Source organism: Schistocerca cancellata, chromosome 7 (assembly GCF_023864275.1).
Source record: "Schistocerca cancellata isolate TAMUIC-IGC-003103 chromosome 7, iqSchCanc2.1, whole genome shotgun sequence".
NCBI classification, from domain to species: Eukaryota; Metazoa; Arthropoda; class Insecta; order Orthoptera; family Acrididae; genus Schistocerca; species Schistocerca cancellata.
This window is the reverse complement of record NC_064632.1, coordinates 439,215,177-439,287,265: the sequence shown is the minus strand read 5'-3', so window position 1 is coordinate 439,287,265 and position 72,089 is coordinate 439,215,177.

Genomic DNA, 72,089 nt, shown 5'->3' with positions numbered 1-72,089 from the left:
CACCCGGCCTCATGGTGTGGGGAGCGATCTCCTACACTGGCCGTACACCACTGGTGATCGTCGAGGGGACACTGAATAGTGCACGGTACATCCAAACCGTCATCGAACCCATCGTTCTACCATTCCTAGACCGGCAAGGGCACTTGCTGTTCCAACAGGACAATGCACGTCCGCATGTATCCCGTGCCACCCAACATGCTCTAGAAGGTGCAAGTCAACTACCCTGGCCAGCAAGATCTCCGGATCTGTCCCCCATTGAGCATGTTTGGGACTGGATGAAGCGTCGTCTCACGCGGTCTGCACGTCCAGCACGAACGCTGGTCCAACTGAGGTGCCAGGTGGAAATGGCATGGCAAGCCGTTCCACAGGACTACATCCAGCATCTCTACGATAGTCTCCATGGGAGAATAGCAGCCTGCATTGCTGCGAAAGGTGGATATACACTGTACTAGTGCCGACATTGTGCATGCTCTGTTGCCTGTGTCTATGTGCCTGTGGTTCTGTCAGTGTGATCATGTGATGTATCTGACCCCAGGAATGTGTCAATAAAGTTTCCCCTTCCTGGGATAATGAATTCACGGTGTTCTTATTTCAATTTCCAGGAGTGTATGAGTGTAACCTCAAATGTTTGCGTGGTAGAATAATTATGACGTATACATACGTGGAAATGGTGTTTGCACAGACATCGCTGACACAGTGTATCTGAGGCGGAATAAGGGGAACCAGCCCGCATTCAACGAGGTAGATGGAAAATTCACTTAAAAACCATCCACAGGTTGGCTGGCACACCTCATAGAGAGTGCCTCAACAGCTTGCTGTCGCTGAAATTCTGTGAAACAAGAACTAGCGTAAAATTACACACCATCTAATTTTTAACTGTTTCCTGCTCGTACATTGTAACGTGCTGCGTGCTGCGACAGGAAGAATATCAAGACTTGAATCAGATCCACCCGGCATTTTGTCGACGTTGATGGTGCACTGGTAAGTCTGAGTATGGATTTTAACCATTTACCCACTATTAGGCAAGTGTTAAGCTGTTTTCCTCTTTTGGCCTTAGAAAACACGAAATGAAGACATTTAAAATGCGATCACACGGAGTCCAGTGGTAACGGTTCGCTGAACTCGTCAACTCCTACTAAAGTTCTACCTCTGTCATCCTCATCCTTATATATCGGTGTAAAACAGCAGCGTGTGTTGTGAGTGTGTGTGTGTGTGTGTGGCTTCTGCCCCTAAATTACTGGAGCATTTCCAAACAAATTTGGTACGCATACTGCTGAATACATGAGTATCAGGACTGTGACTGTTAGGACCTCCTGACTCGGCAGGAGCGGATGTACGGGCAAAACGTTTTTTACCCATGATGTGTAGGTTGCCATGCATGTGAGGTGTACTGTGTGGATAGTATCGGCATGCCTTGCAGGGGCTACATGTATGGATGACCGCAGCTGAGCAGGAGGGCGGGGGGGAGGGAAGGAGATGGATACTATTAGAGAGATTGAGATGGACACAGAAAGTCAGGTGGAGGAGACAGACAGAGAGAGAAGGGAGATGGACACAGATAACTTGGAGGAGGAGATGCTCAGTTAGAGGGGGGGAGGAGAAATGTTGCATGGGTAGTATTGGCTTGCGTTGCAGGGGCTACATGTGTGGTTGGTCGTGGCCGAATAGAGAATAGAGTAGAAAAGAGATGGATTCTGTGAGAGAGGAAGAATGAGGTAGGCAGAGAAAGAGGGAGGGGGAGAATGTCTGATCAAGGGGGGAGGAGATAATGGACAGAGAAAAACGGGATGAGGAGATGCACGGAGGGAGGGGGAGGAGGCATGTTGTGCAGGTAGGGTCTACCAGGGGCCACATGGGCAGATGGGCATGACTGAGCAGAGAGAGGGTACAGGAGATGCATAGTGATAGAGTGGACGATAACGTGGGTAAAGGTGCATGGAGGAGAAGGCAGACAGAGAAGGGGGAGCAGGGGATGGACAGAGGGGAAAGATGACATGGACAGAGAGAGTGGTGAACAGACAATCAGAGAGAGGGGGAAGAAAAAGGTGTTCAAATAGGTGTGAATTCCTAAGGGACCAAACTGCTGAGGTCATCGGTCCCCATACTTACACACTAGTAAAACTAACATAAACTAACTTATGCTAAGAACAATGCACACACACCCATGCCCAAGGGAGGGGCCACTCCGCATGGCTGAGGACAGGAGGAGATGGACAGAGAGAGAGACACATTTGGAGAGAGTTAATGGCTGGAATGGATGAAGAAATGGTGGAGAATGAGGTTGACAGAAAAATGGCATGGAGAAGAAGAAGATATGGACGCAGAGGGGGGCGGACTAGAAGAGGAGATGTGTCCAACCAATGTGAAAACTCGTATGTGAGTGAAGCCACCGGAAAGACCGTAGTACAATAATAAATCTAATAGAATGTAAAGAGAAAAGTTGCTAAGCCACCGGAAAGACCGTAGTACAATAATAAATCTAATAGAATGTAAAGAGAAAAGTTGCTAAACGGCAAGATTAAACCACAAATGGGGAACAAACCATATATTAAATTGTTCTAAATTATTACTGTGGCATGCCATAATATGAAGAGCTTTCGACCGAAGTACAAGGCCAGTGTCTGGTTACATCAGGGCGACAACGCACAGGGCGTCAAAGAGAATCGGGATACCAGTGTTGCCGTTCAAAAATTTGAATTTACTGTGGAAAACGCCAGACGTACTTTTGTATAAATTGGTTTCTAGTGTAATACGCTGTTGCTTTTGCACGTAAGATCTTTTATTTAAGTTAATGTCAAGAACTGACTGAATATTTTAAAGATAGCTAGGAAATGCATAACGTGTATTATGGAAAGTTCCAGAATTTACTTAAAATGTGTTGCAGCACTTCTCTGGCTACTTCGTATATTGATGTCAGTTGTGTATGAGCAGTGAACCTTACAACTAGTTGATGTCTATGCAATTTTCAATTCATTTGTAAATATTCATGTAAACTGAAACACATAAGGGAAGGAGCTGTAGAAGATCGCAGTCAGATGCGGGTCCAGCACCAAAACTGACAACTTCAATTAAACGTCCGTTGCACTTAATCAGGAATTTGAATTTTACGCCGGTCTTACTGACAGTTTGAGCTGGGTCGGAGCTGACTTACTCTGAGCTCTCAGAATCGAGAATGTGGGAATAGATACACAGGCACATAAATACAGGGGTTGGACAAAAATATCGAAGCAAGATGAAAAATGCGTAGTTGCAGATGCTATATAAACTTGCAAGCTCCGCTGATATATATGACTATGTACGGTATGTGTGTCCCCAATACGTTACAAAAGTCAGTCGTGGTTAGAACAGTGCTCTGTGTACTTGTGAGTCCATTATGTTGAACCGAGGTGAATTCACACGTTGCAGATTTTTGGTGCTTGCATAGTTGGTGCTTCCGTAACCTAGATAGCCGAAGTGTTTGGAGTTTCGTGAGCCACAAGCGCTGTATCGAAGATTATGCAAAACGTGGACGAAATTGTGTGTTGAATGATGGTGACAGATGGCTGTAGAAGAGGATTGTGACGAAAAATAAGAGGATGAAAATTCAGACACTGCAGAACAACATGGTACTTCCGAACCCTGTCAGCACCAAAACAACATGAACGGAGCTCGATACTAAAAAAATACTGCAGGGCGATCGGCAATTCCAGAAACACTCAGAGTTGTGCAAATGCTCGTATCAGAAAACGTGATGCGGAGCCGTAAAACCTGGACTACGGAGCAGTGGAAGAAGGTTATTTGCTCAGCTGAGTCGTTTTTCACACCCTTTTGCCAATTCTGGCCGCGTTTGCTTCATAAGAATGAACCATGGCTGGGGCTCGGTAATGATTTGGGCAGCCTTGTCGATATTCGTGAATTATGTGACAATTCTGGCTGATCAGGCCCCTCCACGGTAGAATGATTGTTCGCCGGGGGTGGTACTGGGTTCCAAGAGGACAGAGCCGCATTTCACACAGCTCGCATCGTCCAGGATTGATTTTTTAAGCATGAGTATGATTTGTCTTGTCCTTCCTGAGCACCACAGTCACAAGCCCTCACTATTGCTGAGATTTTGTGGTTTAATTTTGAAAGAAGGATGTGTTATCGCTGTATACTTCCATCACGGTTGCCTGAACTTGTCACTATTTTAACAGGAATAATGGTATACGTTTCCCTCCAAAACTATGCATGACCTGTATTTATCCGTTCCGAGACAACTGGATGCTTCTCTAAATGCGAACGTGTTTCCTGCACTGTATTATGGATGCTAATGTCTTGTGTTTGTGTTTTTTTCTCTCCCACCCCTGTATATTCCTGTGACAGCAAATAAGGAGAAATTCTGCATAATGTTTACACAATTCACAGACTGTTGGGGCACAAAACCTGCCCCCTCCCCAAATTGGTAACTGACTACAGCGACGACAGGAAGGATATCTGCCGGCCGCTGTGGCCGTGCGGTTTTAGGCGCTTCAGTCCGGAACCGCGCTGCTGCTACGGTCGCAGGTTCGAATCCCGCCTCCGGTATGGATGTGTGTCATGTCCTTAGGTTAGTTAGGTTTAAGTATTTCTAAGTCTAGGGGACTGATGACCTAAGATGTTAAGTCCCATAGTGCTTAGAGCCATTTGAACCATTTGAAGGATATCTGGAAGCAAATTTAAATGAAATAGTTACCACACTTGAGTACAACAGAGCCCATAGCTGAACGGAGTAAAGCCTAAAGAAAAAAAGAGAATCGTTTTTAATTATTACTTATTATAGCCCTAATTCTGTAAAGCCTTAAGAAATAAACATTGATTATCTGTTTTTTCGTTACGTTTACAGCAATTAAAACCCAAATAACGAAATTTAGTTGCAATACTATCCTTTATTCAGAATTTTGATCACAATTTTAATTCTGATAATGACCATTTAGAGCCGAAATTGCTTAACTCTAATCCTTCTGGCCGGCCGCGGTGGTCTAGCGGTTCTAGGCGCGCAGTCCGGAACCGCGCGACTGCTGCGGTCGCAGGTTCGAATCCTGCCTCGGGCATGGATGTGTGTGATGTCCTTAGGTTAGTTAGGTTTAAGTAGTTCTAGGTTCTAGGGGACTGATGACCACAGTAGTTAAGTCCCATAGTGCTCAGAGCCATTTGAACCATTTTTGTAATCTTTCTGTCAAATGCAATAAAGACATTTTTATAAAACAATGTAAAAATCAAATACAAAGGAACTCCAAACAGTTTCTCTGTTAAGCAGAAAGACTCAGTAATGCTAATGGCAAACAATATTCGAATTAATTCCAATGCTAGTGTGCAATGTGGTTCATGAAGAGGCATTTATTTAATTTTATATGTGTAATTATTGCACAGTGATACATCAGTTATAAAGAGTGAGTAATATTTCATCCGCAAGCGCTACCTATTCGCCTTAACGAACACATATGAAAATTAGTTCTACTTTCGAACACCTCCGCCAAATATTGTTTCGATCTTCATACCTTTGAGCTATGCAGCTGTACACTGCCTCTGGAGGTCTGAATAATAAATGAAAGTATCTACATATTTATTCAAGAAAATTTGTTTCTCATTAACTTAATTCATTCAGTACTTTGCACTTACTAAAACTGCAGTCTTCGTAAACGTGAATCCTTCATCTCTGTTCACCTAGAAAAATGAGTGGCCATAATTAACAAATTTGGCCTGAGTTTCACTCAATACGTTTTCTCAAAAAATTAACCTGCTCTGTGCCTTAACGATACTGCCTCTCAATATATCAAGACAAAAGACGGAGCTTATTACTCAACAGTCTTCTTATCAACAGCCTTCCGCTAGACATGGGTATTATCAGAATGAGAAACTTATGAGATAGCAATTGCAAATATTACAACAAGTCGTGCCCCTTCTAAAGTACTTAACGTAACTAATGCAGCTATCTAACATAGTTTAGTTGCATCTCATCAGGATTCATCGCATCTAGGAAACACCATTGCAGTAGTTAGTATGTGGTATTAAGTTATTACTACAGCTGGTAAGACAAACCAGTCAACTAGCGAGTAAATCATAGTTCCGAGCAGCACGCACCTTACTATGTCCGCAGTTGCCGTTGGAGAGACGATGACTTCGAAGCCTGCCCAGAGCAAACGGGAAGGTGTGCCATTTGACTGGAGTATAGCTAGGTAGCTGATTCTTGTAACTGGAGAGTAAATCACAGTTTCCGTGTAATGCTCTCCTTGCAGTTATCTATAATTCTATCACAGGAGGCGATAAGAAAACGAATGAAACGATCATTTGACTGCTCCTCGTATCTCCCCCTCACTAGTTGCTGTAACACTATTTGTGCATTGTAGGATAACCACATGCTTCTCCTATTGGTTTCTATAAACCAGTACACTAAAAAGTCTGAATATGTTCATCACGCATGTCTCTCAACCTTTCGTCCTTAGTTGGGATTTTAATGGGTGTCATCTGCAGTGACGCTCCAGTGCCACCTTTCCCAAATGTCAAGTTGTTTACAGCATCCTGGTCCAATGGAAATGAAGTCGTCTGAACAGGGAACAGAGAAAACACTTCGGTATTACTACAAGGTAATTCTTCACCATCATTTTTAAATTATGCCCTTCTTTTATACATTCCTCAGTGAGAAGAGGTCGATGAACTTCTGGACTTCATTCCTGTGACTACTGATCGATCCGAACACAGCTATAGAACATAGCAACAACTGGAAGAAACCGTCACCATAAATGCCCAGTAAGACAAACTGAATGCCTTTCAGCCAGTTAGCTATGTTTGAATTTGCGGCCTCTAGAGATGGGTGGATCACATTATAAATACAATCCTATATATCAGTGACACATTTATACACAAACCTTGAGGACAACTTAGAAGATAGCTGGTCTATGGCAAAGCGACTAATGACGGAAGACTGATGGCTGTGCGGAGATCCAAGCGTAAACTATTTGCTGATACCATTCGGATAGCAAAAGTTCATGCCACGGTATGATAAATCAAGGCAAAGATCATAACAAGAATTTCTCAGTTTCGTAAATTGTTCCATCAAAGGGACCATCATAAAACAGATGAAATGCTTAGGGTGTTCTCCCTGATATTTTTGTATGACCAAAGTACGAAAGTTTCCTGATGTGTGGAAAGAAGTCATTTGAAGTTTCATCCCTACGGATTCGAAATAAATGGCGTGCTCGACTAGAGGTCGTTGTGTTCCCCTCTCTTATTGCTACGTAAGCAGCTTGGAGTATTTGGTCACTCACCATCTCATCTACATCTTATAATTTAGGAATGCCGCAGTCACTTTCAGTGGGAATTCCAGTAGTACTGTTCCATCGTTGATGCTTCCTCCTATGCAAGACATAAAATGTAGAAAGCAAAACTGCAGAATAATGAAATGTATTCCTGTTGGAGGCCTGGCCAAGATGCCTCACCCTCCTAAACCCTGAACCACGCTCCCTGTAAAATTTTTCTTTCTTTTTTTTGGTACAGGAAAGAAGGTTAAACAAACAATCTTTATTCTTACAGCTGTAAACTCCTAGGGTAAAGGTAGTATCTAACCAAAACAAAAAAAACAGTATTAAAGCATAAGTAAAAACAGCTTTAGACACTTCATCTGCGCCGGCCGGAGTGGCCGAGCGGTTCTAGGCGCTACAGTCTGGAACCGCGCGACCGCTGCGGTCGCAGGTTCAAATCCTGCCTCGGGCATGGATATGTGTGATGTCCTTAGGTTAGTTAGGTTTAAGTAGTTCTAAGTTCTAGGGGACTTATGACCACAGCAGTTAAGTCCCATAGTGCTCAGAGTCATTTGAACGATTTTGAACTTCATCTGCAGTTATTAGCGACAAGAAGTCCGCAGATCCTTCTAACACGCCAGTGGCCTGGGTATGTCTTCATAGAGAAAGTATCTGTGTGGTTCTGTCGATTGTTCTCGTCTGTAAAATTGACATGCGCGTAAGGTTAAATTCTCGTACGCAGCACATTCCAAGTGTAGGAAAGATCCCTAAAGACACTACGCAAATAATTAACAAAGTATTGGTGGTAGCATGGATGGCGTCATAGACGAGTGAATCGTTCCAATAGGAAGGACCAAAAACCGCTAAAGTACTTGTCACACTCTGTGAAGATAGAATATCGTCTAATTCTTGATCCATGTCATTGCATACATCTTAGTACATGGATAAAACATCATATCCAGGAAGAGAAGAGAGGTAGGAGCCACTGCAGTTCGGTCCTTTTCTGAATGAGGGCAAAAATCAGTCTCATCAACCGCTACACCTGCATGGCAGACCTACATTCCAGATGGTGTTCATTTCTATCAGCTACATGGCACTGGAGAGACTGCAGTACATATGGAATGGTATATCTGGCAATTCATTTATTTGTATTTGACCATCAAATCCCAGGCTGCATGCTCTGAACACCAAACCACCGGCCAAATAACTGAGCAAAGACAGTTTTCAGTTGGATTCCGGTGACGATCTTGCATCATCTGGCAATAAAAGTCATTCGCCCTCAGCATCCACTCACTAAGCAGTCAGTGTCGACATAACTGAAGTCCAAGAAAAATTCCTTATGGACAGATAGTGTTAGGGAAATACGTATCACAGCAATCGGTGGTTGACGAGGAGTGGCAGCCAGTTCTTTTATCAGAGTGCCCATGAATCTCTGCTGATGACGAGTCCACATCTTCATCATAGTGCCAACATACAAAGCAGCTAGCAGCTGCTCTAACCTGCACATTGATCATTAAAAGACCAGTGTCTCTGGAAGGAAGCATGAGTATACCGTACCACACTTCGATAGTTACTCCCTCACTGGCGAAATAACCAAAGACTGCTTGTAGGCTGCATATGCTATGGTCTTCGGCAACACCATTACCACAGCCAGTTGGGGTATCCTTGGCGCCAGATAGACGTTGACATAAGCCACCTACTGGGCAATGTTCAAGGCCACGGCAGGCTACTGTGGATATCCATGTGTATGACCTGCAGGAGACGAGTATGGGTACAGTTCACCATCCGCTGGCTGTTGCACATCAAGATAACCTCCAAAAATTTGAACACATCCTGGAGTGTGTATGGGACTGAGCTCCCTTCCAAGGGTTGCAAGGAGGCCACTGCCAGTTATCATTACCCCAGACTTATACAATTTCTCAAGGCTTCTGTCTGCAGCATTGTACTGGGCATTCCAATCCGGTGGTCTTTGGCCTTCATCTCACATATGCACTAAAAACACCAGATAGCTTGCTTACATGCAGCAGATTAAGGTAAGATCTCTCAACACTAGTGCGTGAGACTGGCACCATAGCCCATGTAACAGCAGCTCTGTGTCAGTAGCATACATAACCACCAACGAGGTGTTACCTAGCCTCAAAGAGTTGGTGATCGTATCTGCCAGGCAAAAATCGTAACCTGTGAAGTAGCGCCATGCAGTAGGTGCGTGCTGGTGTTAATGGAGGACTAGGGCAAGGACAGCTGCCGCAGTGCTTTCTCAAAATAGTCGTGTGGCATACTCTAATGAAGGTGTGGTCGAAGTCCTCCAACACCAAGACTACATGCATACGATACACCTCATCAGTGCGATGGTATCAGTGTAACCATTGAGCACCAACTGGATGTGTTACCACCGAGACATATCTGGTCTGCAGACGCGATTTGGGTGGACATACCGAATGTAGGCAGCCACAATCGTTGTAAATATCCTGAAAGCCATGCTGAGCAGTGTTAGACGCTGGTAATGGTCAGTTTCCCCTCCAGCAACTGCTTGGGGACCGATATAAAGATGTCGTCGACAAAGGCAGGTGGCATCCGCACTGCAGGGGTCATCGGTTCGCAGTACCTCATAAACTATCTAAGCATCATAACCTCATGGAACATACGATAAATCTTTATCAGGAGACCATCTGGTCCAGGCCATTTGTTCGCCGCCCCTTTGTGGAGGGTATCAGCGACGATCTCCTGTTTTATGCTCTTCAACATCTATGATGTTCATGGATTATGTGATGCGTGGACGTTTGTTTCCCCACCATTCAGACCTGACTACGCACCTATATAAGGGAGACCTCCATAGGGTGTCGTGTAAGCATGTTGATCTTTGCTTGCAATAGTCAAATGTCAGCATCACATCCTGTCGACGACTTAAGTAGGTATCTCCCGTGGTAGTATAAAATGATATTCCATGGTGGGCCATTGCCAACACACTGTCTCTCGACTGCAGTGCATCATCACGTGTTGCTGAACAGGTTTTGCGCCATCGAGCCGCCACCAGATCATGGAATGAAACGTTGGATGTCGCCTCTCATAGTTCCTCCATGACTCCTCTGTCTTCTGTCGACACTCCAGATCCCCATGAAGAGCAACATTGATCTTTCACGATCTCCTGCCCTGCCATAACTCTGTTTTTGGAGGGAGATGGTGCAGAGTTAGGCATCTTGAGATGTAGCCATCATGACGGTAAAGTCTGTCGGCCATATCACAGCGTCAAGCGTCTCCACCATAAATCCCTGGGAGATGTAGACCTGTTTAAGGCACCTTACCAAATGTTTGGTAACATATGTGGATCCCTGCTTGATGCTGTGAATACTCCACCAAGTACCCCCATGAAGCGAAGGACTTGCGCCAGTAGTTACGTTTCCCAGCATGTGCTGATATGCAGCGTTTGATCCTGCGTACAAGACACAGTTGTAGTCACCCTCCTATGATGTGATTCTAGCGTCCCTCGAATAATGGTGTGACCTCCTCCCCAAAAATCCTCTTGCCTGTGCCATAGGTAGCATACACATTCATGATGATGCCTCTGTACGTGACATCTAGTCCTCATGCTGTCAGGAGCTTAGAGACCCAAAGAAGGCCTCACTGCTAACAACAATATCCATTGGCACTTAACAGTCATGTTGTGACACGGCTCCAACTGCTTTAGCTACAGCAGCAGACGTCACATCATTGACATCATACGTCTCACAGTAGGGCTTATGTGGCGATCATCCTGTGGAATTAACAGGGTGGTTGAAGGTTGCAGCAAGACAGTGACCGATCCAGAGACTGAATCTGCCTGCTGTATATCATCCAGAAACACTGTGCTGTGAGAGGCCTCCCGCGAGACTGCTTCCAAACGAATCCCTTCACGGGGGCTGACGATCAAATCTTTCTGCTTGGAGTGATCAGCACCATTGGGATCTGTGTTCTCTGTAAACATCGCCCCACAGGTATCGGGTGGAGCCATTTGGCACTTCTTCCATTGCTTTGGAGGCAGTTGTTTTTGGACAGGAATGTCAGTATCTGATATTACAGTCGTTGCCACTGGGTACAAAAGCGTCAGTCCTACCATCAAGTCGGTGACAGCCAAGCTTTCGTTCAGGTCCTTTTCCCCTTCACATTACAAGATCAATGCTGGGCGATGCTCAGATAGTGAAGACTGTTTTTCCATACAGCGCAGATGCCACTGCGGGAGGCGGCTCAATGCCAATTGGAGACTACACATCTGTCGACAATCGATGATCAGATGGTACATATTGAAGCGTCCCCACATATGGCTATGGGAGCAACATCTGCTGCTCCCCCAGAAGCAGCTGCATGATGCGACGTTGCACACAACTTGATCTGAATTCTCCCTCTTGCCCACAACCTGAACACATCTTTGGTTACTGTCGTAAAATACAATGACATGGCACCTACCTATGCTCAAATTGGACAGCACATGTTTAATAAGTCTGTTCAGAGCTGGGTACATAGTAAAGTGTGCCATTTTTCCGCCATATGGCTTATCACAGTGCCTCAATGCCGTGATCACCTCCTCTGCTGACACATCAAATGACAACTGGAACACAGGTACTGTCCTCTTGCCAGGACCCGCATGTCCCACTTTCATGGGCTGAAGGTATCCATCCGAATGCCTGAACTGATGGTCGCTCATCTTAATTTAGATACTTTCACAAACCACATCGTCCACCAGTTTCAAATAGACCACACTAACTACTATAGAGAGTGAATCCCTACTAGCTCATCATAACTGATGAGAACTTCATCTCGTAAACATTCTTATTTCAAATCCTTTTGGTCGCACATATTCGTTCGTAAAACTGAACTTCAATGTCGATTTTCGTTGTGAAAATGTCATGGTGCGTCATAGGAAGGAAGTTGCACGACTGTAAACCATAACAACTCCACTTGGGCTCTATCGCCACATTGACGTAAACAGGACGACCCCCAACACTCTACTATTAAAGGCAGACTGCCACTTCGGTTATCCATGCACGACTGACGGCCAGAGCCAAACTTCCGTAAGTCGAAGATCGCATTAATGTAATTCCCGCACAGGGGAGACATTTTAGCTGTAAGTCGAAGGTCCACTATCGTCCAATAAATACGAATTTGCAATGGCTGTGTTGTGATGAATACAAAGCATCATACTTCTTCACAACACAGGCATTGTAGTTTCTACTGAATAATCTTCTTCGAACACCGCTTCGTTTACCGTCCCTAAACTGGTTTTTCGATAACAAAGCCGACTGAGGATCACTGCAACAGCTGTGTACAGATTTTATCGAGTTCCTACAATCTTAGCAGATGCGTCTCAGGATTTGTTTGTCATCTGCTGCCGAGGTTACTTGATAAGCCCTCCAAATATTAAAACAGCCGACTGGAGTGGCCGAGCGGTTTCAGTCGCTACAGTCTGGAACCGCGCGCCTGCTACGATCGCAGGTTCGAATATTGCCTCGGGCATGTATGTGTGTGATGGCCTTACGTTAGTTAGGTTTAAGTAGTTCTAAGTTCTAGGAGACTGATGACCTCAGGAGTTAAGTCCCATAGTGCTCAGAGCCATTTGATTTTTGTTATAACAGTAGAGACAGTCGAAAGCTTACACCACGAACTACATTGAGTAATGTTACACGGAGTTAAAATTAACGATAGAACAGTCTCGAATTTTAACTTTCACTGCTACCTAGTAGATAAAATGAAGAGCTTCCAGACTGCAAAACTTAGAATTCGAGGAAATGACATATGTCAACGTAATTCACGCTCAAAGTTATTGTGTACTGCACACTTAGTTGTGCTGTTGCTGTGTTTTGAGACAGTGTTCGAAAATTTGCACGTTATCAATTAGTAGTTGTAACAAAAATTCTGTTGCTAAACCTGGATTAGTTCAAAGAAGAGATATGTTCATGGGTGAATTGTTAATCATTCAAAACGAATTCGTGCTATGAGTCACAGCACAGACGATGACTGTAAGTGTTTACGTTTGAAATGTTTTGCAAGTGCAGCTAGCAGTGAAAGAAATGCATTTATTAATGAGTTTAATGAAACAGCATCTACGATAAACAAAACGTGCATCTATCTGATCTAATCACTAAGAAGCCTGTGAGGCACAGGAGACCGAGAAGCACATCGTCGGTGAATTCTCCTACAGTTGCAAAGTTAAGGTAGTAAGGGATGGAAAGGCAGCAGAAATTACAGTTTGTCACCCAGCAATTCTGTCAATTCATGATATTACAAACCGACCCTTCATCATTCTGAATCGTTTCCTAGCCACTACAGGGAAAGAAACATCGAAACCAGAGGTAAACTTGGTTATAGATTGCACAAGTCTACGGGTGAAACAACAGCCAAAGTTCCTGAAGTTATAAAATAGATCAAAGAGCGTACTGCCCATTACAGCTTGCATAACAGTAAGAAAAGTTGTCGACCTGAAGACCTTAATGTTCAAGAAGGAACACCAGACTTAATTAAACTGTATCGTTTAATTTGATACAGTGATAACAGTATTCAGAAAATGAGTTGTATCTAAGTATTTAGTTCATTTATGAATGGACTTAGATAATTTTTGGGTCGTAATTTTTTGTGTTGTTGAACTGATACGTTTTTCATTGTTGTACTGCACTGTTGTAATTGGTTACTATGCAATGATATAAAATATAAAGGAACATCAATTTAGAGGGAAATTCTACACATTATTTATAACTGAAACCTGATAAGAGTCCTCAAAGTTTAAAATTTAATTTTCTGAGAACCCTCCAAACTGGAATTGAACCGCTATTCTCGTGTACACTTTATATTAGTTGCACTGGTGTCATAAACGCGGCTTGCTTAATACATACACCCCAATTTCACAGAGACCTTCAAAAATCAAAGTATTTCATTCGAATTTCACAGTACTGATTTCACGTGGTAATTGCATTTTATGCAGCGTTACACTATTATGCTTACATATTTAAACAATGTCAAGGCTTTGTCGGTCTTCTAACTATATACTATCGGGATCCTTGACTTCTTATGGGCTAGTGTCGTCACTACTTTTTGGGTGGTGTTGTGGAAGTAGCCGCGCTGCGCCAACTGCGACAGCCGTTGTTGAGTGGGACAATCAAGTGTCAGCAGCGCTGGGTCGCCCATTCTTTCTACCTATAAAATCAAGTATCTGAACAACAATGGTGATCTCCGAATCATTTTATATGATAGTTTCCTGATACGGAAAAATACGCTTGTGTGAAAAACTCTAGACCGAAAGTAACTTTCGCATTTGTCACTGCCAAGCAACATACTGTGGGGCGGCGAGTTAACTCGTGAAAATTAAAATAATTGCTGTATAAATGTTTGAATGTTGAATCAGTTTCTGGCTTTTAGAATGTTGTTAATGCTGTCTTTCGCCGTTCTCAACACTGGCTCTCTATTTACTTTTTTAGCTCCCAGAAAGTGATTTAACCAAACATGAAGCCGGTAATTAGAGATCCTAGTGCCCACTTCATCTGAGAATACCATTATAGCTGCAGCTTATAGCTCTGAGGAATTAGGAGATTGTCCGGGATTTCTAATCAAAAACGATTTTCCAAAATAGTTGAGTATATTCTGAAATTCACTGATAAAAAACACAAGTATCCCTACAACCTAACTAACAGAGCAGTTCAGAGTCTAATGCGCTGATGCAACTATAAATGTCCGAATTAAATGTTAAAAAGAATGCTCGCCAAAATTTGATGAGAATATTTCATCAAACGCCACGCTAATTAATTGGTAGAATGTCTGCCCGCGACGGCACGTGAAAATACGACAATACGCAAACTGAAGCTAGATAATGAAAATCATCCCAGAATTAACCACTTCACTTGAAATGATTTCACGGTTCCGCGTATCTCTAGTAACTTAATACGGCACCCGAGGCTGTTTGTAGCAGTGCTACCGAAGCGACGCGACTCCCGACACAGCTGACGTGCTATTCAGCGTCTGGAGAGAACTGGGGCCTTCCTTCCTCGCGCAGCGCTCTTATATATATAGCCGCGGTGCGGACGGCTAAGGGAACGCCTGATCAAATCGGCTCTCCCGACTAGCCACTGGGCTAGTAACGCACCGTTTCAAGTTACATAATAATTTATAGCTTCTTTTGCTGATGGCCGATGAAGCTCTTAATTTAAACGTGCATTCGGCATGCAGGTAAGTATTGATAATAAAATTTTGACGTGGCTAAGTTAAATATTTTGGGCGAGAGAATTAATTAAGTTACACTGCATGCAGTAGATGAGCTCTGAACTGGCCCTTTTGAGATCCGCTATCGCTATAATTTTATAGGTATTCAAAAGAAACTTTTCACATCTTCACAGTCATAGCGGACCTCCAACCTATTTAAATCTAAACATCCTAGCCTTATTTATTAGCCTACTTAATCTATCTTGCTTCCTTCAGTTTTGAGACGAAAACCAGAAAATCATGAATTTCCACTAAAGTCTTAATCTGTGAAATCCAAAGTACTGTTTTTATTAAATCATTATGAAAGATGAATCTAAATATAAATTTTGAAGTCTCTAGCTCTTTTCTGTTGCGCCAATGATTTTTTCAGAAAGACGTCCAAATTTCAAAATGGCTGAAGTTATCGAACTGATATTTAACACACATTAATTTAGTATTATTCCTGACATGCTAGAAAAGTTTTTTCGGTCATTTGCTTGATTTTTAAGGTATTGCGCAACATTTATGATGTCAGAGCTGGTTACAGCAGACTGGCTGGCACACAATGGAAACTGATGTGAATTTACTACAGCGTGAGTAGTCTGCTTCCCTACAATATGGCAATTAAATGTGGACCAAACATAGAAAGATCTGTTATAATGCAGAAGGTAAATTATAGAAGAGCGCAATGATAAAACAGAAATGACACTTTCATTCAAAGACGACAATTACACTGAAGTTACCACGATCCGCAACTGTGGCCTGAACATACAAACTGCTGGACATGGTTCTTATTAGGGGGTTTGGTGACCACGGACGGCACTGCATGCTCTAGAATGTTCTCCCATGCTGACCACAAGACTGGCAAGGAGTCCTTGTACCAGATAGTTCCATTTCTCCACTATCATGTTCGACAACTGCTGAATGGTCATTGGTGCATCTGGACACGCTGCAGTACGTCTCCCCCAATGCATCCCATTCGATTTTGATGAGATTTAAATCCATGGACGGACAAGCCAGCCCATTCACTCAACATCCTCTCGTTCCGATATCTCCTCCAGCTGTGGAGTTCGATGCGATCGAGCATTGTCTTAAATGAAATTGGGGCCGACGCACATTAGGAAGCATACAATGTCACAATAACGTTGATCGGTGAGTGAGACTGTTCAAAATTTGGAGGTCAGTACGCCCATGCAACAATATTGTCTCCCCACACCATAACAGCGGGACCACCAAAACGATCATGTTCGACAATGTTGCCAAGTGGATTACGTGTTACCAGCTCTAGTCATATGAGGATATGACCATCAATTGTGAACACGATCGTTTTGTTCGTCCAGGTGCTATGGTGTGTGAAGGACATAGTGACCTCCAGATCCTTGTACATGGTACACTCACCATTCAACATTACTGTGACACTGCATTCCCTCCCAGTGTGCGTCTTTTCAGGTGTGCGTGCAGCTCCTACTTTATTTTCACAGATAACAATGCGCGACCGCATCGGACAGCACAGGTAAAGGACCTCTTGGCATGGGAGGATATACTACGAAAGGACCACTCTGCCCGTTACCCCGACTTCAATCCCATCTAACACACGTGTGATGGTTTTGGGAGACGTAACAGCACTCCCACATACACTAACAACCAGACAGTAGTTCTAAGCCGAATTGGTGGAGGAATCGATCGCCCTGGCACAAGAACTCCTTGCCGACCTTGCAGCCAACATAGGACGACGTTGCAGAGCATGCACTGCCGTTCGTGGTGATCACACACCCTCCTACTAACAACCACGTCCCGCGTATTTTAATGTTGAAATGTTAATATTATACTTAAGTTCTTGTGTTGTAATTTTAACGCTTTGCTTAAAGTCGCGTTTGTAACTGTCACGCTGGAATCCACGAAATGTGTAAAACCTAGTTTTATGTCGAAATGAGTAAATCTCAGTGCAGGGCAACAGAACTATATGAAAATTTAATTTTAAACGGAAATGTGTAGAGTTCACGTTACACGACATGAAAACCAGACTAGCCAGTACATCAAACAGTTCGTCTGCTAGAATGCAATCTGTTTTCAATGAATTTTACATATGCAATGTGACTACAAAACGAGTGACTCAGATTAAAATGTCGGATCTGAACACTGTTCATCTTTAGTCTCGCAAACAATCGCTGTGCCAGAACTGTCATGGTAAATAGACAGCAAATCAACACAAAAACTTACTCATCTGATTTTTTGATAAAACTGCTTGAAAATTCACAAGCTGGCACTTCATTGGAACCTTTTACTGCTCTTAAACCTCACAACAGACACTGACACTATGTTCGCAACAAAAAAAAATAAAATAAAATAAAATAAAATAAAAAAATACACTCTGAAAATTTCTGTGCCTCACAGAGAACATCAACGTTGATGGTAATTAAATTTATTGGCCTACATGAGCACTCGGAATGCTCATCTGCTCTGCAACCTGTCATTATTAGGATATCGAAGATCATGCCAAAAATTAAATTTCAATTAGCGTACTTATGATGTGCAATGCGAGATGGTTTCTCACCAACTTTCATAAAATACTTCTCAGTACACAATCCGCAATGTGCAATGCGAATGTGAAAACCGAGTCATGAAATTAAAAATTAAAAATGAGGAACTAAACTTAACGACTGATAAATTATAACAACGACTCCAAGTAATTCCATGGTTCATTAAGCCATGACAACAATGCGTCTTTTCATAAAGTTCTCATACCTAGAAAAATTTGCAAAAATATTTTTTTTTATAGTTCTCTTCCGCACAATTTCTTGCCTTGACACTTCTTTCAACTATCAGACAAGTTCATGTGTTTCACCATAAAATTTCTACAGCGAAGTTTATGCAATGTTCTATAAGTAAGAAATTACACAGTTACAAATAAATAGAAAAAAAATCTGGATTATCTTAAAACCTGGCTTCTGTTAACATAATCTCATCGGTACCTTTCCTCAAAAGATATTATTGCAAAAGGCTTTTTAAATAATGTCATCCCTATTATATGGCAGGTCAGCTTCCATCTTTTGAAACCACACATTGTATCAAACACACAGTGTTACTTTCTTCAGAAGAATAACCTCTCTGATCATTATCTCTGGTCTCAAAGACAGTCTTACAATGTATCTATCAATATTACTAAGGTTAAATACATTTATGAAATTCGCAACTTCATTCACATTTACGGTCAAAATTTCTTGAACATCATCATGGTAAATTTTTACAGCCACCTTTCTACACGGTCCACTCACACTAATGTGACCACCGTCCACGAGTATGTTCGACTTCAACGTGCAGTAACCATGCACAGACGGCAGCATTAGCAGCGTCTGGGGGCCACGGAAAACTTTGCAGTTATTGTAGTATTGTGGAGACGAAACGATTTATCTGACGTCTAAAAGGACATGATCAGTGGCTTTCGGGACAAGAGTGGAAGCATTTCTGAAACGGCTAGGTTTTCAAACCGTTCAAGTCCCGTCGTGGTTAAAGTATACCGTGAATGGCAAAATGACGCCAACCAAAACAGGTGCTGAGGCGTTTGTGGTGTACCACTGGGCGTAAATGACCGGGGTAAGCGACGGATGCAGTGATGTGTACGGGCGAATAGACGTGCAGCTGTCGAGCTAGTGACAACCCAGGTGAACCAAGGATCTACCAACAGCGTCTCCTCAACGATCGTTCAGAGAACGTTGGTGCTAATGGGCCCCCACAGCAGGCGCCTGGTTTATCGAGCCATGCTGATTGATGTATCGGCGTCGAAGGCTGGAATTAGCACCCCCGTACCGTGACTGGACGTCCACTGAGTGTGACAGGTGCCTTGTCAGGTGAATCATGTCTTAAGCTCCATCAGATAGATGCTCGTTGGCGTGTACAACGTGAACCGTCTGAAATCAAACACACTGCAAAAATCGTGGGAAGGTTCCAGGCCGGAGACGGGAGGGTTATGATCTGGGAAACAACTTTGTGTGGTGCCCTGTCCCTGGGGACCACGTCTACTCCTACATGCTATTTGTTTTTCCTTGGCACGATAGCATCTATCAGCAGGACAATGCAAAGTGTCACACAGCTTTCAGTGTACATGCGTCGATCTAAGAACACCAGGACGGGTTAACCGTACTCCCCTGCCACCAGACTCCCAGGATGTAAATCCATTCGATAATCTGTGGGACCATGTCGGTCTGGCTGTTCGCGTCACGGTCCCACTACCGAGAAACAAAACGCAGCTGGCCACGGAGCTGGAATTGGTATGGCTCCACATCCCCATTATAATATTTCTGGCTTAGTCAGCCATCATATTAGGCTCCAAGAAACTGTTCTCAGAGCAGTGGAGATGCAAGAAGTCTATAGATGACGAAATGTGGTGTGAGGTACCTGTGACAGATGTTAGATTCGGTACCATTCCCGTGAGAAAGACCTTATGACGGTATAAGTGAAAGATCAAAATTGAGAAGTCTCTGGCATTTACATTTAATATTATGATATGAAATTTTAATTAAATAATACAGTCAGCGTAATGGCCGACTAAATCCTGCTAGGGGAGATGAGCTCCCTGTACTGCGAAGTTCTGTAAAAACTTTGTTAATTATAATTAATGGTTGCTATCATGAAAGGTGACAACTAAGTCAATAATACACACTTTCTAATAACAATTTCTATTATATTTTTCAAAATACAGGTAAAACTTACGTTAAATATCAGACAGCACTACAATGGCGGCCTACCGCTAGACGAAACAAAACAGGAGAGCTCGTTCAATCAAAGCATTGTCTCTGATCTTCATGGCCTATGTTACACAGAGATTATACGAAATAAACTGTGTTTTGTTAATTACATCGATATTTGTGTTTGAATAATAATAATTTAAGTTCTTTACTATTTGTTATACATCGCGCACACGTGCACAGTCTTGAAATAATTTATAATTCACACGTGTCATACCAAAAACTTTCTTTCCCTTTCCCCAAATGTCCATTTATGTGACGTACCTGTGACAGATGTTGGATTCGGTACCATTCCCGTGAGAAAGACCGCCTGCATAATGCTACTGTTCTGTGATTGGCTGCTGTGTTTGGAACAAGGGCGCCAAAACGTTGAAGTATAGTTATTATTATTAGTTAAACTACTCATTGGAATGACTTCGCTTTTTAATATAAATATCTCTCAACAGTTGACGATCAGTCATTTTAGAATTATTAAAAACAATTTAAATCAAAAACAAAAGACTGACGAAATTGCAGACGAAGCACTTCGGAAGCGTTTGGGCCACGCCTTTTCTGGTATGGCGCGCGAAATGTTTCGGGCTGTTCGTCACCCTGGATTAGGCGGTGGAGAAGAATAGACATTTTGTCTGTCGTAGGATGTGTTTCTTATTTTTATTTAAGTTCCTGTTCGTCACTCTAGGTTAGGCAATCAAGATGTACAGTCATGTTGTCTGTGGAAGGATGTATTTGCCAGTATTCAGTATTAACAGATTCACTCCGGTAGTCATGAGGCACAGACACGCCACAAGTAGAGTAAAGATACATTTTCGTAAACATTGTGTTTGATCATGTACTTTGCTGTATCAGAAGGTGTTGTATTAAGATCAAGTAGTCTTCTCGTGTGGCTATATTAAAATACGCGAGTGGCATCCCAAAGAAGTCATACATTATTTCAGAACAGAACATCGCTAAAAGTTAATTTCAGCCTCAACCTACGACCTGCGTGCTGTTTTCTGCGCTGGGGACATCAAACTGAAGACAGCACGTTAGTGAACTATAACAGAACCTCCGTATTCCACACAGTGCAGTGGAAACAACTAGGCGCCTCACGTGTACTGCATGCACAGAAAAATGTGCTCAGTGACACGTTATCTGCAGTAATGCAAAGGAGGTAAAGGAGGATGATCGTTATTAACACCAACAATCAATTCAATTTTCCTTTCTTGACGTGCCGTATGTATCTTCCAGAACCTCATTGACACTCTTCCTGCACGTTTGCGGTAGTACGCGCCTCAAAATGGGTTATTCAGGCTTTTGACAGGTGGTCATGTTAATGTGGCTGGAATGTGTATGAGTAGTTCAATTTCCATCAAGTTGTGTACTTCGTACTGACACATCACGCGTCAGTTACTTTAGTCCTTATGTTCCGCGCACCAGTTTAGTTCCTCAGGCAAGAAGAAGAAGAAGAAGAAGAAGGAGAACAACAACAACAGAACAACCTCCACGCGGAAGAGAGAATGTAGTATCGGAAGGAAAGAGAGAGAGAGAGAGAGCACGGAGGAGCGTCACGCGAGAGCGCTTGGGCGCGTCGACACAATTAACGGGCCACGGTGTGGAGCTTCCGCAGCAGGCAGCACGTAGCAGGTAGTAGCAGCTGGCGGGTAATTACAGGGGCAGGGTAGGCAACGCCGTGGTGCACTGCACGCCGTCGGCCGCGCTAGGCATTGGCGGCTGCTGCTGCTGCGGCTGGAGGCAGTAAATCCGGGAGCCAACGGCCGGGGCACGCGATAAGGCGCCAGCAACAGCTCCGTAAATTCTATAAGGCGAGCCAGCCGGCGCTCCGGCCGCCGCCCAGCTTTTACCCAAAACTCGCCCGCCCCTTCCCTCTGCGCCCGATGCCTCTGGACTGGACTCCACACGGTCGTAGTCATTCCCTGCCACAGCCTTTGCCGTGGAGTGTGCGTGAGTGGTCCCTCTGCAGGCTGTAGCTGTGTGACGAGGCCATCAAAATTTTACGGCCGAAGACCGCGTCTCGGGGATGCAGCCAGCGCTCTTTGCCCGCTATGTGCGTGCTCTGCGGTTTCACCACTGGACCCTTCAGAGGGTGGCGCACCGTATCGTACGCACTCCGCCTCGTGTTTAACACATCGCTTGGAGCACTGATAAACAGATCCACTTGCGTCACAGGGTTAATTACACTACCCATATTACTGGAATCTCCAACGTGTACAACGCCGGGTATTAAAACTGAGTGAGTAAAACAGAAGTGATATCGGGCTTCCACAGGAAAGAGTACACTCCCTCTGTTATTCTTAATTGATACAGGGTGCCTCAGAAAGAATGGTCAACATCCAGTGATATGACAGCAACGATCATTCGAAGCAAAAAGCTATAGTAAATATGAGCTCTGAAGTGCATACTTTAAGACCTATGAACACTTCTTCATAATCAGTACTTTGAAATAAACTTCTTGTACTCTTTGCTTTCCATATTTTGAGAAGAGCTAGTATGGACCAAAACAAGAAAAAATTTCAGTAAACATGGGCTCTAAAGAGCATACCATAAGAGCATACCTAGAAGAGACTTGTTTATGTTTGTTACTGCGAAACACATCTCTTTACTGAACAAGTGCTCATAGCTCTTAACATATGCAGTTTAGAGCCCATATTTGTTAGAGGATTTTTTTCTTGTTTTGTTCCATACTACCACCTCAAAAAATATGGGAAGCAAAGAGCTTGCAGTAGAAGATATTTGTTTCGTAGTATCGAAGATTAAGTGGTTATAGCTTTTCAGGCATAAAGTTTAGCGCTAAAATTTAGTGCCCATATTTACTATGTAAATAAGTTATCAAAACTGCAACCAGTCACCTTTTTGAATAATTATGTTTTATTCCATGAACCGGTTTTCGAACCTTTTCAGGTTCATCTTCAGATGGTTTCAGGAGGTTACATCGTTATTGCTAGCAACAGGTTCGAAAACCGGTTCATGGAATAAAATTGCTAGCAATAATGATGTAACCTCCTGAAACCATCTGAAGATGAACCTGAAAAGGTTCGAAAACCGGTTCATGGAATAAAACATAATTATTCAAAAAGTGACTGGTTGCAGTTTTGTATATCTTATTTACATTCAATATACAGTCACGGTTCTAAAATATCCGTAATGGATAAGCATAACACCATATTTACTAGATTTTTTGCTACGAAAGATAGTTCCTGTCATATCCCTGCATGACTGTATCTGCTTGGGTATTCTGTATCAAAGAATTAGACGACAGTCTCCGCAGTTCTCTTATATTGCAGATTATGCTGTCGTCTACCTTCTGGTAAAGTCATCAGAATATCATAACCACTTGAAAAATGGTTTAGGACATCGGTATGAGACAAATAAATAATTAAAAGTTTAAGTTCATCCACAAGAATACTAAAAGGAATCCGTTACATTTCAGTTACGCGATAAATCATACAGATCCAAAGGTTTTCAGTTCAGCTAAATACATAGCGCTTATAAACACAAACGAGTTAAATCAGTACTGTAACAGAGATAATATTATGGGGAAGGCAGGCTAAAGGCTGGCTTTATTGGCACAACACATGGATGATGTAACAGATCTACTAAAGAGACTGCCTGCACTACGCTTGTCCGTCCTCTTCTCGAGTACTGTTGCGCAGTATGGGGTCCTTACCAGAAAGGATTGACACATAACATCGAAAATTTTAAAAGAACGGCATCTAGTTTTGTATTATGACGAAACAGGGAAGACAGCGTAATCGGATACGCTACATCACTAAAACAAAGACGTTTCTCGCTCCGGCGAGATCTTTTCACTAAATTTCAGTCACGAACTTTCTCCTCTGAGTACGCCAATAATTTTTTTTTTTTTTTTTGACGCCCAGCTGCATAGAGAGAAATGTTCATTGTAATATTATAAGAGAAATTGAAGCTCGTACGGCAAGATTTAAGTGCTCTTTTTTCCCGCACACTGTTCAGGAGTGGAACGGTAGAGAAATAGTCTGAAGGTGGTTCAGTGGACCCTGTGTCAAGCTCTTAAGTGTCAATTGCAAAATAGTTATGTAGATGTAGAACCGCAGCAAGGATATAAAAAAACGAAATTTGAATTATTGTGAGTGTAGAAAATATAGTAGGTGAAACGCAGCCTTAAATCAAAAATCACTTACTTCCTCGTCAAAAACGATGTTTCTGAAACTTGGAGGCGGTGTATAAGGGCAAAATAGTGCAATGCGTATCTTTTTGTGTGTGCCCAATATACCCCGAAATGTAATTTGGCATTGATTTTAGAGAGAATATCTTCGAAACGATGATATGTAAAAAATGTTTTTCATACAGAAGTTAACACGTAATTAATGTTCTTGAAAAATCCATTATCAAATTTTGTAATAATCTGAAATTTTACACAATGCTTCATCACCATTAATTAATTTAGAAAAAGAAAACATTTCTTATAACATAAATTAATGAAGCGTTCAAGACAAGTATAGCCCCGTATAAAACTCGACCCTTAAACACAATTTTTGGAAAATAGCTGTACACAATATGCTCTAGGAGTATTTTCAACACACCTAAGTAAGATACCTAAATATTCATTACTACTATAATTATTTATTTTACTTTTATTTGTCTTACGTTTTAAATTATTACCTTAAGCTTTACATTTATTATTTTACCGTTTCACAGTCATATATTTTGTTAACTGAAAACGATAATTAATTCATTATACCAGTATAAAGTAATGACAATAATGGTAACCTGTAACGAAATACTTAAAATTTCTTCACATAGTATACACAGCAGAGAAGATACTCCTTCCTTTCCTTAGGCTGTGTCCAGCTTTCTGCGCGGGGTCGGTCTTGTTATTACGGATTTGGCGGTGTTAGTTGCAGAGGGTGGTTGGATGCCCTTCCTGCCGCCACCCCAAACACCCCAGGACGTAACTAGTGTACCCCAGCTGTCTGTGTCTAGTGTAAGCCGTGAAATAGTGCGAACGTTTGCAAGTGTCTGTGAGTCGTGTAACTGAGGCGGAACATGGGGACCAGCCTGGTATTCAGCTAGTGGGATGTGGAAAACCGCCTAAAAACCATATGCAGGTTGGCTGGCCTCGTTAGTAGTCCGCTGGGCGGATTTGTTCCGAGTCCAGGAAGCAGCGCATAAGCGCTCTCGGCGCCCTGGCGGGTACAACGGAGAAGGCAATAAAAAACATAAATTCAGAAGGATTAAAATTTTCTCTTGTCATCCTCTAAATATTTTGACTTATATCAGACAAATTTCAGTACATTGGTAAGCCTTGCCGGAGATAATTTATCATGCTCTAGTGACCGCAGGTCGATTGTATTGTTTCTCAAGTAGAGACATCTGAATCATTCAACAGAATTAGATCTGAAAGACTTCCCACCAAGTTATTCCAACATCAAAAGCTGTATCCGTCCCACGGCTGTACATGTGCCATCGAATCGTTTGGGATCACCAGATATTTCTTGTCCTCGGGTACGACGCTCAAAACGGTCTTTTTTTCATACTGACCACCCACTTTTTCATTACTATAAAAGAAACTAGGCGTGAGTTTCGATCGAGGATTCGAGAATCACTTTCTGAAGCCCTGAACTTCCTTGTGACAGTATCTAAATCTGGTAATCAAACGCCGGATTATGTTAAAAGGTATTTGAAAGATGTTTTCTTTTCCAGTAAGGCAGAAGTATCTAAATTATTGTTAAATCCTTGCGGTGGACAGCGTAAAGGGCCGTCTAGAGCATCGTACATGAGGACAAAGAACTTGTCCATTTGGTGATCCCAAAGGGCTCGAGGCTCGACGGCACAACTACAGCCGTGGGAAGTACACAGCTTTCGAGTGTGTGTGTGTGTGTGTGTGTGTGTGTGTGTGTGTGTGTGTGTTGGGGTTTATGGGCGCTCAACGTCGAGGTCATCAGCGCCCTGACACACATTAAAAGGAACGAATGTGGGCATACCTAAGAAAACTGAAGCACACACGCAAAGAAAGCAGGAAAAGAAAGAAAATGCTATATAAGAAAGTAAAACCGAAGGAAAGGGAAAACATAGCAACAAGAATGCCACTGAAATTGACACTGGCTGGCTACTTACAGAAAATGGGCGAGCTTGTCACACAGTGAGCAAATTAAAATCCTCTCCCTAAAATCTTTGTAAAAACATTTGACATGGCACAGAACTTTAAAACCTTAACCACATTCGTCCGAGTGTTGCCTAAAAGAGTTGGCAGGTCCGCTGGCAAGTCAGCCGCGGCCCGCTGGTCAGAAAATAAAACGCAATCCAATAAAACGTGGCGCACAGTGACCTGGACGCCGCAAGCACCACACATCGGAGGGTCTTCTCGCCGGAGCAGGAAGCCATGCGTCATAGGGCTGTGGCCTATTCGAAGCCGAGTGAGGAGAAACTCGTCCCGTCGATCGGGCTGAAAGGAAGTACACCACACACGCGTTGTGGGCTTGACTAGACGGAGCTTATTGTCAGTCACTTCCAGCCACTCATCCTCCCACCGACACATGACTCGTGAGCTCAACAGCGAGGTGAGTGCGTACAAGGGGGTAGCACACTGAGATACGTGTGGATCGAGACACGCCTTCTTGGCTGCGAGATCTGCCCTTTCATTCCCAGGAATGCCGACATGCCCCGGAACCCAGCAGAAGGCTACAACCTTCCCCAGTCGCTGTAGTCGGAGGAGGGCACCCTGGATGGTCTGGACTACATTAGCTGCCGGATACAAATGGTGCAATGATTGAAGGGCACTGAGTGAATCGGAACAGACAAGAAATTTAGGAGAGGAAGAATGTCGCATCTGCTCCAGCGCCCGCAAGATCGCAGACAATTCTGCATCAAAGACAGTAAAAGTCTGAGGCAGTCGGACCTTGAGGACACGATCCGGAAAAACAACTGAGCAACCAACGGAATCCCCTTGTTTCGACCCATCCGTAAATACAGCTACATAGTCGTGGTGCTCAGATAAAATAGCAGAAAATGCCGCATTAAAAACGGTGGTAGGAGTGCAATCTCTCTTGTACTGCAATAAATCTAAAATCACTCCGGGCCTCTTCAGTAACCAGGGTGGCAGGCGGTTAAAACCCTGGATTTGGGGTTTTACAGACTCCACACCGAGCGACTCTAGCACACGTTGCACACGGATCCCAAATGGCAACGTAGCCCGGAGACGGTGGGAAAAAAGGCGGTCCAGAGGTGGATGGGCAACAAGGCGGTGAGCAGGCGACCTGGGAGCTGCAAGAAACTTACAAGCCTGGCGCACCAGCAGGAGCTGCTCCCGGATGGTAAGTGGCGGTTTGCCAGCCTCAGCACAGAGGCTGGGTATGGGACTGGTCCGATAAGCACCCGTGGCCAGTCGAATCCCAGCATGGTGAACAGCGTCAAGGATCTGCAAATAAGACGGCCTTGCTGATCCATATACTGTGCACCCATAGTCCAGCCGTGAACGCACAAAAGCCCGATAAAACTGAAGGAGACGCGCCCTGTCCGCTCCCCAAGACCTGTGGTTGAGGCACTTGAGGATGTTCAGTGCCTTCAGGGTTCTGCCTTTCAAGTCCCGTAGGTGTGGCAGCCATGACAACCTGGATTCAAAAATTAGGCCCAGAAACCGCACTGTGTCTCTAAAATATAGGACAGCATCCCCCATATGCAAGGCAGGCAAAGTAAAAAGACGACGAGAACGATTAAAATGAACACAAACACACTTATCGGCAGAAAACCGAAAACCTGTCTTTGCCGCCCACTCCTCTAACCGCCGCACTGTTAGCTGCAACTGACGGCTCACGGTTGCAACACTGCAGGAGGAACAGAAAACAGCAAAGTCGTCCAAAAACAAGGAGCACTGGAGCACTGTACTGGACTCCTCACTGTAGACGTTATACTGTTGATGGTGATGACAAAGAGGGTAACGCTTAGAACACTGCCCTGGGGGACACCGTTCTCTTGCTCAAAGCGATCAGACAGTGTGTTACCAACGCGGGTCCGAAAAAACCGCTGAGACAGGAAAGACCGAATGAAAATGGGGAGGCGGCCACGAAAGCCCCATTGATGCAGTTGTCCAAAAATACAGTGTCTCAAAGTAGTATCATATGCCTTACTGATATCAAAGAAGATACCAATACAGTGATGCTGACGGAGGAAAGCCTGCTGAATAGCCGCCTAGGAGGGTCAGGTTGTCCACCGTGGACCGAAATTTTCGGAACCCACACTGAAAGCGGCTAAGGAGCTGTCTAGTCTATAACAGGCAGACCAGACGACGGTTAACCATCCGTTCCAGGGTCTTTCCGACACAGCTTGTCAAGGCGATACTACGATAACTACTGGGACATGTGCGGTCCTTTCCTGGTTTGAGGAGAGGGATGAGGATTGCCTCCCTCCACGAGGTGGGGAACACTCCTGTCTGCCATATGAGATTAAAACATTCGAGGAGGATTTACTTTGACGCCGCTGGCAGATGTCGAAGCATGGAGTACCGGATGCGGTCGTAACCTGGTACAGTGTCAGAAGTCGCAGTAAGTGCCGATTCAAGTTCCCACATGGAGAAAGGGGAGTTGTACGCCTCAGAACTGTTCGACCGAAAGTCCAACTTCGCTCGTTCGACAGTCGCACGGTAGCGACGAAATGCTGGATCCTGGGTTGCAGTGGCAGTACTTTGTGCAAAATGCTCTGCCAGCGTCTGAGCAATGGCTCGGGGTGCTGTTTGGAGGCATCCCTGGTGCAGGACTGCAGCTATTGGTAGACGGCTGCGCTTACCGGAAATCCTCCGGATGGCTTCCCATACTTTTGTGGAACAAGTGGAACGGTTGATGGAGTCCAGGAACTCCTGCCATGACCTTTTCTTGCTCTCTTTAATGACACGGCGTGCCCTGGCTCTCGCGATGCGAAAGGCGGTAAGATTGACCGCTGTTGGGCGGCATTTAAATCGGCGAAGAGCAGCACGCCTGTCCCGGATGGCTGAACGGCACTCTTCCGTCCACCAAGGCACAAGGCGCCGCTTAGGAGGGCCAGAAGACTGTGGCATGGACAGGTCAGCAGCATGATGGATCACAAGTGTGATGTGATCCACCCATTCCTGTACGCTGTTGTGGCCTTCAAAGGCAGCCAACCGAGTGAACAGAGGCCAGTTAGCCCTGCCAATCATCCACGATGGCGGCCTCTGCTCCAGCAAGACACCATCCAGGAGATGCATGCGGATGGGGAAGTGATCGCTGGAATGAAGGTCGTCAACGACCTCCCAGTGAACAGAGTCGGTGAGGGCTGGAGAGCAGAAAGATAGGTCAATGGCTGAGAATGACCCAGTAGCAATAGAGAAATGAGTTGGAGTACCTGTGTTGAGGATGCACAACACTTGAGATGTTAGGAGGCTCTCCAAAATTCGACCTCGAGTGCAAAGAGAAGTGGAGCCCCACAGGACATGATGGGCATTGAAGTCTCCCAGGAGGAGAAATGGGCGGGGGAGTTGGTCGATAAGATCGGTGAGAGCGTCTAAGGTCATTGCATCCAGAGGGGGTAAATAAAGAGAGCAAACGGCAAGCCTCCGACGGGAATGAATTTCAACTGCAACTGCCTGCAGATCAGTATCCAGGGGGAGAGCAGAGGAGTGGTGGTCATTATGGACAAACACGGCGTCTCCGCCTTTGGTTCTGTCTCCAGTCAGGTCATCTTTGCGATACAACGTATAGCCCCTGACCCATTGATGTGACGCTAAGAAGCGGTTCCAATAATTCAGAGGCATATTTCAACACATGAACACCACTGAAGACGAGCTTCCGGTGACTTCGGTGCCACAGCAAACCAGGAGATGTTTTGCTGTAACACGATAACGCTTGGCCCCACACAAGTCTTAGGGCTGCTGAACACATCGCAAAACGTAGTTGGACAGTGTTACCCGATCAGTCTACAGCCTTGACATAGGCCCTCGGGCTTCCACTTGTTTGGGCCATTAAAGGATGCCATTCGTAGAAGACATTTTGAGGTCTATGATGAGGTGATTCAAATAGTGAAGCACTGGCTGCGCCACAGGACAAGGATTGATACCGACTGGGCATACACGCCCTTGTTTGGCGCTGGAGGAAGGCCATAGAAGATGGAGATTACGTGGAAAAATAGGGTGTGCGGATGAAACACCATTCTTTCATGTGTGTAATTCTCATTATGTTCAATAAAAAATCGTTAAAGAAAACAATGCTGTGCATTACCTTCTGGGCAACCCTCGTATATTCATAGACAACCGTCAGCTATATAGTGAAATTGCTAGGTGCCAGGGTGGAGAGGAATTAGTACCTCTTTAATTTTGCCTGAGAACGAGACATGCACTCGACTCCCTCCTTATCTAACAGCTAATTAATTATGCGCGCAACAGTAACGGAAGGGAATGATGGTGGACTCTACTAGTTGGTAAAATAAGGAGTGCATACTCACAATAATTTAATAAAAATCGTAATATACTCAAAAAAAGAGAACTTTATCATAATAAACAACAGGAAATGGGATTCTGCCTATATCCACGAAATGATATGCAGATTAAATATTACAATGATATTTGTTATACATCAGAACATAAATGCACATGATTGGCGACACACACAGTAGATTAATGGATAGGGTATACTGAAATATTATGAGGAGTTGGCTCGAGAACAAGGGGCTCCTACTCTCTGTGATGCAATATATTGACGATAATGACTGGAGGTCCTAATGAATCACATATCATCTCCCGACTATATAGCAGTATCGCAATTAGTAGTGAGACCTCAAATGGGATCACATGTAGAAACAAGCGAGGTGGACTTGTAGCAAAGCGAGCGCTCGTGCTGATGACGGATTCAGTATAAAATTGATAAGGTCCCACAATGCCGGAGCCGTAAAATACTGTACCAGTACTGAAATCTGCAGCACGTCGTTGGTAGGCAGCATCCGGATGATGTAGGCGCCGACTTCTGCCGTGCAGCGACTCTGTGTCAACCCCTGGCCGCGAAGGCTGTCCGAGAATTCTAAGTTCTTCCGAAAACGAGCGACCAGGTCACAAGACCATCTGACTCCGAGGAAGATCAGATCCCGAATTTACAGCCCGCGCAACGTAAGAGCGAAGCCAACATTGCTCTACTCCTTAGTCTCCTCGAAAAACTGCGAATCAGCATTCAGTTCTCATTCCAGAATTCCCCCACACTGTCTCAGAACATCATTCGCACCAATAGTGACCGTTCCCTCCAATTTCGAGCAGGGCTTTATGACGTCAACTGGCCCCAGTTTAAGTTAACCAATCATGCCTCTGCTATTCAGCTGAGGGTACTGAACTTGCCGTTTGACCGGCTACGAAAACAACCTACCTAGACCACCGGCCATCTGGCGCCAGACAGTCGCACCCAGCAGGGCACAGTCCACAAGTATTCTCAGAATCAAGAGGACAATGCAGTCAGTCGCTGCCAGGAATCCTCGTTCCGGACGCGCCGGAACGGTAAACACATAAACTGCGGCGACACTCAGACGTCTCGCAGGTCGTTTCCCCCTGCATACAATAGGTGAAACTCGACCGACGTCAGTCGTTCCGCCAGGCGCTTATGCCTATTGTACAAAGCCCTCAGAATTCAGGGAATTCCAGCCGCCAACCGGAAACGCAGTGTCCCGCGTCTTCCTATGCTCGCCTCGCAGAGGCCACACAGGGAAGTAAAACAACATGTTTAGGAATCAAGTGAAAAGTATTTTTTGAGCTCTCAGTACAAATACCCTCATTACAATAACCTTATTCGGCCTGTCACTACAGTGCAATGACATAGAACATCAATAAAATTCATGAAAATGAGAGGAGACATGCAAATGACGGCATGGAACCTCTCAAAATGACAACAATAAAAATTTGTGCCGGAATGGGACTTGAAAGCGGACTGCCCTCTTATCGAGAGCGATCGCCTTACCTGTAGGCTGTTCGGGCGCCACTCATGGACAGAACCGAACTTCCATACGTCACCAACAATGTTTCTACAGCCTGTACACATATATCCTTTACGTTTATTCCCTTTCATGGGAGTTATTTTAATCGAAAGTCGCTTGCCCGGTTTTATCGATAAACACGATAGTCCAGGGCCACCGTTGTTCAGAAACACGATGCAAAGTTCCTTCGAACATACGTGCATGCCTAATGGTAAGGCGACCACAAGCGATAAGTGGGAAATCCGGGTTCGAGTCTCTGTCCGGCACAAATTTTCATTGTCCTTATGCCATCAAACAGCTGATGGTTGTCCACAGTCGCAATAGCGAATATATTTCATGTATTTCATAACGTCTGTAGCCGCTGCAGGGCGTGTACTTTCAGACGTACATACATGTCCGAAGGAACTTTGAAATCTATTTCTGAACAACATAGGCACCGCAATATAGTATTTATCCGCCAAAACCGGATCATTTAAAGCGTCTCACGTGTACAAGTACATACATAATAGATGCACAGGTGTAAGTTGTAGATACGTGATTAACATCATACCGAAGCTTGGGTCTGGACGTGCCGTGAGTCTTGCTCGGATAGCCTTATAGCACGGCAACCTCTCGCATAAGCGGGAAATCCTGGTTCGAGTCCCTGCCCGCCACATACACTCCTGGAAATGGAAAAAAGAACACATTGACACCGGTGTGTCAGACCCACCATACTTGCTCCGGACACTGCGAGAGGGCTGTACAAGCAATGATCACACGCACGGCACAGCGGACACACCAGGAACCGCGGTGTTGGCCGTCGAATGGCGCTAGCTGCGCAGCATTTGTGCACCGCCGCCGTCAGTGTCAGCCAGTTTGCCGTGGCATACGGAGCTCCATCGCAGTCTTTAACACTGGTAGCATGCCGCGACAGCGTGGACGTGAACCGTATGTGCAGTTGACGGACTTTGAGCGAGGGCGTATAGTGGACATGCGGGAGGCCGGGTGGACGTACCGCCGAATTGCTCAACACGTGGGGCGTGAGGTCTCCACAGTACATCGATGTTGCCGCCAGTGGTCGGCGGGAGGTGCACGTGCCCGTCGACCTGGGACCGTACCGCAGCGACGCACGGATGCACGCCAAGACCGTAGGATCCTACGCAGTGCCGTAGGGGACCGCACCGCCACTTCCCAGCAAATTAGGGACACTGTTGCTCCTGGGGTATCGGCGAGGACCATTCGCAACAGTCTCCATGAAGCTGGGCTACGGTCCCGCACACCGTTAGGCCGTCTTCCGCTCACGCCCCAACATCGTGCAGCCCGCCTCCAGTGGTGTCGCGACAGGCGTGAATGGAGGGACGAATGGAGACGTGTCGTCTTCAGCGATGAGAGTCGCTTCTGCCTTGGTGCCAATGATGGTCGTATGCGTGTTTGGCGCCGTGCAGGTGAGCGCCACAATCAGGACTGCATACGACCGAGGCACACAGGGCCAACACCCGGCATCATGGTGTGGGGAGCGATCTCCTACACTGGCCGTACACCACTGGTGATCGTCGAGGGGACACTGAATAGTGCACGGTACATGCAAACCGTCATCGAACCCATCGTTCTACCATTCCTAGATCGGCAAGGGAACTTGCTGTTCCAACAGGACAATGCACGTCCGCATGTGTCCCGTGCCACCCAACGTGCTCTAGAAGGTATAAGTCAACTACCTTGGCCAGCAAGATCTCCGGATCTGTCCCCCATTGAGCATGTTTGGGACTGGATGAAGCGTCGTCTCACGCGGTCTGCACGTCCAGCACGAACGCTGGTCCAACTGAGGCGCCAGGTGGAAATGGCATGGCAAGCCGTTCCACAGGACTACATCCAGCATCTCTACGATCGTCTCCATGGGAGAATAGCAGCCTGCATTGCTGCGAAAGGTGGATATACACTGTACTAGTGCCGACATTGTGCATGCTCTGTTGCCTGTGTCTATGTGCCTGTGGTTCTGTCAGTGTGATCATGTGATGTATCTGACCCCAGGAATGTGTCAATAAAGTTTCCCCTTCCTGGGACAATGAATTCACGGTGTTCTTATTTCAATTTCCAGGAGTGTATTTTCGTTTACGTCATTCCGTTATATAGCTGATGGTTGTCCATATGTGCCACTGCGAATACACTTCAAGTAATGGTGACTTACGTACTATTTTCAAGCAATAAAATACACATTTGTGAAATAGTAAAGTAAAATAAAAGTAAAACATAGAATAACAATTTAAAACATAAAACAGATTGTTAGAACAGTAACAAATGTTTAGATATTTTTAATTAAATATGTTGAAAATACTCCGACGACTCACTGGGGCCGGCCGGATTGGCCGAGCGGTTCTATGCGCTACAGTCTGGAACCGCGCGACCGCTACGGTAGCAGGTTCGAATCCTGCCTCGGGTATGGATGTGTGTTATGTCCTTAGTTTAGTTAGGTTTAAGTAGCTCTAAGTTCTAGGGGACTGATGACATCAGAAGTTAAGTCCCATACTGTTCAGAGTCATTTGAACCATTTGAGCTCACTGGGTACAGCTCATTTTGCATAATGGTATTTCAGGATCTAGCTTTATTATACAGGAATTTGCATGTGTTGAACGCTTCTTTAATTTATATTGTAACAAAATTTTTCATTTTTCCAAATTAATAAAAGGTGGTGGGGCATTTTGAAAAATTTCTAATTATTACAAAATGTGATTGTAGAGTTTCCAAGAACATTAACTACATATCAACTTTTATACGAAAAATATATCTTATATATCATCGTTTCGAAGATATTCCCTCTAAACCTAAAATGACAAATTACCCCCTTCAAATGAAATTGGGCACAAATAAAAAAATAGATATTGCACTACTTTACCACCTCTACACAGTCGCCAGGTTTCACTAAGATCTTTTCTCGACACATAGGAATGTTCCCTTGTCAGTCGATTGTGGCATCGAATCGGAAGATGACAGAAAGAGGAATGAAGTGGTGAATTCGATCTTCCGAAACTGTTCCACAACGGTTCTGCTTGCAGTCGTCCCACGGACGCCGAAATGGCGCATGGAGTGTACTATGTGACTGTGGAACTGAAGGGCAACTACAGTCGCTTAATAGTGGGAAAACCTCTGGAATGGATGAGATGCCAGATAGTCTCTACAGAGATTATTCGAGAGAGATGACAGAGGTTATGGGAAAGTTTTTGGTTTCAACTTCAGTTATTGCTTATAATAAATCACTGAACGACGATGAGTACTTAGCAAATGAAAGGTGTGCAGGTCATTCTTGTTTTCAAAGAGTACCGTAGGGCAGGTATAATATCTTGCTCAAAAGTATCTGAACGACATAAATAGGGTAATGGCTGATACTCATACAACCACCGTAACTTACTGTCTTGCTGCTCCTCTAATCTCTTTTAGAGATACAAAATGGTTGCCACAAGTGATCACTAGACAGTAATTCTCTGTATGACAGTAGCTCCTGATGTAAACAGATACCACGATGCCACAAATATCGGGAAATATATTATTAGAGATGAGACACATCTTAACACGTAAAATGTACGAAAATATATGACGTTTATAAAATGTTACCGCTCTCATTAGTATCGGAGACAAGTAATAACTCTATCACATAAATCTTTCCGTAATCCTTACTCAGAACTAAAGCTATTTGCTACTAAGATAATTTTCAAAAATGTCTGATGAAATATTTTATGATAATTCGAAATATTCTTACTCTCTAAAAGATATTGCAAGGACATTCTAACCGTCATTCGTTTATCGAGTGGTTTTGTGTGGGCTGTTTAATGAGCTAACCAGTTAAAAACGATGAGTAACAGAATCAAGCGGTCTGTCATCGCCATCAACAACGTATCACTAGTAATTTCACTGTATTCATGATGGCACGTGCATCTACGTGCAGTTTCAAAGGTACCTATAGTCCATGTTATCTAACACAAAGTGACATATAAATGTACGTAGAACCTAGTGTGTTAACTTTAAAGGACATGACGAACTATTTTGTTCTGGGTTTGGATTAAAACCCAACACGTAAAGGCAATGTTAACTAATCAAAGTTTTTGAGCCTGAGCAAGATTCAAACACAAGGCTCATTTTCTGGGCTAGCTAGGCATAAAGAAACGTGATATACCTCTTTCTAGCCAGAATAAGTCGGCCAATATGATCCTTACACTACAGGAGAATAATTTCTGTACTCAGCTTGGATTCCTATCCACCAATCATTATCTCCATTCATTAACCGCGGAAAATATTAAATACGTTTTCACTCAGAAGTAACAAACTTGACGTTACGTGACGTTAAGTTCTGTGTTGGACGGGGATTTGAAATGAGCTTCAAGTGATATTGTTAAGTAAGCACAATGCAATGTCTGATATCGAAATTTCTGAACACTGCTTCAAGTGATATTGTTAAGTAAGCACAATGCAATGTCTGATATCGAAATTTCTAAACACTAGCAAGGTTTCTGAAACTGAAATGACAAGACACAGTAATAACTTCTGCTCTCCCGGGATTCGAGTACAGCACCTACCACCGTTGTTGTCTAGCCACAGACGGGCATTAAATATACGAGTAGATTCCTTTCACCTACTTGTCAACGAGTTCAATACGGACTGGAAGCCGAACCCGTGAATTATCGTCTTTCACTACATGCGAATAGACGTTAGATATAGAATTCTTTTTCGCCCTTAGCTAGGACTGGAATGTTTGAACTTGAAATGATGTGATGCAAACTTCAGTCTCGCATTGGCAGCCGAAAGCGTCATATATATATTTACTGCTGTCAAAGAACTGAGATACGTTAAAAATTAAAATTATTTTCCACCAGAAATTATGATGCTCAGGTTAGAACTTGAACAGACATATTTTGAACCACACGAGGGTTCGAACCCACACACTCGTAACTTACTTGGGGGCCTTGAGGAGTAAGAAATCTTGAGCAAACAGCAAATTAATAGAGCTGTATCGTCATGAAGGGACCAAATCCCAAGAATGGGAAATCCGAGTTACAATCCCAGTCCAGAACCAATATATTCAACATCTCAAGCGCAGAAAGATGAAGTAATTGTCTTGCGACTTTACATGGCGTTTGCTTTAGTAACTAAAATTAAATTACTAGTGTAAGAAGAGTTGTTGGTGACAGACTTTTTACATTTAATAAGAATGCGAGGTGTCTGTTCTTTTGGACGTGTCCGAAGGGACAAACACCACGCATTCACACAACTGTTTCGCCTCGATGGGCCACGAATCCACACTCTTCAGTGCTGATGCACGTTTCGTTCGACCGCCTGCGAGAATCTAAAATTAGCGAGCATAGAGAACATGGACGTGGGCTGTGGGTATATGGCGATAGGTGGGAATGTGAGTCGGTAGAGAAACGTGCTGATTCCAGTGTATTTTCCAACCCTTTAAGATGCGTAAGTTTCCCAGGAAGTGTTGCCTTCCATTACAGCTATTTCGCTGCACTACCTGTTCGGGGTAAAAATCACGTAGTGCAGAAGAGGAGCTAAGTTACTAAACACGATTATTCCGTGATTTAATAAACCATACCTCATTAGTCTGCTAACAGTACAATCTGTTACAAGCTCAGAGATAATTTACTCCATTTTCTAACCCGGCAGCCATGTTAAAACATTGGAATAACATTTCCGTGGAAGTGCACGTGGCTGCCTGTGCTGATGAGAACAGATTCCCGCTCCACCGGCCCACGACCCTAATGCTAGCCAGCATCAGCCCAGGTGATCGCGACGCAGTACCCATTGAGCCTACGATAAACAACGGACTTTTTTGCATTCCTATTGGCAAGCATAAGATTATTTACAATCTAGTTTGGTTTTCAGTGTGAAATATATTCAATAAACTGTGTGGACACCACGCTGTAACAACAGCATTGTAAATAGTGCTCATGCGGACTGTGATGTGAATACTCTCTATGTAATCTACCACTGTGGTCAAAATTTATCCATGGAAAAGGAGGTTGGTGCGTAAATTCGCGGAGATTTTGTTTGGCGTTTTCGTATTCGGGATGCCACAAGTTTAGTTTATGAATGGTGGTTTTTCATTTGGGTTTCTAGTTTTCTTGTTTCGATGACATCTTGAACTTTGCATTTTTTAAGACTAAGTAGCGAAGTTCACGGATTAGAAACGTAAGAGTTTAGCGGAAAACGTTTAACGTTTGTGACATTTGATTGTCTTTGGATTCAATAGCAGGATGAAGAAAGTAGAAAAAGCTGAAACATTTGTGTCGTGTTTGGGGTGAGCGTAATCGAAGATAACACCTCGGAAAATAGTTTTCTCACTTTGTATAAGATCTATTTGGCATGAATTATTCGCCACTTTCAGGATTCCCATTGTCTGCAGCTCCGTCACGTAAGAGATAAAAAGGTGGATTCTAATGAAACTGGAACATAGGACCGGCACAGACATGGCATCACAGGGGACTGACATTGACATAGAACTAGGTAGCAACCGCAGCATTCAGTGTTCCCTCATTCCCCTAATGATAGATAACAAAGATAATTCACAATGAAAAGACATAATTAGATTTACTTCCTGCTTAGTTGATTTTTCTGGACTAGAAACATGCATATGATAGGCAGATGGCACTACTCAAGTCAGAGGTGGCGCCAAAAAAGGTTTATTTTTGTGGCCTGCCAAGACAGGAAGAAAACACCTTGATCCGACGTCTCTATACCATACGCGACCAAAGTTCTCTACTAGCACGCCACGCCATTACCCATGCACAAACAGATAAAATCTTAAACATTACTGCGAAACAGCAAATGTGTAATTCTGAAGAGATTGAAAAATCAGCCATCCCGTTGGAAATAAAGGTTTAGTATCCCTTGACCGTGGTTTCGATATTTGTAAAAATATCTTCTTCGAAAGAATTCGCCTTATTACATCACATGACGGCACAATAAATTAGATGAAGTCCAGCGGATCATGTCGTAAACGGAATTGATGAAAAAAGAAATATTGCAATCCATCGCTTTAAATTACACGTATCGTACTTCAGAATGACTACTCATTGGTAAATGCCAACAGGGCCTCTACCTGTGGACATACAGGCGCAAGACACGACACTGAACTTGAAAGTATGTCCAATATTGTCTTTAAAAGTGAAAGTATGTAACGAAAACGGTTTCCTTTTTAAATAGTAAAAGTATCAAAGATAAAATTGTTCCAGAATAATTATTCAACAAACCTGCATTTGACTGTGTCTGCAAATTTGTTTCGTGCACTCCTCCATTAATGAAACATGTATGTGACTCAGCAATCAAGTTTAAGAGAATAATGCCGTTTGTGCAATGGCATTAAGGTGGTACTGAAAAATTAATTTTTGGCCCTGATGTTTACTTAATGAAATTATATCTTGATTTGAATAATGCCAGTTCTGCAATGGCATAAAATTTGTTATTTGAAATAACTTTGCTCTGATAACTTTAGTTATTCCAAAATCAATTTCAAACCGTGAACTGCATATATATATTGCATAGAGGCCTCATTTTCTTTAAGTTCTTTCATTTGGTGGGTAATCTTAGTTTACTACTCATTTTCATATTCAGTACTAGCAAAGGATGTGGATTATCATGCAGTCTGTTAGATTTAAACACAATGTCGATCTCTCTCTCTCTCTCTCTCTCTCTCTCTCTCTATATATATATATATATATATATATATATATATATATATATATATATATATTCTAAAAATTTTAATTTATGTACAAAAACTACCATTTCCAACATTTTTGTAGCACAAATCACTCTTATAAAATATTTTACAAAACGCTTACTGCATCAAAATGTGGACATACAAATCCTAACTCTGAACATTATATAACAAAAACCATTTTGAAATCATTTTATAGCTCTTCCCTTTAATGTGCTAAAGTTTGCTCAGTGTACAACCTGAAAACTGAGAATCCTACTTTTAAGCTGTCACCATATGTCTGCTTCCTCCGGGCACCTAGCTGTCACGAGTGCGTTTTTTACTGCACATGCCCGGCTCTCTTAACCATCAAAGATCCTCCTACTCAAAGACATTACACTCATTCCACCTTGTGGTTGGCAACTATCGACTTCATTTTCTGGATCTACTCTGATCAGGCATTGGTACATACCTTTCAAACTTAAAGGTACTGGTAGAGGTAGATTGTTGGTGTGGTGCACACAATCAGAGCAAGGATGGGGCACTGTCGACAGTTCAAATCCTTTCTTGAGGATATGGAGGCACAGAAGGAAGACGCAATTTACTGTATCATCTTGAGTTGGCTGAGCCTTGGCAAAGTGTTAAAAAGAGTTTGGGCGTTGCAGACTGAAATCCTCTTATTTCTGGACACGAAGGAGGTATCTCATGGTTTTTGAAGAGGGGAGGGATGAGATGATGTTTGCAGCCTGATATATCACAGAAATTGAATGAACTGAATGGGACATTGCAGGGAAAGCAGTTGTTTGCACATGAAACTAGGAAGCAGACAAGCTTTTTGAAAGCAAAGTAGGCTTGTTGGCAAGGCAAGCAAGTCCAGGCAGTTTTTGTCATTCCCTTTATTAGGAAAGCAGAAAGTATCTGAAAGCGTATCTGATAAGGTTAGGGATCGTCTGAAGAGTTTAGAGTAGTACATCACAAGAAAATTTCAGGACTTCCCGAAAATCGATCTTAAAGCCAATTTGATCTCTTATCTCACCAATGCTGACGTTGACACAACGCCTCATAAGCTACCATTTGAACTTCCATGCAGTCAGATCACATAGTGAAAGAAATGTCTGATGCTGTGACATTTCTTGACTTTTACAAATCTTTGTTTGTCGAAAAATTTCAATCTATAGAAGAAACTTTCTGGGAATATATTCTCTATATTTGGCTCCACATGTATTTTTGAGCAAAGTTTTTCTTCCTTCAAGATCAACATGAGTAAATAAAGAGGCTCCTTGGCAGACATTATCTAACAAGCTGTATTTCAATACAGAGTCTCAGTCCTAATTTTTTTATAAAAATGTAGAAAAGCGTTACAGGAAGCATTTCCCTCATTAAACAGACTCTAAAATTAAATTAGCTCGTAGCTATAGATGATATGAAATATCGCAATAAATAAACGGTTCATAACTGTCACCACTTTATTTTATTTTTGTTTAATGACTTTTATGGTACAGTTTTCACCTTTTCTGAAACACAAAGTTAACTACTAAGGCCTGTATTTTTAAGAGATTCCATTCCCTGCTAACCTGCGATTTCACAGCGTGACCCTGGGGCCAAAACAACTACCCATCCCTGCCCTAAGTAAAAATCGTTTAGAATATTTAAAGGAAATATCGATAAAACATCAAGCGAATTTAATGGGGTAATTCTGTATCATTCCAAGAAGTAACTCAACTGTAACAGGGTTGCCAGATATTTTGTACAATGTTGCCTAGGTCCAATCCTCTTCATTGCAGAAACGAATACGTTTCCACGGCTGATGAGAATCTTGAGCAGGATGTTTATCCAGGACTAAAGCTTGCACTTCAATGACATGGTGGAAATAGCTGCCACATTGAAAGGTACTTGAAATGTAATGCATATCTAATGTAATGCATATGTGTGTGAGCCAATCAAAACACGAAAAATTAAGATCAGTGGAAATTCAGTAGATGGCCTTCCTTGTCACAGCTGTCAGTAATCTTCTTTATTTTAGTCTCTAGTTTATCAGATTATTAGTGTGGGAATTAGGGAGAAGTAATTGTTAGAAGAGATTTACATTAAGAGTAAATAAGAAAATAACTTGGGACTAATTCTAATGAAGGACTCAATGACAGCAAGTGCTTAAGTAAAAAATAGCTTTGAAAGGTGTTTACACACAGCAACCTGCAGCAACACCTGCAGATGCGAATGCGATGTTATAGATGGACAAACAGTGCTGGAATGTGTGGAGAATATCCATATGCTGCTGATTTATTATGTCAAAATGCCCAAATTAATCAAATGTGTTTGTTGTAAACCAGGTTATTACTCAGAGTTGCTAAACAGTATGTGAATAGCATCAACAACTTTTGTCTCCCACACTCTACAATTTTAACTACAACAAGAAGGGACCATCATGTGGTAGTTAATAGTGAGCATATCGGTATTCACACAGTTACCCAGTAGCTCATAATAGTCTAACTATTTTTTTAAGTTAGCTTGTTTACACATTTCAAGCATGATCATCATCATGTCATCACATAAAAGGACACCAAACGCAAATTTTTGATCTAATGTTGGCAGTAACCGAAAAGAATTGACAAGTAAAGAAATACATTAAGCGATCTAGACAGTTTTATTCGTGAAACATAGTGCCCTGTTACATGAATTCAGTCTTAATTAGGCACCAATGTTAAGATTGGAATCATGTGACATGATAATTTGTATTAAATCGTTTTATACGATTTTCTGTTGATGGGCTATCTCCAAAATAAGTTAACAAATTTTGACTACAACCAGATTGTTGTTGTTTAGGGATCGGATAAAGCAGTGAGAAACGAGGTGCTCAATATACACATAATGGTTGCAGAGTTCCTGCATGAATTTATATCGCTACTGATACTTGTATTTCTTAACCACAGCACTATGCCGTATGCTTACATCTTTTTGTAGACGATTTAATATCGTCCACAGCGGACTGTCACGCGTTCTGGAGAAGATAAAGGAGAGTTACAGGTTATCACATTATTATGCATCCTTACTACCACACATCCGCTTCTCCCATCATCACACCAAATCCCATTGTGTATTTCTCGTTAATTATGATCCTGAAGGAAAACTGATGTTTTGTTGTATGAATAAGTTTCTCCGTCTTTCCTCTCACCAAGAGATGTTGTAAAAAAGACTTGTCGCTGGTAGATAAACAGGACACGTCCAAAAGCAATAAAAATAAAAAATAAATAAAAAAACATGCAGACTACAGACTTCAAAACAACTTCAGAATGTCTCTTGAGCACCATCACTTGTCACTAAATTTTATTGATCCGCTCATTTGAACTGAAAAAAAAAAACAGAACGATAAACAGATATGCCAGCTAACTTCCTGAGATATTCTTAGTTTCTTTTAAACACATAGTTTGAAAGCCTGAGGTCATGGTCGCAAACTTCAACGAACTTCGTGTGTGTATGTGGTCCTACTGCCGCAATGGTCGGAGATTATCCAAATGTTCTCCATTGATGCTACCACAATTATTTAAACGGTGATGTATATTGACAGACCTTAATTGTTGTTCACATTGAAATAAATAAATACTATCGATTCTACTACTCAACACAGGCTGCATAGAGACAACATTTACCTCAAAAGTTCAGTTTATTTACTGAGGCATTACGCGCAACAGATAACAATTTTGCATAATGAATGACACAAGTGAATATTGCTCACACTGGAGTGCAGTTTGCAAATTGCCACACAATATGAAATTCAAAGGAAACGTCTTGAAGTTAGAGGGTATAATCTGATCTCACGAACGTATATCTCAGTTCATGTGTTCTAAAGTCGATTAAAATTAGAACAGAATTCATTGTTGTAATCAGTAAATTAAATCAATACATATCCCCAAAAGAGATCGAATCGGCTGTTATCAACCGAAGTAAGAGTCACTATTCAGTGACATGTGTTACAATTAGTTTAATAACAGTTCAGTAAAATATTTGTTTCCTTGTTCTGAATTTTTCCGACCAATAGTTATTTGAATGAAAAGTTGTTGCACTTTCAATCAAGTTCATTTATACGTTTGGGTAGCGCTGTCACAAATCGATGTTCGCGGACAGTATGACGATAATGTCCTATTACAAAGATGTCGAAACTAATGTTTCCAAATCACTTATATTGTCTCAAAGAACAAATAAATGAGCCGTTTAGTGGATTACAGTTCTGTCCACCCTTTCTAAAATGAGGCCACTTGCATCTGATGATTTTTTGCCATTAACAAGAAGATGACATATCTAGGAAAACAGATATCGAAGATTCGAAGTAACAGCCAAACAATTTACGTAGAAATACAAAAATTGAATTTCATATGTGGACCCATTGCAAAATCAGAGAGGAATAAAGCGTAGCAGAAGTCATGAACGGGACTAGTAACGTCTCAAGGTAGTGAAACTATTTAATTATACAGTGATGTAAAGACACGAAAGAAGCAGCCTCTAGTTGTGATACGAATATATGTTGCATAATTTCTCACTTTTCTTGTCTGATAAATGTGTCACGCTCTTGCATTGTGGTTTTGTTAGCATGTATCGTATTTTTGTCTACCAGCGCTGGTCGAATTATTGTTGTTAAGGAGTACCATAGGACCTTCAAATAAATCAGGTGATTGCATCATACTTGTATTATTCAATCGCTCATAATATGAGTAACAGCACCAACATAGAGAACATCCTGACACCATACTTCCCTGCTAAAAAGAGACCGACGACAACGATAAAAGAGGTATAAATTTAATTAATGTCCAGAAGCTCAATAGCCATCATATAGAACAGTGACGTCAACGACCAAAAAAACGTGAGATCTGGCCATTGTCCTTCAGAACGTAGCGATTTCGCTGCAATCTTTGAATCCGAAGACCATATACATGGGGGAAAAGTATAAAGGAAATACCAGTTGTGACTTAAAACTAATGTTTTGCTGACTTTTATTTCATAAAATTCAAAACTGGGCGAGGTCACAAATCCTGCCTATTACACAACAATAGAGAAGGAAGTAAATTATCTCTGAGTTTCCAACAGACTGATACTGTTAGCAGACTGACGAGGTATATGTTTTATTCCATCTTCGAAAAATCGTGTTTAGGAAATCATCTTTTCGTTTGCACTACGTGACGTTTACCACGAATAGGTAGTTCAGCAGAGTGGCTCAAAGGAAGGTAACCCTTTCTGCGGAAACTTCAACGTCCTATATTGTTGGCAATTTCTGTAGATGGCCGTTACGTGACTTTATTTCAGTCGTTACATAATGAAGTTGAATGTAAGCATCGTTTAGCCAATGGCACTCGATCGAACAAGGAATGAATGTAGTGAACAGTAACTTAAATAATAATGTACATCTATATTCTTCATTTCCACATATTTTTTTGCTACCATAGGCACTCTGGCGACGAACACATTTCTCCCTTTGATAGATCAGATTTTTGGTGTCTTCACTGTAGAATGTTTCACTTTGTTGGTGGAGCCATAGCCTCGTCTCTGCTTTCACCGTTGAATCACTACCAAACTGAAGTCCTCGAAGGTGTTCACTAAGTTTTGTAAACAGTTGAAAATCGGATGGTGCCAAGTCGTTACTGTATGGAGGATAACCGACGACAGTGAACCCAAGGCGCCTGATTGTTGCACATGTCGCAGCTCTCATATGTGTGGTCTGGCAGTGTCATGGTGAACGTGAGGTAGTTCCATGTGTGGACGAACTCTTCGTATTCGAAACTCGATTGCAGTATGCTGTTTTTCACGCATCAACACACTTACCCTACACACAGCCAATTACACGCTAAAATTCGGACCTCTCTAGGGCAGAGGCTGCAGATATGTAGAAATATAGAATAAGGACGTAGAGTGCCAATGACGTTTGTTGTACTTAGAAAAGCAGTTTTCACATAAAAAATTTGTAACCACTACTTTTCAGATGCCCTCGTGCATATCCCAGCAGAATCAAGAGCGGAAAGCAACACTTGCCACAGAAATTTCTGCGTCCTTCTTTGTTGCCTGTTCTTGCAACTGGCTGTTATGAGATTTTATTTCCGTAATTACAAAATCAGAACAGCAGTTGTAGTGTCCCTTTTGCAATATTCACCTTTATCGAGGTGAAACGTAAATAAAAATAACTGTATGTGACTCAAAATGAATTTCAAACATCGATATATCTGCGAAAGGTAATAACACTAACTGTAAAAATATACATTATAGATCGATAGATGCAGAAAAGACATTATTTTTATTGTATGAGATTATAGTGTGTAAGTAATTAAAAGAAGTATTATCTTCTTTGTAGGAGTATAAAACACAATGCAATGCTCATTCTTCAGTCTAGTCTGTTTTGTTCTGTTCGTTCTGGTGTTAGCTGGAATAAGGTACGCAAGCTATTGTGCTGCACTAGCATTTGTTTCTGTCGTAACGTAATTGCAAATATTTAATGGTGTAAACTGTGTCCTAGTAAGAATATATTAGTATAAAGTGAACTCTGTGTGTTATTTCAAGAACCTATGCCACATTTACATTATGAGAAGAATATTTAACGAAAATTATTTAGCATGTTTCCAGCTGCTGCGGAGCGAGTAACAGTGATCTCTGACTGTTAACAATTAGCCGCCATTAAGCGGTACATTTAAAAATATTTTTTCACAGCACAATGTCTGATCGCCGGAGCGGAAGAAATTATGTTAAAATATTCAGTGAGTTTAATTGAAGGAACCCAGTGAAATAATTTTATTAATACTTGTATATTTTCTGTGATAGTAATAATTTCAGAGCTGAGTAATACCACACTATTGAATTTACAGTAATTTGTAGGGAGCCTGGCGCTCGGTAAAAACAGATACAATACGTAATTGGCAACTTACGAAATTCATTATTTTGCTTATTATATCTCTTTCGTCCGTGGAATGTCAGATCCCTTAATCGGGCAGGTAGGTTAGAAAATTTAAAAAGGGAAATGGGTAGGTTAAAGTTAGATATAGTGGGAATTAGTGAAGTTCGGTGGCAGGAGGAACAAGACTTCTCGTCAGGTGACTACAGGGTTATAAACACAAAATCAAATAGGGGTAATGCAGGAGTAGGTTTAATAATGAATAGGAAAATAGGAATGCGGGTAAGCTACTACAAACAGCATAGTGAACGCATTATTGTGGCCAAGATAGATACAAAGCCCACACCTAATACAGTAGTACAAGTTTATATGCCAACTAGCTCTGCAGATGACGAAGAAATTGAAGAAATGTATGATGAAATAAAAGAAATTATTCAGATAGTGAAGGGAGATGAAAATTTAATAGTCATGGGTGACTGGAATTCGAGTGTAGGAAAAGGGAGAGAAGGAAACGTAGTAGGTGAATATGGATTGGGGCTAAGAAATGAAAGAGGAAGCCGCCTGGTAGAATTTTGCACAGAGCACAACTTAATCATAGCTAACACTTGGTTTAAGAATCATGAAAGAAGGTTGTATACATGGAAGAACCCTGGAGATACTAAAAGGTATCAGATAGATTATATAATGGTAAGACAGAGATTTAGGAACCAGGTTTTAAATTGTAAGACATTTCCAGGGGCAGATGTGGACTCTGACCACAATCTATTGGTTATGACCTGTAGATTAAAACTAAAGAAACTGCAAAAAGGTGGGAATTTAAGGAGATGGGACCTGGATAAACTGAAAGAACCAGATGTTGTACAGAGTTTCAGGGAGAGCATAAGGGAACAATTGACAAGAATGGGGGAAAGAAATACAGTAGAAGAAGAATGGGTAGCTTTGAGGGATGAAGTAGTGAAGGTAGCAGAGGATCAAGTAGGTAAAAAGACGAGAGCTAGTAGAAATCCTTGGGTAACAGAAGAAATATTGAATTTAATTGATGAAAGGAGAAAATATAAAAATGCAGTAAATGAAGCAGGCAAAAAGGAATACAGACGTCTCAAAATTGAGATCGACAAGAAGTGCAAAATGGCTAAGCAGGGATGGCTAGAGGACAAATGTAAGAATGTAGAGGCTTATCTCACTAGGGGTAAGATAGATACTGCCTACTGGAAAATTAAAGAGACCTTTGGAGATAAGAGAACCACTTGTATGAACATCAAGAGCTCAGATGGAAAACCAGTTCTAAGCAAAGAAGGGAAAGCAGAAAGGTGGAAGGAGTATATAGTGGGTCTATACAAGGGCGATGTACTTGAGGACAATATTATGGAGATGGAAGAGGATGTAGATGAAGATGATATGGGAGATACGATACTGCGTGAAGACCTGAGTCAAAACAAGGCCCCAGGAGTGGACGACATTCCATTGGAACTACTGACGGCTTCGGGAGAGCCAGTCCTGACAAAACTCTACCATCTGGTGAGCAAGATGTATGAAACAGGCGAAATACCCTCAGACTTCAAGAAGAATATAATAATTCCAATCCAAAGAAAGCAGGTGTTGACAGATGTGAAAATTACCGAACAATCAGTTTAAAAGCCACAGCTGCAAAATACTAACACGAATTCTTTACAGACAAATGGAAAAACTAGTAGAAGCTGACCTCGGGGAAGATCAGTTTGGATTCCGTAGAAATACTGGAACACGTGAGGCAATATTGACCTTACGACTTATCTTAGAAAAAAGGTTAAGGAAAGGCAAACCTACGATTCTAGCATTTGTGGACTTAGAGAAAGCTTTTGACAACGTTGACTGGAATAATCTCTTTCAAATTCTAAAGGTGGCAGGGGTAAAATACAGTGAGCGAAAGGCTATTTACAATTTGTACAGAAACCAGATGGCACTTGTAAGAGTCGAGGGGCATGAAAGGGAAGCAGTGGTTGGGAAGGGAGTAAGACAGGGTTGTAGCCTCTCCCCGATGTTATTCAATCTGTATATTGAGCAAGCAGTAAAGGAAACAAAAGAAATATTCGGAGTAGGTATTAAAATCCATGGAGAAGAAATAAAAACTTTGAGGTTCGCCGATGACATTGTAATTCTGTCAGACACAGCAAAGGACTTGGCAGAGCAGTTGAATGGAATGGACAGTTTCGTGAAAGGAGGCTATAAGATGAACATCAACAAAAGCAAAATGAGGATAATGGAATGTAGTCGAACTAAGTCGGGTGATGCTGAGGGAATTAGATTAGGAAATGAGACACTTAAAGTAGTAAAGGAGTTTTGCTATTTGGGGAGCAAAATAACTGATGATGGTCGAAGTAGAGAGGATATATAATGTAGACTGGCAATGACAAGGAAAGCGTTTCTGAAGAAGAGAAATTTGTTAACATCGGGTATTGATTTAAGTGTCAGGAAGTCGTTTCTGAAAGTATTTGTATGGAGTGTAGTCATGTATGGAAGTGAAACATGGACGGACAAGAAGAGAATAGTAGCTTTCGAAATGTGGTGCTACAGAAGAATGCTGAAGATGAGGTGGGTAGATCACATAACTAATGAGGAAGTATTGAATAGGATTGGGGAGAAGAGAAGTTTGTGGCACAACTTGACCAGAAGAAGGGATCGGTTGGTAGGACATGTACTGAGGCATCAAGGGATCACCAATTTAGTATTGGAGGGCAGCGTGGAGGGTAAAAATCGTAGAGGGAGACCAAGAGATGAATACACTAAGCAGGTTCAAAAGGATGTGGGTTGCAGTAGGTACTGGGAGATGAAGAAGCTTGCACAGGATAGAGTAGCATGGAGAGCTGCATCAAACCAGTCTCAGGGCTGAAGACCACAACAACAACAACAACATCTCTTTCGTATTTTTTTTGAAAGTTAAGCGTAAAAACTAACTTCACTAAAAATCAGTAACAGATCACGATAAATCAAAGGACAAACAAATTTACTAGATGAGTGTTTCCTCTAAATAAATAGTTACATTATTTTTTTAAGAGGTATAATACAGTGCGCATTGGACAGTCAAGGAAGCTAGTGCACAGCAGTCTGGAAGAAGAAGGAAATGAACGTTTTGGAAAGGCTGTAATCAACTTCGAGGAAATCATCATTCCCATACATTGTAGAGCATCGTACTTTACGACAAAAGCACGAAGCAACGTTGTGTGCAGTTCGGTCGTATATTGGTATGATTCTAGCTTCGTATGCTTAAGGTCTAGGTTCCGTTCATACATCAGGCAAACTTTTTTAACAAATACGAACAGACTCTCTTCAACTCCGTTAAAGACGGTTGGACAATGTAGGATAGCACCGTGGTTGTAAACTCACATTAAAGATGATATTCCTTCACTACCTATTGGAGGAGAGTCGGTGTAACTTACGCAGTGACAGAGGTTGAAGTAAGGGCAGGCTGGAATTGTCACCAGTTAGCTTTCTTATGCAAAACATTTTATTTTACCAATTATCCAGTCGTCATGTAACGTCACGAGGACTTATTTCTTATGTATTTGATTTTGAAGTGTTGAAAATATTTCTGCTGGAATGGTGTTCGAACTCGAATTTTCCTTTCGCCGGTTTTGACCTCTCTGAGATGACAAAATGCTGTCGCCTCGTTGTTTCCACAAGATGCCAAACTCCTCTACGTCTCCAAGAAGGCGCGCGTCTGGGATCGAATACTAGTCTGGCACTATTCATAGTGTCATTTCAAGACTAAGCATGCACACACCAAACTACAGGTAAAAATAATTACGATACTTAATGCCTCTGCGCACGTCGTCAACAATAACGAGTGATGCTTGGTTCAATGCAGAATCAGTTTCGGAGCTTTTCGTCGTATCATTTTACGTTCAGACATAACGCTCCAAGTCACAGGTGAAAAAGAATTCTAAAGTCAACGTGTCATCACAATGATCAACAACGACGATATATGTAGGGTTAGACACACAGCTCAGAACTATTCTGCCGGAAAAAATAGGGAAGCTTACTTTAATAACAGCTATTATTTTCAGAGCAGTTATTACGGGCAATCATTTAGTAAAATAATTTGGAGTATTGAAGACTTGTCCTGTCACCTTTTACTTTACAGTTGTTGAGGCCTGTATAGGCCAGTGCAATTCTGAGATACGTCTACATATAGTTTGCTTATCATCATGTACAGTATAGTCCTTGGGCAGGTGTTGTCACCAAATTATGCTGGTGTTGCAAGTTGTTATGTACCGGAATGTGTCCTTCCTATGCCCGTGGATAGCAAGTACGCACCACCGATCCTGTCTCTTGGATTATCACCGCCTGAGCGGAATATGAATTGTATTTATATAACTTCACTTTATTCAAAACTTACGTCACCAAAGGGCATGAAGCATACGTTGCGTGTTTACTACAAGTTCGTGGTGAAATTCAAAGACATTGTTTGAATTTTATATCCAAAGTCAATTTAAGGTAGTTTGAAGTCTATAAAAAAAGGGAAATTTCGGTCATTGCAAAAGTATTGTAACCAAAAAACAGGTTTAGTAAATATGGAAATTTTTTTCTTGTTAAGAGCCGGCCAGGTTGGCGGAGCGGTTCTAGGCGGTACAGTCTGGAACCGAGCGAACACTACGGTCGCAGGTTCGAATCCTGCCTCGGGCACGGATGTGTGTGATGTCCTTAGGTTAGTTAGGTTTAAGTAGTTCTAAATTCTAGGGGACTGATGACCTCAGAAGTTAAGTCCCATAGTGCTCAGAGCCATTTGAACCTTTTTTTTTTTTTTGTTAAGAGTTTGGAAAATTTTAGAAAAAATAGGCGTAAATGAATTTTTGTTAATGTTCTATTGAATAAAATAGCGTTGGTGTTGCCAACGGTGAATGCTCTTCCTTATTGTCTAGCCCAGTCGTACACATTCAACAGCGTATTAGAGTGGTTAAAGGGTGTGCAAGACATCGCAATATCGATGCTGTGCAAAATGTAAAGCTGCGCAGTTGAGCATAATGATAAGACCGGTGGTCTAGCGATACACATTATATATAAATATTTTTGTTTATCCACAGCTTTCCTATTTTGTATTTAGTAATTCAGATAGTTACACTAAGTAAATTTCGCCACATAGTGCAGTGCTGTTACTTATGTGTTTGTCGGACCATTTCTGTGTACGTCAACACTTCTGGAGTTCAGGAAGACTTGATTAACACTTCCAGTTCCATTCCACGTTTCAAAACTGAAACTACTTTTACTAATTATCCATTAAAAAAATGTGACTCTTGTAACCCTTAGGCGCACTGTAGCATCGGAACACTACCATTACTTACTTGGATGGAATATTAATTTTGTTTAGGTGGAGAATGAATTCACTGAAGTTCAGAGGAGAGCAATGGACTTTTGAGCGAATCGTTACAGGCCCTTAGTTCCAGTGGAAAGTTCGTCCATAGATGTGTCTTAATGTTACATGGCTATTTAATTTCTATTAGGTCAGGACACAAGCATTTATAAAAAATGCAACTGCACAGAGCATCAATGGAGACAAATAAAATCGACTACGTGGTTATTTTGTTTTGTAGTTACTCGTGAACCAAATGAACTAACAATTATTTGTCATTTGTGATGATGAAGATGGATTTTCCGTGTACTTATAGTTGTGACAGTCTGTGAATAATATTGCTGCGGAAGATGCACATCTAAAAAGATAACATTCTCACATATTTGCCTCTATGCGTTAACACATGTAAATACAGAGAAAAAGTAAGACATACTCGTACATCTTTAATGAAAGTAGTAAATTTTATTTCAATACTTGTTTAAATGGAATTGAGTGATATTAAAGCTTCATTAACATTCTTTTACAAAGATGCAATTAATGTCCCAAGTTCGAAGATATTATACTAATTCTTTAATTATTTATTCAGTTTAAATTTTTGTGAGTCAGTGTCCCCTTCACTTCTCAGACAAACAACAGATTTGGTCCTGATTTTTGCTCTGCCAGCACCTCCAGCACTGTCTCTGACGACGAGTCATCAGTGGGATGTCCTTCTGAATCACTGTACTTGGCTACACATGAATATGTTCTTTGGCAAGTGAGCCAGTATCCCCTTCCAATTAGCAGACAGACAAGAGTCACAGTCCTGACTTTCTCCACCCAGCTCATCGAACACTCTCTCCAATAAACAGGCATCGGTGGTATGCCCTCCTCAATATGTTCATTGGCTAGTAAAAAAGCTCAGCCACTTTGCAGATAGACAACAGTCTCAGCCCTGACTTACTCCATCGATCACTTCCAGCACCCTCTCCAACGGTGTGTCACTGGTGGTATGTTCTCCCCATTAACTGTGTTCACTTCTTTATGAATAAGTTTACTCGGTACTGAGCTCGTGTCCCTGTCCACTTTTCACACACAGACACATATAATAGTTTTAGCCCTGACTTTCTCAGTCCAGCACCTGCAGCACCCTATGTAGCGACGAGACATTCGATGGATATCCTTCTCGTTCACTGTTCTTGGTTCCACTATACTCAATTCGTCATGAACATGTTTATTGGTTAATGAGTCACTGTCCCTATCCACTCCATATACGCACAACAGTCTTTGCACTGACTTTCTTCACCCAGCACCTCCAACAACCTCTCTGCCGACGAGGAACTGGCGGCGTGTCCTCGTCATGAGTACGTTTAGTGGGTAGTGAGGCAGTGTGCCCGGCCACCGTGGGGGCGCACAGCGGTCTTCTCCGCGACTCTCTCCGCCCAGCACCTCCGACACCCTCTCCGGCGGCGAGGAATCGGCGGGATGTCCTCGTCACACTCCACCACAGGCGGTTCATGGATCTCGGCAGTCGTCAGAATGATCCAGCCATCGTTCACCTGCACAGAAAAGCAATTCTTCACTTTAAAATACATAAGACTTTCATTATGCAACAACAGTAAAAAAAGTTCACTACGGTGACTGTTATGGACAAAAAGAGAGAGACGAACTTTCTATTTTTCTGTGTAATCGAAAGAAAGGGAACATGTTTCAAACACAATCATTAACGGTGACAAGGATCATATTTATTATCTTCCAGCATTAATTAAATTTGTACCACTTTATAATGGTCTGAGAAAAGGGTATGTTGTATGCAACCAAACTCATCTCTTAGTAGCGAGTTATCCAATAAGATGTGTCTTTAGTGCCGCCTTACCTTCCCGATGACTCTGCCGCAGACTTCATCAATAACAGCAGGCGGTGGCCGGGACTTCTCCGCCTGCGCTGCCAGCAGAACCAACTCGTCCACGTCTGAGCGCAGCCGCCAACGCGCGGCGCTCATCCTCTGTGGGAGATTTGTTTCTACCGTCAAAATTGTTGCTTTTCAATTTCTTTTTCTACCTTTATCTAACATCTAATAGTTTGTGCGTGTGAATTCACAGCATAAATTAAAAATTAATCTTATATTTGTCTATCAAATTCAGAGGCCTTCCAACTTCCAGTAAATGTGCCAAAAGTTCTGGGTTTTGGTAGCATATTGCTGGATGTTTTCCAGGCCGTCATAAAATAACATCGACAGTTTTTTACCTCGTATCTGGATCGAGAGTAAGTTGTAATTAAAATAGAGATTTAAAGAAACTTCGTATAAATTAGTTTAACAAATTGAAACGATGTGATGAAAACTCTTAAGAACATAACAAAAACGCGGTTCGCGTCATTGAACGTGGCCCCTCATGGAAACCTGCTGTGTTGGCGAGACACAGTTAAAAAGTCCCTCATAAATGGATTCTATGAAATCCAACAAGTTTCAGAACATCTCGCATCTGACCACAAGAAACAAGAAGGGTCAGTGCAAATAGTCATTAAACTAAGTCCAACTGTTATCTAACACCCCACACTCATAATATCCTCCGCAAGCAAAACTGAATAAGCTAATGGATCCACTCACTCCTTTGCGACCTCTAAATACCGAGCACGTGTACGCCCATTCAGTTGCAACGGTGGACTTGAAAACCAGCAAGTGACTAAGCTGGTCCTAAAATCATCGCCTAGTCAGTTTGTCCAAATATTAGCTAACAAATCATCATCATGCATAAGTGAGACCTGATACAATTTCAATATTAATTTCATCAGACTTTTGAGGGAATCTTCAGTAGTGATTAAACACTATATTAGCAGGTGTTACATGAATTGTAAACTATGCTGTTGCCAGTTTTGGAACCATCATCAACAAGTTTAAGGAACATTTCTGCACATTCTGTATATTCTTGTGTAGTTGTCGTGATCTTCAAAAATTCATAATAATACTAAAAGTCAGAAACTCAAATCAATTCTGATTCTTAATGTTCTGCTTAACATCCCCTTTTATTTACGTTACATCCTTCCCGTACAAAGCACAGTTTTGATCGGGCCAGTGGCTACAGCGTTCCAGTTAAAATAATTTACTCGTACAGTCAGCCGATCGACCTTTCCTCTTAATAGTGCTACAAGCACGTTGATACGAAGGCATACAACTACGAGTAACTAAGAATCAAAAAATCGAGATGGATTAACAGTAACTTGTGATGTAAATTTAGCTTAATTATCTTCGTAAAAATGGTGGCACCTAAGCGTTGTTGTTGTTTGGTGTTCCTCACCTCTGGCTTTCCAATTAAATCGGTGTCTATGAGGTCTCCGTAAACGTCTTCCTCTGCCTCCCTCCCAGATCGGAGGCAGAACACGCCCAAAAGCCTTCGGAACATCTGCGAAGAAAAAAATAAATATCTCGTCAAGTATTGACCAGACAGAATTATAGCGTGTCCATTGTGGACTGCTGATTAGTGAGGAAGATTGAAATGGAAACAGGGCGAGTGTCCTACGAAGATTTCTTACTAATGAGTATGCAAATATGTAGACGATACCAGAAACGTCGAAATCTCTGATACTGTAAGATTTTTACGAAATTTAAATATCGGCTCACGAATAATTTGCAAATTGTGACCAAAGTAACGATTTTAGGTAGTACGATGATATACGTAGGCTCAATGTGTTCGAAGAATCAAATCGATAATTCAAGCTCAGTTAGGTTGTGGGGACTTACAACGTCGATTAAAAGTGGCACACAGTTTTCGAAAAAGTGTTCTGATACGTAATGTAAAGAATGAGGAGTTTCTCTGTGCATTTCGGAACGATGTACGAACAGTACACAAGATATCATGGAAGAGAACATAGTGATATAGGTTACCCGCGTGATTCGTTTTTCTTTTCCTTTTCAGTTTCTATCTCTGTTCTTCACGTCAGCTGATCCTACAAGAACAAACTAAGGTTCTCACTAGTGTGTGTTGCCTGACGTATTTGTGCCCTGTGTACAAAAGCCCACACATTCATTTTCGTACCATTTTAATGCCACTTCGACTTATAAGTGGACTACCAGTCATTTGCCCATAAATGGCACCCAAAAAATACGAGAGACTTGTGGCAAACGGCCAGATGTCCAGCAACCCGTTCCCTTCTTCTTAACGAATTACGATGGGTGCCTTAGCGGATACCTTGTATTATGGACGAGAAGGAATAGTTGAGTGAGGTAGCAGTGATTTATTTGCGCTTTACATGGCTGTAGATGAGTTCTAATTATCGTTCAGCCAGGTCCACTGTTTTTCTTTTTTTTTTAATTGCTCTAAAGCCATATCCTCAGGAGAACTGCGTACAGCTCACCTGAAAAAGAAATGTTGACTTGTTGACACATCGTTGTCCAGTTCGGCCACCGACGAGATTATATAACCAGTTGCCCTTTCTGTTGTCCAATACTTAAACATGTAGACCTGAGTTCCAGCAAACGCTAAAAATTCTGTTAATCAGATGGTACGTGTTTGAACTATAACTGTTCTATGCACGTTAGTAGGTGAGTTGCTTAACTTTTGTTTCCTTCTGAAGCTAGCAAAACCACTGTTCATCTCATTTAAAGAGGTAGTATGAGACAGAGCAATAATATTAAAATCTCAAACAGTCGTTGGATCACTTGGGATGGAATGAGAAATTGACCTTTAGCAGCAAGTGTCTTTCGATTACTCCATCTACACTGAGGCCTGGTTAAGTTAGTTTCACGTGACATGCTACAGAGAGCATGCGTTGCTCTCATTGGCAGAGAGGTAACGCATACTGCTTTTCTTGAACGGCTTCTAAGTATATCTCGTTTGTAACTATTTGTGTCCTCCGGAGCTTCCACTGAATGGTACGTGATTCACAGATAAGGCTACGAATAACCTCTCAGACGGAAGCAACACTCAGGATCATAGGAACGGATGTGGAAGTGCAACCATATATGCGGTGCTGATGCCCACCTAACACGCAATAATGCATAATCGTCGAGCATGACAAGAAAAGAAGAAAGTATGAAGAGACAGACCTTAAATGATCCACCTTCATTTCCTACAAACTGAAAATCAGCTACCTCTATTGGGAAAGCCACTCCCAGGGCAGAATTTCATGTCTTTGACTATACCATTACCTAGAGCTTGTACTGACTTATGGAACACAGAACGTTATACTGCACATTGAATATTCCACAGAAAAAACATTAGCATCCAACATTAGTGCAGTGGGACGCCTAACGTTCTCAGTGTACACACATAGTTTATCGCGAGAAATATCAAGGGGAATTAAATAAAATGGTTGGCTCCGAAAATGAACCTGAAATATACGACATGTCTCTGCTGTGATCTTACCAGTTTTTTAAATAGATTGAAAAGTTTCACACACTCACAAAAATTTGACACATCGACAAGAGAAACAAATCTGACTTTTATTTAAATAATTATTTTATTATTTAAATAAAACTTAGTTTTTAATATACCACATTATTAAATCGGACTAAAAAGTGTAGAATAATGTCTCATAGTCTCATACATAGTCGTACCCTCATACAGATACTGCTGAAAATTTGAGACTGTGAATTATTAGTATCCATGGCTGTGTTTAAGACTGAAAACTGAAAACGTGGAGAACATGAAATACAACTTTACGTTAGTCAGCTGGTGAATTATTCATGCATCAAATATGAATTGCTAGTGCCCCACGTTTTTCGTTCTAAATGTTTCAAGTAATTACATAGACATTCAAAATACACAATCACAAATTTCCAAAATTCTCTATATTGTGTTTGTAATCCGTATGAAGCTATCCGAAATCATTTTATACCTTTTAGGCAGATTTAAAAACGTGCTGTATCAAAAAATTTTCTTTAAATAGTTATTACTCTACCGCGCCTGAAATTTTGTCAATCGATTTCAGACATTTTGCTGAGGTTACAACAGAGTCATGTGGTATATATCAGAATTATTTTAGTTTGTCTTTACTAGACTCGACCAATTTGTTGCATCCTCCTACGTATATCTGGGGATATGACAGTGAGGGAAAATGTTGGAGAGGGCTCACCTCCCACGGAGGCTTTCTAGCAGCCGTTCTTCCCGTGGACCATTCGCGACGAGATCAGGAATAGGGGGATGTGGCAGTGGTACATAAAGTACACTCCGCCACAAACCAGACAAGATACTGAGTTAATACTGCATTGTCAGACATCTCTGAGGTATGCTGGAAGTTTCAAGGCTCTAGCTCATCGCGAAGTTACTTTTGGATGAATGACAAAATCTTTACCGAAGAGACAGACAGTGAAGGAGGAGACCTAACACGGACCTGCTGGAAAGTGGCGCGTTTCTGGCGATGTGATGCTAGAGAAAAATTAAAATATCCTAACAAACCGTGAATCAGGCACAAGTAAACATTCAAATAAACAGTAAGTTGATGAACACGTCTAAAGTCTAGCATAGAAGTCTGAAACTGCCAAAGATATGATAACAATGCATTGGTGGCATACTGGAATCAAGATGTATGCCTGTGGGCGACGTGGCTCTTATCAGCTATATAAATATCTTGCTGTGTTGCAGTTCTTGCTAACAAAATGTGTCATATAGATTGAAGTTTTCTTTCTGCTACGAAATGTTTGTAAGTGTATGAGATAGAGTGCCACAGAGAGAGAGAGAGAGAGAGAGAGAGAGAGAGAGAGGGTTGGACGGTGGGAGGGAGAGGGGGAGGGAGTGAAAGAAACAGGCTGATGTCTTGAACTGTGTTGAGAGACGTCCTCGGTGGTTGAAATGGTTTGCAGGGTTGCCCCCGAAAAACAAAGCTGAGCGTACTAGTCAGTGCTTGACACACGACTTCAGCTTCACTCGGAACTGGATTGCAGTCAACATACTACAGCAGATTGAAATAAATAGTAGTGAAACATACGTTAGCCATCTGTTCCTGTTAGGGTCTGTTTTCTTGCGATCTGAATCAACTTCTAATTGATTCTTAATGCTTACATTTGTGAAGCGATATTCTCTGGCGCACGCTATAACACTAATGACAAATACTTCTACTTATTTGCGCAAGTTCTTCAGTCCTCGATTATAATTTTTGTCTCTTCAAAAGAGCTAATTAGATAGAATGGGAAGGATTGCATAATCTGCCACAGTGTACGTCTACTGCCTTACTCGAAAGCATTTTCCTAAACTACAAATATTATTGCATCCCTATCTTAAATTCTTTCCTCTTCTGTAACTTGTGTGTTATCCTAAAATATACTGTCATTGCAGGATCGTTCTCTTCTAAAGTAAAAACTGCATGGAGCAAAAGTTGCTCTTAAATAAATTATTACATAGCTATTGGTGAACCTTCACTGTTGCAGGTCGCGGCACATGAAACTCTTCTGTTCCTGCCTTTCCTTCCAAATCTGCGCAGGACAACTATTAAGGGTTTTGTGATTCCGCCAGTGACCTCTTGTGTCTGCAAGCCTCAGCAGAGTAAAGAGCACCTCTAATGTCCAATGCTGCGTCTTGACGAAGAGCTAGGACAAAGACATTTCATGGGCAACGACCATATACGCCGCAAGATTTCCAGCAGGTAAGCCGACTGGTCGCGAAAGATACCATTGTATGAACAAAATTTGAATTTCTTCGTTTTTTGTTATTAAATAACATATACACAACCATTAAATAGCGTATATTTACGTTACAGAACTGATGTGTATCTAGAATGTGTGGTAAAAGTGAGGCGAAGGCGGAAGGGATTTAGGCAACTCATATTAGCTCTCCTGTGAAGTGTGGAATGACACCGAGACTTCATGACACATGCTACTACACAACGGCCAATAACTGTTCTGCATTTCTTCAAACTGATACTGAATTTTTACTTGTGTCTGGCGGGCGATGCAGTACAGGACACCAATTTCGTACTAGGGAGGAAAGCTGCCCCGTCATCTCTTCCCTGGATACGTCCACGATCCAGGCCAGCAAAAACAAATTGTGTACATTTATCTAACACTGGGGAATCACGCAGAACAAACTAAAGCACCTTTATGACCTACGCGTTATGCATTACGTAACATGATACAGTAGGTTAATATGACGTAGAACAACGTCGCCGAGTAGCCATTAATTCCTCTTGATAATGGAAATAATAAACCATCGGAATTCATACAACGCAAAAAATTCAGTGGGGCACATGAATTACATCCATGGCCGCAGATTTTTAAAACTGCTCTCGTAGAATGAACATCAACTGTGATCACTGGAAAGGATCGTTTCCTTCGGTAAATGTAACTGGTCCACTAAACACCTAAATAAAGCTGGATACGAACGATTTGAAATGTGAGGCCACAGCGATCAGCAGCAGTAGTTTACCCTCGACGTCAACAGCAAATAATGTCACTGCGGATAAGAGATGACGGAGACAAGATGCTGGCTTCTAACTTACAGTTCCGTATAGCGTCCCACTCGTTCCTCTATCTGAAGACGGTTCTGAACAAGCAGTTCAGATATTCAGTTAATGATCTGGTCTCACCAAGAAGCACGAAGGATAGCACCACGAAAATCGGGCAAGCACAGACAATATGTTTACTCAACACAATTCGCAGTCGAAATGTTGCTACTCAACCGCCACCTCATGTTGTGCGATATTTCATTCTTGATAAAATCGCCTGGGACCGAAACTGAAGAACAACGATAGCTGCAAACTGTACCACAGCGCTTTACCAACTATACGTAAGACGTGACCGATATGTCACAATCATAGATTCCAACAATACCTGCAATGCAAAAGTAAAAGTACCACAAACAAGGAAATTTGTTAATATTTTCAATGAGCACGTTAGTATCGAATTAAAAATTTCACCATCACGTTGATTATTTGCGTTTTCACCAAGTTAAAGGAATAATGTACATATGAAAAAGTTCCAAAGTGATGCTAATGTGCTGACAAGAGTCGCTATATTTGCGCGCAGCTACATGCAGATGTCTACACAAAAAGACTACTATATGTCTCTCTGACAGAGATATATATACCTTAGATCATTTTGTAATATGCTATTAAGTAAAGTGGTGACTACTTATGAGCAAGAACAGATCGTCACGTCACGTCTTTTGAAGTTTGAATAACCCTGAACTCCTAGTTCTTCGAAATATGTATGCATCAGCGATTTCCCTAGGACTTTTATAGTTTATGAGCCGACGCACTGAGTGGGCCTGTGAGTCGTTGGATTGTGCAGATATGTCTCTTTAGATTTTGAATAAAATTAAGATGGAGTCCGAATTGAGCAGGAATCGAAAGAATCTAAGAAATAGATGCGATTCTTTCACGGAGCCACCGTAGTCCGCAAAGGCGACACATTCGATACGATGTTGAATTAACTTAGAGGGAATTCATGCAGAGGGTGAAGCTGTATTTCGAAATAGAATCAAAATGCGTATGCAGCAGTACGTCCTGGGTCCCCTAAGAAAATTAAAATCATTAGTAGAGAATATTCACTCACATGTGTAAACACTTAACCGCGAAATACTATGTTTTGACACGGAAGTGTTACATATATGAGACTTGCACACAGTTCCTAGATCAGTTACGTGTACGAAATATTCTGAAAAAGGGGACAGGGTGAGTAGATTTACTAACGACACCAGGTAGTTATTCGATCCAAATCAATGGAAATTTCGAGTACTATTCCTGCAACAAAATGTGAGACGTAATGAATAACTGGAGCACACTTGTGCACATAATGTCAGAAAATCTAAAATCCTATGGACGCTTAATCACAAGATATTAGCTGTGCAATAGTACCCAAATATTCTAATTATCAACATTGAGTATCCAATAATTCGTATTTCGAGGTAAGAAGCACTAAAGAATTACTCCTTTACACTGCAACGAAACATCTAAGTAGTAGACACATTAATTAATTCCGTTACATATCTGCAACATTTCTTTGTAATAAAGCTTTAAGAAAGTCACATTGAGGTCACCGAAGCACGCCCAAAAAACATTCTGAAACCAATTATCTATATGATATTCTCCGCAGTTTCCTGCAGATATGACAGATTTCGGGAAAATTCTGATTTCTTGAAAATGGTCAAAACTTCTATATAACAGAAACACGATTCTTATGTTTGGATTCCTCTGGATCTAAGCGTGATGTGCGCGAACAGACTGACTGAACGTTATTTTGCTTGGATGTGATTCGGATTTCTTTTTACCCTTTTCTGCTCTTTTTACATTGGATTGTGACCATGTTTGTTCGTCTTCGTTTCGGATCATTAACTACTCAGTACCAACTTCGCAGCGCAACGCCAGAGATCGGTACATCGTAACTGTACTTGCACACAAAAAAGGGCAGATAATCTACATACTCCGTTAGACCCTTTAAAGGAGAACATATCCTCGTCCAACTCAATGCAATTTGTGCGACATACTACACTTTGGAGGACTATGTTAACGTAAAATGAAGCAGAACGTTTTAAAGCTGTGTACTGCTGACATATTTGAACCCAGATGTGTGCTTTTTGGCGACAAGTTTCTTATTAGCTGAATAGACGCCTTGCTGTATTGGCGTCAGTGGGAAAAAATGTAGGACAGAGGATGAAGATTTAACAATGTGTGTAAGTGTATGAGGAGAGAGAGAGAGAGAGAGGGAGAGAGAGAGAGACAGAGAGAGAGAGAGACCCATAAAGTAATACACTATGCTAATACGACGCAGAAAAAATTCGGAGCATTACCCCTAAATACTCTTAATATTGGAAATGTACAGATTTCGGAATTTATAGAATGTAAAGAAGTTACTCTTAATATTGGAAATGTACAGCTTTCGGAATTTATAGAATGTAAAGAAGTCAACACGTTACATCAATTACGGAAATCATGTCCGACGATTTTGTAAAACTGCTCTCGCAGATTGGATGTCAAGGCGGATCACTGCAAAGGATTTCTTTTTTCTTTATCGTAAAAATTTAGCTGATACCATTAAACATCCAAATAAAATCAAACACAAGCTATTTGATGTATGAGCTACAGCATTCAGCAACAAACGTTTGCAGTCACATTAACAGCAAAGGATGTTAATTGGAAAAGAGGCGACAGAGAGAAGATGCTGACTAGTTACTTACGGTTCCGTTCTGCGTCACACCCAACGCTGGCTTCGTAAGTTCTTCTATCGGAAGACTCTTCTCAACAAGGTACTTAGATACTCAATTAATGAGCTTGTCTCACCAAGAAGAAACTCTAGAGCACAAACAATAGCACAACGAAAATCACGCAAGCACAGACAATATCTTTGCGCAACACGATTCGCAATCGCAATGTTGCTACGCAACTGCCCTGCTCATGACGTCCGATATTTCATTGTTGGCAAATTCCCCTGAGACCCAAGCTAAAAAGCCACGACCGCTTCTGGCTTTACAGTAGTGACTTACTAACTATTCGTAACAAGCTACTGGTCTGTTCATGCTCATATTTATTATTTTCCACTTAACTAAAATATATAAATCACTCTCTTCGAAAACCCTTGAAATGAAGATAATGAGGTCATATACGCCATTGTAATTTAGATGAGCTACAAGAAAACGTCTGAAGAATTGTGTCATAAGTTTTCCTTAAAAGCAGGTAGTCCACCTACCGCTATAGTTTAATTTTTCGCTGACTACACCACATCGCTTTGGCTTAGCTTGCTCGCTATACACGATCGAATTCGTGCATACGACCCTCCCTTTTGCAACTCTTTCATTCTCTTTTTGAAGGCTTCTAATTCCTTATCTTTGACAGAACACATATACTATAAACAATTATTTGTTTTGTATCAGTCTTCCTTAGCCCCCTTTTTTAACTTTACGTTTTTTCTCATAGCACAGAGATTTACTTCTAAGCTACTAAATGCGCTTTATTATTTATAATCATTGGTGGATATGGTTCTGGAGAATCAACGTTATGCCTGTGTTTGTAGGTAACATTGCAGATAATGTGGCGATGTATGTCTTCATCAATTACAGCTCCCTTTCCACAGATGCTGATGTTGCGGCAATGCATCTTTTAATGCTGCTGCAGGATTCTCTTCTTAAGAATCGCTCATAATCCTTTCATTAATCTAACTAACTCTGCTGTGCTACCAACTGTGGTTTTGTCATTAAACTTCACCACTGGATTGTCATTTATTTCGCTGTTATTCTCTAATTGCTTTAAGTCATTATGCATCTCACTGACTAAATCTTTAACTTTACTTCTGTGGGCATATCTCATTCCATCCTTATATCTTCCATTCTTTACAGTTCGGAATACCATCTTTGGCTCCCCAATTTTACTTTAGTTCCAGAGCGGGACGGACCTGAGACTAATCTATATTTCCCTGGTTCCAGTTTCTCCCTCTACAGTTTTCGCGCCATGGTACACGCATTACTTCCTTCCCTCTAGGTGTGACGTATTGCCTCTCGTCGCGTATGAGATTTCTATGCGCCCTTCCACATTTCTCGCGGATGTCTTCATACCTCACTTCTTCCATCAGTTATCTCGTCACCTCATTCGTGTGTGCGAAAGCCATTTCCGAAGTTGCAGTATCCATCATGACCTGGACAGCGACCTTGGAAATCTCTCCCCGCATAGCAATCTTGTGGAATTATTTCTCACTCCCAAATCTTTGAAATTAGAACAAACAGTGGGTTCGTAATGTTTGGTGCACCATATTTATAAAGTTCTGATGGGAAGTTGTCTAATCCTGCTGATTTGTTACTTTTCAGCTTTGCCAATGCTGAAATGAATTCACTGAACGACGGAGTATCAGCAAGTTGTTCGTCGACTGGCAGACCTTCAAATGATTCTATGTATGGAATATCAGTAGTCTGATGGTTGCGATTAAGAACGTCATCAAAATGTTCTGTCGACCGAGCAAGGATATCACTCTGTTGCGTCAGCCGACAGGTTTTATCTTTGTCATAAACAGGTGCTATCTTCCTTGATTTTGGGCCAAAGATAGTTTTCAGGCACTCGAGGAATTGCCTGTTTGGTTTGTGTCATCGCATGATTGCATTTCAATGACTTCATTCAGCCACCATTAGTCTTTGAGGGCGCGCACCTTCACTTTCAGGTTGTAATGTGCTACTTTACGCTTGTCAACATCAGGACTGCGCAGAGATGCTCTGAAGTCATTAATAAGCTTGGTAATTTACTAATGCATGGAACCCAAAGCTTAACAACTATTTCGTCAATTAAGTATAAAAATAATTAAAAACAAACTTTGTCCTTACGACGCAGGTAACTATCTGCTTTCTCACCGCTTGGAGCGCTAGCGTCGCTCCAGCTGTCAAACGATAACTGCTTTCGCACCAGAGAGTGTAACGACTGTGTTTATTAGACCTTAGCAGTACTTAGCCATATTTCAGAATTTTTAGTTAAAACGACACAGAGAATGCTGAACCCATCAGCTGATCGATAGAAATTAAATAAAACGTGATACGCAACATGCCTCAGGAACCGGAATATTACAGCAGTAAGTTGGGATATGAGATGGTTATATGGTACGGTATGAGGATGTATACCAGGGTTGAAACGTTGAAGAACTCCATAGGTGTGACAACACGAAAGGCTAAAAGAAAAGGTCCTTGGCATGGGTCACCTTGAATTGTGGAGCCCATGAAAAGCCTCTCCAGCCTCGTCATGAAGGTGGGCCATGGCTCCGTCTTCTAATAGAAATTTTGAAATGGTAGTCCACGATCGTCCTCACGTGTGGCCACGACCGTAGCAAAAGCTCCTTTTGGTGCTGAAGTCGCTGGAAGGACTTAGGCAGCGTCGCGATGGGCCCCAGCTTGTGTAAGGGTCTTCTGTTCTTGCAGATGTTGCTGTAAGGTGCGAAGCAACTGCGTCAGCAAGTCTTGTTTCTGCGTTGCAATGCTCAAAGGAGAAAATTAGCTTAGTACACTTAAACTTATGGGGTGAAATGTCAATATAGATCTCAAAATATTTATGGATGCACTGTCGTCACAGCGAATGTAAATAATACGACAAATGAAATCACTGTAGAGAAAAGAGACGAACGTAGATACTAAATATAATATGCATTGCCAACTAGTGGAACGAAACATTAGTTACCGTCAACAGCATACTACGCCTCTCGACCAACGATGCAAAACTTACTCAGCCGACGACATATGAAAGAAAAATCTGCTGCTTGGAACACGTTTGCGACCATTGCGCCAGTGTCAAACAAACGGGAACGGAAATTAATAGTCAGACTATTCAAAACCTGGAAGTGCAATGAAACAAAATATCTACTGTGGGAGTATCACATAAATAGCTGAGAAACTGAGCTCAGCACACAAATACCTCTTGTCCGAATAATATGTCCTACATTATAGCGACTGTCGATAACAAATTGTTCCAGGACGTATGTGAACCGTGACGGCTCGTTTAGAGTCGAACCATCCCTACTTGCGTGTCTTTAGTTCGCTGCCGAGTCGTGTGGCTAGGTGTCGCTCCGGAGCCGGGAGGTAAGCTAAGCGAGGGAGAGATGGCGTATCGGCAGTGAGACGAGTACACCGAGCTTACCGAGAAGCTGTGCGCTATTGGTCGTGCTACTCTCCGGTGGTAGCTCTGCGGGCTGTGGAGACTGGCAGTATTTTTCAGTGGTCGCCATCCTAGTGGTCGTGCCGTATTTTGGTTGTTGTGTTCTAGGACTGACCACGTCGATTGCTAAATTACGGTTACATTACTGGTAGATTGTTCCTCTGGGTGTATACGATCTGTTATTTATTCAGGGACTCACTGCTGGAAGTTTGGTGAAGTGTAAGCTATTTAAGCTTATTTTCCTTGTTTCAAGTTGAAATTTTACGTGTAGCATGTTGCGCAGCATTGAAAGTCTTGATGATCTAAATTCGTGGCCGAGGTAACACTTTACTGCAAGTTACATTTTTAAGATTTTTGTAAATTTCTTGATCTGGATAGTCAGCAGATTAATTGCATTTCATCGTGCTACTAAGCCTCTTCATTTTATTGAGGTTTCAAGGTAGTATAGCTTCGTATTTCGGGTGGTTACTTTAATTTGAGTCAGTCCCAAGGGTAGCGACTTGGTGCTGGGTTTTTCTAACGAAAATGTAATATTTATAAGTAGACCAAACAAATTTGACCTACCCCTCTGCACAGTTAACACGAGTTTTCACTCTTGTATCTCGGCTAATAAGTTTCGGTATGTTACACTTGCCTTCCAGCCCGGATGTTAATGTACATGCTTGCGTGGAGCTCCCTTGCTTGCGTTAATCGTCCACGATTTGGTCGCTGAGAGGGTTGCGCTGGCCACTCCACACATTTGTGTTCCGAAAGGGATGCCTAGACATCTGGCGACACATCTTGTTTTGTATGACCATTCCAGATGGACTCCGTCTGTATTGTGTGCCTGTTGCAACTAGTCCACGCAACTAATTGCAAAGTTCAGTTGTTGTTCATTGCGGATGGAAACTGGCGTTGGGTCTTTACTATTTCATGAAATAACTGAAAGTTTGTTTTTCATGTTCCAAGAAATTGCTTACTAAACTGTTCGATATTTCTGAATCTGATCAGTTATTGTGTTGATTAACAGTTTTACTTGGACCTAGTCTTCCTTAATCTTATATTGTTCTCACTATTATTTTTCTAAGGCAATGTTGTTCATGAAATGTTACTTATTCTTATAATTGTGATCCGATTAATTGCCTTAAAGACTGCTATTTTTTATTCAACTAGTGCTTGGGTCCTGATTTTTGTAAAAGAAAAAAAATTAATGTACAGTTTTATTCTAAGCATTAACCAAGCTGTGAACTTTGATTTTCATGTTGTTAGTTACAGTTACATTATGTTGTGAAACTGACAAAGCAAGTTCTGAATTAATTTAAGGTTTAGTGAAAACTTCGTTTAATTGATTAACTGTTCAATTAAATTGTTTTTTCTGAGTGGTTAAGATAAATATATATTTATGTTTGAAATTGAATTGTGAATGCTGTTTATCTACTTGGGGTCAAGTCGTTCCACTTGTTTTCATAGAAATTGCTCTGCGCACAATTTGCCCATTTCAGTATACAATTAAAATTTGTTTGTGAGTTCACCACAAATATACAAAACAAATAAATGTCCTTCCTAACCTCCGCTGTAAGTTAAGTGCACATGACGTTTACCAAGAACTAATGATTGACAACTCTTTAGATTATTTAGTGTCTAAGTGCAAACGCATGAAAGCTCGTAAGTTGAACAAAAGCGATCATGTAGACCACAGTCATCGATTTAGTTGAAATCGGGATAATAATTCCTAAATCCCATTTGTACTGGCGCTTGTTGATGATCTGTTGGTCATTTAATGACAGTGATCACAGATCACAGTTAGCTTTCTAAGCTCCATGCAGGAATACATATCTCCGAGCACCAGACCAACGGGGCGGCAGTGGTCCAATGTTTACACACCTTATACCAATTGAGAAATTGTTTGGCTTTTACCGCCGTGATTGGTGGCTTATGTACAGCCGCTCGACCACGAAATCGAAGTTTTCTCTCCTCCCGCCTAACTGTCGTAGTACTTGCAGTCGATCCTGATGCAGTTTGGATTTCCTGTGGTATGGTCTGTATAGATGTCTGCCTATTGCAATTACGACCCTCTTCAAATGTCGACAGTCCCTGTCACCCAACGGACGAGGTCGTCCTGTACGCATTTGCGCTGTACGTGTCCGTTCAGATTTCCACTTCACTATCACATTGGAAACTGTGAACCTAGGGATGTTTATGGGTGTGGAAATCTCGCCTACAAACGTATGACAGAAGTGACACCCAATCACACGACCGTGTTCGAAGTCCGTTAGTTCTGCGGAGAGCTCCATTCTGCTGTTTCACGTTGTCTAATGACTACTCAGGTCGCTGATATGGAGTACCTGGCATTAGGTGGCAGCACAATGCACCTGATATGAAAAACGAATATTGTGGGGGTGTCCGATTACTTTTGATCACATAGTGTATGTGGTATCTGTTCTTTCGGACATGTTTGCATTCCAAATTTTTTTGAATATTTTTAAAAATGCTGTGGAAGATAGAATGTGGCAGTTGCTAGACTATTGAGAAAGTTATGACGGGCGACAAAACAATCCTACATTCATCAACATCTATATCGCGTAAGGACTGAGAATACAATATAAAGAAATCAGGCCTTGCACGGAATCATATAGAGAATCGGTTTTCACTCAATTCATTTGCCAGTGGAACAGGAAAAGGAATGATTGGCAATATTTACAAGGCATCCATGCACCAAATTGTGCCTTGTGAAATAAGCTACAGAAACTCTGCTGCTCGCTAGACCAGTACTCCTGGGAGTAATGAAACTGAGGTGAAATGTCTCAGGCACAGAATACGTTGGTTCCAAGAATGACCCTTCCATTATACAGCGGAGTGTACTAACTTTAAATAATTAAGGGTTTAAATTTGTGCGTGGGACCAGAATTCGAACGACAAACTTACGTACTCTAGGCAGTGCTCTTACCGACTGAGCAATCCAGATCCGACTCATGATCCACCGTCAAACCTTTAATTCTATCAGTCCCTGTGTTTTAATATTTATTTCAAGAGCGAACAGAGGTTCAGGGCCCTCTCTTGATCATGGGGTGGGAAACTGTTCGTAAAGGCAGAAGAATCAGAAATGATCAACGGCATGAGGATGCAGAAGACAACGGAACACACTGAGTTAAAGAAACACAGCGCATGAAAAAATGTCATGGTGATCTCTCCATTGGCAAACGATTCCGGAGTAGTCCCCCTTTCGGATCTCTGGGAGGGGACTGCCAAAGGGGTGGTGACCATGAGAAGAAGATTGAATAATCAACGAAAGGATAATGTTCTAACAGTGGGTGCGTGAAATGTCAGAATCTTGAACGTGACAGGGAAGCTAGAAAATCTGAAAAGGAAATTGTAAACGCTCAATCTAGATATAGTGGCGATAAGTTAAGTGAAATGGAAAGAAGACATGGATTTCTGATTAGATGAGTATTGTATAATATCAACGGCAGTGGTAAACGGTATAACGGGAGAAGGAATCGTTATGATTAGGAAAGTAGGGCACAGAGTGACTAGTTGTTTCCAGTTCGGTGATAGAATTCTCCTAATCACAATCGACAGCAAACCAGCACTGACGACGATAGTTCAAGTATATATGCCAACGTCGACAGCTGAAGATGAAGAGGTAGAGAAAGTATATGAGGATACTGAACAGATAAGGGAAGATGAAAATGTAATAGTCGTGGGGGACTGGAACACGGTTGTAGTGGAAGGAGTAGAAAAAAGCGTTACAGGAGGAGACGGTATTGGTACTAGGAATGATGGAGGAGAAAGACTAATTGAGTTCTGCAACAAATTTCAGCTGGTAATAGCGAATATCCTATTCGAGAATCACAAATCAGGAGGTAAACTTGGAAAAGGCGAGGAGGTACGGTAGGGTTTCAGTTACATTACATCATGATAAGGCGAAAATTCCGAAATCAAAAACTGGATTGTTATTCGTACCCAGGAACAGATATACATTGAGGTGACAATTTAGTAAAGATGAAGAGTAGGTTAAAGTTTAACAGTATAGTCAGGAAGAATGTATGTGCACTGAAGTGTCATACTAAAGTACTAAGGAATAAAGCAGTACTGCAGTGCCGGGAACATCCGCGACAGCGGTGGAGCAGGCCCCTAGCACTCTGTCATAAGCCAAAAATGAGTTTGCGACGCAGGACGTATCAGATATTAAGCTAGAAAGTAAAAATGAGTGGGCATTTTCACCCTGTACGCTACATAAAATAGTGAGATGACTTTTTCTGTATGAATCATAAATGTGTTCGCGAAACTACACATGGAAAATGGGTATCTCAGTCGTTATGTCTAGCATTCACGTAAAAGCTTAGCAGTTCAGAAATGGTCTTATGTACATGCTTCATCCTGCTGTTAGTTTGTAGGAAGAACAGGCTCATTCGTAACTTCCGAATATGCAACACACTGCACAGCTGTTGTAGGTACCGAAACCAGGTGCGTACCCTGGTCTATAACTACGCTATCAGGCACACCGATCTTCAATAGCCAATTGTTAATAAATTATTGTGCTACAGTACTGGCCTTTTGATCTGGAATTGATATCATTACTAGATACCGTGGGAAACACTGAAGATCGTAAGCACATACGTATTCTTTACGGGTATTCCGTTCTATCCTTAGCAAATGTCTAAATCAAGCATTTAAAATGGCTTCGACGCCAATGGTAACCTCTGCGGCGGGATTTTCTGGTGCAAAGCATCCTCTCTATGAGCGCATGGCACACAGTCTTTGACACATCTCACCACGTCACTCCTCCTGTTCCCCACCAAAACCATTCCGCAATTCGCCTATCTGTTGATCCTAGGTCACCATGATATGAAAAACATGCTCATGAGCCTGTTGTAACACATTATTTTGGAGCTGTGTGCAGCAAATCATCGTGCATGATAAAGTGGGGCTGTGACTTAGAAGCCTGACACTCTTTACTATATGCCGGTGCTTGCTGCTATTCCAATAGACTCTTGTATAGTGTACTCAGCATGGCCACTTGCGACTTAATGTATCTGCATTTGTGTGGACAATCTCCTAATCACACTCACTGAACTTAAGAACCCAGCGTGGCAAACGAGCAGATGAGTCTCTTAGGCCAAACAACCATTTCAATGACGCATGACCAGCCTAAACATTAAATCTTCTACCAGACAAGAAACACCAGAAATGTATAATATGAGCGATAGCATTTCGGCTGTTGAGTGGTTACGTTAATTATTATTTAAATGCCCCTGCCCATCAAGCATATGACACAAAATACAGCCGACTGACCCATTACAAGCATCATAAGAGGTAATGAATAATCTTCCAAAACCAGAAATAACCAATACGGGATCGGGACTCATTGCCTCCTCCAGTTTTTCTGTTACTACCTGTCACTCCTCCTTCCACTTAAACATTACACTCTTTGCGATTAATGTAATGTAGAGAATAGTACATTCTCTCAAAAATAAGGTCATCAGGTTTTGATGCTGTTCCCAATAGTGTACTACATATTTGTTTACATATTATAAATCTGGTCTCATCCGAAATATGTAATGCATCACTAACTCAGCTATCGACCTGTTCCACTGCTGACATCATTTGAAAA